This window comes from Condylostylus longicornis, unplaced genomic scaffold (genome assembly GCF_029603195.1).
Source record: "Condylostylus longicornis isolate FDR11 unplaced genomic scaffold, ASM2960319v2 ptg000031l, whole genome shotgun sequence".
Classification (NCBI taxonomy): domain Eukaryota; kingdom Metazoa; phylum Arthropoda; class Insecta; order Diptera; family Dolichopodidae; genus Condylostylus; species Condylostylus longicornis.
The window spans coordinates 3065938-3138026 of NW_026578000.1; the positions used below are offsets into that span (position 1 = coordinate 3065938).

The 72089-nt window shown below is 22.6% G+C and overlaps 1 protein-coding gene and 1 long non-coding RNA gene across 2 annotated transcripts; both read left to right on the plus strand.

The window, feature by feature from the left end:
• The first annotated feature begins 2416 nt into the window (after positions 1-2416).
• Positions 2417-35673, plus strand: LOC129608537 (uncharacterized). The gene is made up of 3 exons (XR_008696895.1): positions 2417-2540; positions 32537-32598; positions 35407-35673. It is a non-coding gene; the product is annotated as an uncharacterized LOC129608537 (long non-coding RNA).
• Positions 35674-36764: 1091 nt separating this feature from the next.
• Positions 36765-39929, plus strand: LOC129608386 (uncharacterized; the record flags this gene model as incomplete). Its single annotated transcript, XM_055519870.1, has 1 exon — positions 36765-39929. A coding segment is annotated over one exon (2856 nt), but the record flags the coding sequence as incomplete, so codon positions are not given.
• Between the last annotated feature and the right edge of the window lie 32160 nt (positions 39930-72089).

Sequence of the window (72089 nt, forward strand, 5' to 3'; positions counted from 1 at the left end):
TAAATATTCCATTCGGATTCAGGTATTTACTTATGCTAAATATAATTAAAGAAAAAATGTTTCTAATATTCAGATACAAAATATATTTGGGAAACGTGACTAAAATATTAAAAAAATTTTATATGTATATTTTTTTCTCTTGTGGGGCATTTTCTTATTCTATTCCCTTTAAAAGAAAAAAAAACACTGATTAATTCTTTACACTTATTCTCTTTAAGAAATACGCAGGTATTCGAATTTCGAATTTATATTGAAATCAGTAAAACTCTCTCATATAATTTTTATTCTCTTCTTTATTTCGGGTGTTCGTAAATTCCATTTAAAAAATCCATTAACAAAACGAGTTTACTTTTTTCTGAATGTTGAGAATCACTCAAAACATTTTTTTCTATCTGGCAAAAAATTTTAAGAGTGAGAAAAGAAGTATAAACAAAAAAAAAATGTTGAGTTATATTTTGTAAACATTGAAAATATTCACTCACAAATTTATTTACATATTTTTATTACGTTATTTTTATTAATGTATGTAAATAAAATATTTATGAAATAATTTCTAATTCATTTTGAAATTGATTTTGAAATTTTCGAATAAATTATTAAAAATATTAGAGTAATTTTTTTTTAAAGAAAATTTTGCAACAAAAAAAAATTACAACTATTGAGTTTTATTCAAATTTTACTCAATAAAATTTATACTCAATTTAAAGAAAATTTTTTTCTGACTCTAAACTTTATAACCTACGTCTGTTGTCGTCGTACTTTGTCAAAAAAAAATTGAAAAAAAAAAAAAAATACGAAAAAAAAATCGTGTATCTCAAATATTGAATGAAGTGTAAAAAAATAAAACAAAAATAAACGGAAAGGAAACTGTGAAAACGAGCCGAAAGGAAAGAAAATTAAAGAAACGGAACGTAAAAGAACAAAAATAAAAAAAAAAAAAATATACACAAAAATATTTTCTTTCGCTTCTCTCAAACCAATTAGAGATACACGAACTGAAAAATTTTATACACACAATTCTTCAGTCAATGCTGATTAACCGTATGAGTTGGACGGGTTGTGCGATTAGTCCGTGTTTTTAACGGTAATTAAAAAAAAAAAAAAGAAAACAAAATAAATAAAAATAATAAAACGTATACTATATATACAATTTTTTTTTTCCAATAATACAGAGAAATAAAATTCATAAAAATTTTATTAAAAGTTTAAAAGAAAATTAATTTTTTGTTTTAATTTAATATTTATACAACAAGAAATTAAATTTAAAAAATTAAAATAAAAAAATATTTGAGATTTTCTGTTCCATTTGCTTTTAATTTTTTTCCCAAATTGAGAAAAATCATTTGTAAATTCGAATTTTGTATACTTACGTGAAAAAGTGAAATATTCTTTTTGTTGTTTTTTCTTTTGATTTGGTTGAAATTTTCATTTGATTCAATTTTCCGGAAAAAAGTTTTAATTTTTCTAAATAATATAATTAATAATTTATTGTAAAATGAATCAAAATATCAGTTGAAAATTATTTAATATGATAGTAGACACGAAAAATGAAATTTTATTAAGAAATAAGAATGAAAAATTGAAAACAATTACTTGAAATAAATTATAAAAAAAAAAAAATATTATATAAAAGATTTTTTTTTTTAGATCAAAAATCTTTTATTTACTTATCGTAAATAAAGTGTTTAAAATTTATATATTTTCCACAAAAACCTGGAGAGAGAAAAATAAATGATTTTTCCTAAAATAAGTGGGTCATATAGACTTTTATAATCATTTTGGAGTTCTAAAATTCATTCAATGCTCTCCAATAACTACCACACATGTTTATATAAAATAATTAAGAATTAATATTTAGAAAACATTATCAACAATGCATAATACATAAAAACTAAAATTACAATATAAATTTCAATTATAAAAGTGAGTTAATAATAATATTATTGAGAGGAAAAAAAAAGAGGCAAAAGAAAATGACATCGTGCTACAAATCTTATCAGAATATTTCTTTTGCACAATGTGAAATAAATTAATAAAGTTATTTTTCAAAAAGAAATATTTATAATAATAATAATAATAATAATAATAATAATAATAATAGCGTATAATAATAATTATAATCCAAATTAATTATTAACAAAAAAAAAATTTGTTCAGATATTGATTTTTTTATTTTAATTTTCAAATGATTTTCATCTATAATATAAATATGATTAAATATCGTAATAAATTAAAAAAATGAATAAAATTTTAAATAATAATTATTATAATATAAATAAATAATTATAATAAAAATACTATAATAATTAATTTGAAAAAAAAAAAGAAATTTTAATAAAAGGAAAAATAAATTAAAATTTAAAATTGTAATATGTTATATTTGTATTTAAATGAATTTCGAAATCAAGAATAAATAAATAAAGAAAAAATTAAATTTAGGATAACAAACAAAATATATAACAATATAATATATACTTAATAATAATAATCAAATTATATATATATATAAATAATATAAAGGGATTAAGTTAAAATAAATGGTAGGTGTAATTTTTTTTTTCATTATAATATTATTATACTCGTATAAATAACAATCATATAAGATTTTTATTAATAATTTTAATATTATAATTATTATAAATATAATGTTTACTTCATATACCTATTAATTATTATACATATATTATATATATATATATACCTAGCTGATTTAATTGTAAAAATTTCTCTTGAAAATGATTCAAATTCTTCGTAATCTTTATAGAGGTCATTTGCCTGTATACTTTTAGATAATTAATAATTATATTTAAATTGAATTTAATTTCATAATTATATGAAATTAAATATGATTGCATACACACTATTATATTTATATAGTATTGGTGTACGAGAATAAAAAATAAGACTAGAACAAGATTTAGATAATGATTTTGTTTGATGAAAGTTAGATGAAAACTTTGTTTAAGCAAAATTGGTATATTGTTGAATATCAAACTTTTATTTAATTTGTAATCAAATTCAAGAAAATCTTCACGAACAATTTTTCGATAATATAAACTCTTAACTTCTATCGTCTAACGGAATTTATCCGTTAGATAAATAAATCTACGAAATTTGATTAGCATTACAAATTGATTATTAATTCTTATTTCAAAATAAGTGTTCGAAATTAATTTGTACAATTATTTTATCCTGTATGTTTTTCACTAACTGATTTCCAATTTTTTTTATACATACATATGTTTGTCTGTAATTATATATATTATGTTGTGATTGATATATATATATTTATATACTTATTTTAATATTTACTATATACAGGATGTTTCGCATAAGGTGGCAAAAAAATTTCAGGTATGATTCTTTGATCAAGTTTCAGTAAAAAATTGTATGTGTGGAGGGTCGAGGGGTGCACATATAAATATTCGTTTTTGAGCTACAGTCTGTTGAAAAAAAAGTTACCGAACTTTTCCGGAATATAAATAAATGCTTATAACTTTGGAAACATACAATATAGAGCTATATTTGAGAGTTTTTTTTTACAGGCGATTGATTGTTATTTATTTTCGGTCTTACAATTAATTTGAGTGGAGTAATAGAGATTCAGATTGTCAAAGTCAGTATTTTTGAATAAAAGTTAAGCCATATTAACATTTTCCTCTATTTCTCATTGTTTTTTCAGTAAAACGTAATTAATGTGTACAGTACTTAATTCCAAATATTTGAATTACTTATATTCGAAATATGAATGAATACCTTTATGTATGTTCATTTTATTCTCCAAATTTTATGTATGTATTATGTGTACATAATATATAATTACATATTTTTCTACTAGCTATTCATGTTCTAGGTGTTAGGGATATAATTTTTTACAAAAATTAAAATATTGGAATACTTACAGTAGCTAAAATAGTTTAAATTTTTTACTTGTATTGTTATATGTACAGTTATTCATATTTACTTATACTCATCAGTAAGTATGTAATATGAGCATACTTACAAAATTTTATACATAAAAGTTTTCTTTTTTGTTTTAAATTTCTGTTTTAAATAATTACAAACATACGAAAATGTTGGTACATCGCAATGAATTCACTCATGTACACATATACCTACATCGTTTATATTTGATTTTAAAATAGGTTGGGTCAAGGTAATTTAGATTTGGAACTCATAACACATACATATATTTCGTCTATATACACATAAATTTATTCGTCAGAAACAGAGAAAAAAATAATAAAAGACAAATAAACAAGAGTTTTATTTATGATATTTTTCATTTGACATTAATCTACCTATATTTAAAATGTCCTTGTTTCCTTATTGCTTTAGGGTATTTTTTGTTTTTCTTGTTTTGTTCAATATTGTCTATTTGATTAAAAATTAATTATTTTTTCGATATTATAATATGACAAATGGCATATGTTTAATTTATTTTGCTTTTTTTTCCATTTCTCTAATAATAGAGAAAATAATTTGATTTATGTATTTAAATATGTATGTAATATGTGTTAGTTATAATCGGATTTTTAAAAAATTTGTAGGTTAGAAATATTTTTATTGCACATCAGTATAATGGACATATTCGAATTTTGTAGATATTTACCAACGATAAATTTAGCAATTTTAAATGGCAACACAATTTATCTGCACAGAGCTTTATTGAGATGAAATCCCGAATGTCCTTCCTATTTTCTAATATAAGTATTCCTTTCGTAGTCTAAATTAAAAACTGTTTATTAGTTTTACTGTGCTCGTTCGCCTGTCCTGCTTTCAAATTTTTGATATAAATTTTTTCGTTAAAAAATAATTTCGCGATAAATTGGGTGGGAACACACTCCGAAATTCGCTAAATTTAATTTTTCGAAACCTTAGTACATTTCCAAAAGTGCAACCCTTTCCAAAATTCTATAATAGAAAAAGGTTAACGATAAATCTCAGAGTATTAAAAAAAAATTATTATTTGACCATTGCATGTCTTTCAAATTTTTGCGTTTTTTTTTTTGTTCATCCTAAAGGTATGCAATAATTTTATATTTTTTTGTAAATTAATAAAAGTAATTTTTATAAAGTAGTTAGCAATAGACTGTTATTAAAAGCTGCATTTTCACTTGTTCAAACGGAAAGTGGTAGTTTACAAACCAATTTCTGTTTGATCCAATTTTATTTTAGATTCGAACTAATTGCGAACTAAATTACACAAATAATTTACACAATCAATAAAAAATTTAATTGTTATTGAAAAATGTAATTACTTATTATTATTATTATTTTTTTTTAAATTATGTTTCGTAATATAATTTTGAATTTTTTTAAATTTTTATGTTTATTATTAATTATAAACTATAAGTACTTATAGCATAGATATTTTATTAGAAAAATTATGTCAGAAATTGAAAGTTATTTATGAATATTTATAAACTTTTCTTGTTTTTGTTTTTCTGTAGAATAATTAATAATTACTTTGAAGTAATTATTTTAATTGATATTAAATTAAAGTAGTTTCCCCTAATATTATTTTCCTTTTTAATTACAAATCTTCATATATTTTACATAAGTAAGTAATTATACTTATATAGATAAGTAAGGCGTTTTATATATATTCACCTTTTTCTTATAAAAAAAAAAAATCGCCCTTGTAACAGTTTTTTTTATTTTTTTAATAGTCAAAGGATTAAAATTACATACTTTTATAGTTCATTTAATTAATTAATATTGGAATTTTATTTCATTTGGTTGTTTTCCTTTTTTTTTTATATTTTTCTTCTATTAAATTTTTTGCTAATTATTTTTAATGTTTTTTATATTAATATTATATTGTGACCCTACGATTATGGCCCGTATTGTGACCCATATTGTGAGGTTATAATAAGAGACCCCAATTTTAATAAATTATAAGGAAAATGTAGCAAAGTAATAGAAATAAGTAAAGATATGTTGCGTGCCAGTATTTCTAACTTTAGTTATTTTGATTTTGGCATTGCTAATGGGTGCTCTGAGGTCTGTATTCTCTAACAGTGCTATTGCAGCCCAACTCCTTTTTTTTGCCTTTTTTAAATTTTTAAGCTTAATCCAAGACTTTGTAACTTTCCTTATTTTTTTTTTCTTTGCTCTTCTAATAAGGGGGTTTTTGCTAAGCAATCTGATAATTAGCAATCTGATAATGAGCAATCTGCCTATATTGTGATGATTGTTTTGGCTCTTTAGTGGAATATTATTTTACTTGATACTTAATTACTAATACGTAACCAAAATTAATTCGGAAAAGAATCAAAGCTCAGTGCATTTCAATTAGTGAACATAATTTTTAGGCAATTGTTAAAGAACAAAATGATATTACTTAACCTTTTGTTAAGTGCATTACGTTCAAAAGAAATTATTACTGATTTTTTTAATAACTTTGAATAACTTTGCGGTGGCTGCTATGCTCCACTTTATCAATTATCTGTAATTCCAGTTTCCTTGGAAAATTGTTTTTTTTTTTTTTTTTTGAGTAAAATTAAGTAATAAATTGAGTAAAAGGTGTAATGAAATTTTTAAACACTTGTAAAAGTTTTTATTTATTTTCCTTACTCTTTTCCAAATTTTATTTAAATAGTGAAGTGATGAGTTCACAGTCTTACAAGCGACACTAGATTATTTTCTCTTAGTATAAAGGAAATAAAAAATTTATTTTGAGAAGTTGCCGAATACCATTTACTATTAGCTTAATCATTTTATATTTATTCAAAAATTCTTCTTTATCTTCACCTTGTTCAGTTCTGTATTAAATTATGTCACTTTTGTAGAATCTTAATTTTGAAGTATTTCATTTAATTCTAATAATTTTGTTATTCGCCTTTTTAAATTTAAATTTAAAACTCACACTCAACTTAAATGAAAGAGATTTAAGCATTTTTTTGTTCAAATTATACGAAAAATATTCCACATTCCTGTCATAAATCCGCCCCCCCCTCCCCCCCCCCCCCCCCCCCCAAATTAATATTTACAATAACTCTAAATAATAAACTCTTTAAAAATTTAAACAATTTTAAAATATTGTTTCTTTTAAATTAAAATTGCTATTTTATAATTGAACTTTTAAAGCTAAATTTTTTTACTTAAATCAGTTTCATACACTAACATTAAATATTTAAGATCATTTTTATTAAATTTAAATAGAAATAAGTAAAATATGAAAATATTTCAAGGATATTTCATGCTTATAGCTACATATATAGAAAATTTAAAGGTATACCTACAATTTTCGTTATAAGGAAGAGAAAAAAGTAAATTGTTTTCAAATAAAATTCAACATAAAATTTTACATAACAATACATATAAGTAGCTATTATTGTTACATATATATTATGTGAACGCACACAATATATGTATAAAAATATTATGTAAATTGATACACACATAATTTTACTTTACAAGATTTTTTTTTATACCTAAATACAATGCGGAAAAAAAAGAAATCCAAATATTAAATGAATACCTACCTTAAGTAAACTTTTATAATAAAATGTAGCTATGGTAGAATAAAGTAAGCGTAAACCTACATATATCCTTTTAATAATAATATTTTTTTGTTTTGCTTTTTATGCATACATTTTGTTATTTTTTATATTTTTATATGCTAAAAATTTATAACACCCACAATAATATTACCTATACGATATATAAGCATGAAAGGGAAAACAAAAGACCGTACCATATATGCATATAAAATGAAATGAAAAAAAAAATTCGAATAAAAATCCTTGAAGTTAAAAAAACAAAAAAAAAAATTTACATTTTTTTTTTTTGTTTTTTTTTCAAGGATAATAATATACAATTTCATTTGTACTCATTTTATAACAATACAAAAAATTTACAATACTCTGCGAACACAAAACAAAAAACAAGAAGACAACAACGTACAACCATAACTTAAAAACCATAATAAAACATTTTTGTACAAAATGAAAAATCAATAACAGTCAATAATAAAAATAACCGTAAAAATAACAATAAACGATTATCAAACATATTTATACATTATTTATCATACATTTAATCATACTCATACAATATATCCTAATATATATATATATATACTGTATGATTATATATTCAAACATGTATGTAATCTTTATATCATATTACTTTAAAATAACCGTAATATATAAAATTCAAATATCCATATAAAATTTGTATTGATGTGTACGTATATATACATATATATTTTATAGATTTTGTGTCTATAGTACCTTTATGCTCATAAATTAAAATATAATATTATTATGTTGCTATATATTAAATATATGTATAAAAAGTTATTAAGAAGCGAAAAGATAAGATACAAAAAAGCTAAGATATTAAACGTAAAGGTATAAAAAGTAACAAAAATGAGAAGGCATACTTACAAGAGAATCAAAACTTTTTCATCTTTCAAATATTATGCATATATACATGTATGAATGTCTTATTATCATACTTATACATATTCTTCTAACTATCATGTCCTTACTCTTCTTATTAAAAATCTTTCTCATTTTGATATTATTAAAGACTGCTATTGATAAACGATACAAAACAAATCATACATATATATATACGATACGATATATTGCGATATATATATATATATATTTGTGATATATATGTTCATATGTTGTGATGTATTTATACTTACTTGTTTAAAACACATTAACTATATGTTGTACCTATGTATATATGTATGTGATGAGTAATATGAGTTGATATGAGTAACGAAAAATTTAATTCGTCAATTTTTTTTTTCCTTAATTCTTCATTTTTTCCCCTCTTCCAATCTTTTTTTTCTATATGTACATACTCATTCATTATATATTATTATCCTTTTAAGTTTTTCCCTTTTAAATAAAATTTATGTATAAAAAATGACTAAAATATATTAATATTAAATATATAATATATATATATATATATATATATATATATATATATATATATATATATATCAAGAAAAAAAAATTATCCTTACATATATCTACAGTTTTATATTAAAGGATAAAAGTTAAATTTAACTTGGTCGTATTTATAAATATATGTATATGTAATATTAAATATATAACGGAATATTAGACCTAGAAACCATAAAATATCTAATTTCCTTCAATCATTAGTTATTCACAGGCTATAAATAAATGAAAATTTATCTGGTTTTAGTTGTGTTTCTTTTCTCAACTTCCTAATAATATATTTTTTGTAACATATATATATTAATATATATATATATATATATATATATATATATATATACATATAATATATGAATCTTTTCATTAACCCTTTATTTTGATTTTCTTGATACTTGTCTATTTTTCTATTTCTATCTGAAAAAATATATAAGTATATGATAAGGTAGATATATAGGAACAGGCAGATATACAAGTGTAATATTTTGAAGCCATATTATTAAACTTATTAAAGGGTTAAATCATTTCAAAAAGGACTGTTTTTTATATATGAAAAATTACAATTTAAATCGGAATCATGTTAATAAATTATTTTAATTATAATAATTTGCATAATCAATATGATTATGATATGAAAATTATAAATTAAATTTTTAGGTTCGAAAGTCAAAATGGTTAAGTTTTAGGGTTATATGTCATATAATAATCATATATATCATATATATCATATAATAATCATATATATCATATATATCATATATATCATACAATAATCATATATATCATATATATCATATAATAATCATATATATCATATATATCATAAAATAATCATATATATCATATAATAAATCAAAAATAGCCAGATGAACATCACATATTTTAAAAAATTTTCATAATATTAAAGAAATTTTGCATATATTTTTCATAATATTAAAGAAATATCCATTGCATATCTTATTTCGAAAGGATTAGAATAAACCTCTAAATTGCTAAAAATAGAATAAACCTTTTTGTTTTCCTTTTCGATTGAAATGCTTTAAGTATTGATGATTAATTTTAAAATTTCAAATAAAGTGTATTTGGTGTAATATAAATAACTCTAAGTGCTCGGGATAAATACGAAATATTCAAAGAAATTCCTCCGAAATATCAGAAAATTTTAAGATGAAAGTATTTTTTGTAAATGACTAAGCCATTTAAAAAAGCTAAAGATGTGAATAAATTTTCTAAGTGTCTACCTACTGTATATCAAATTTGAGAATATTCAAAAACCCAAAAAATACTTTCTTAATAATTTTTAATACATTGACTAATAAACACCATTTGGCCGCAAAACTTTTGATTACATTTTCTTGTTTAAGTACATTTTCCATAAATTATTTGTCGCTTACCATTTTATAAACTTTTTAGGCTTTCACAAAAAAAAAAAATAATTCTTTAATGGATTTTCAAAGAAATTTTTATTAAATTTATAATACGATGCCTATGTATGGGTTAATAAAAACATATTTCAAATTCTAATTAGAAAAAATTCTTTTCTCTATGTTTCAATACCATTATTATAAGTACACTTTTATAATTTCTATTATTTTTTTTACTATTAAATATGTAAGTAACATAATATACAAACATATAAGTCTGAATCGAATTCTGTCATGGATATGAAGACATAAGATATAAGGAATAGAATATAAATCAAGTGAAAGAAATAACCGAGTAAGTGGTTGGAAAATAATATGAAGGACAATATTATTTATAGTGGGAGAGAAGGACAATTACAATTATTACTTAGGGGGAAAGATATTTTTTTTTTGATACATTTTTGCACGTGTTTCTTTAAATACTTATCTATTATTTATATTGTCATTGGTATTGGCAACTAAAAGAATATAAGAGGAAAAAAATGTAGTATATAATTTCTTTTAAGATACCAAGTGTGGATAAGAATACACATGTATATACATGTACATAATATAATATAATCTTAATCATTTTAAGTATAAGTAAAAAAAAAAATGAAATGTATTGTACTTGAATTTCATTCTAGTTTCTAAATTTTTTTTCTTTCTGTTCAAGGAAAGTCTAAAAAGGATAATTTTGAAAAATACCTAGTTTTATTTTATTTTTTTGCTTTTCTTTTTCTTATATGTGATTAAATAAAATTAAATATGGTTTGTAAAATTTTATATGCTGCTGCTGCTGCTGCTGCTGCTGTCGTCTTCCCCTTTCTTCAATTATAAATTATTTCGTTAGGGTAGTTTTTATTACTCTTTCCAAAGCAGGAACAATATTAAGGAAAAGAATTGCTGTTGACAGATTTACAATGGCATTTTAAACTTCATATAAGTATAAGTAAAATTTCTATGCTACCCATTATGTTCATGTTTCTTTCGATACGATTATTATAAAATTTTTCATTTTTTCAAATCTGGGGTACAATTTAATTTATTTTAATGCATGTGAATAAAGAAGAATATAACAAAGTTATAGTTTATATACGATAAATTATAATAGTTTGATATGAGTTTCTTTTCTTTTTCCAGAAATATAGTTTCGAATTTCTGCATTTAATGATCTAGATTTTTTGTTAATGAGCTATGAAAAATGAAGGAAAAAATTAAATTAAAAAAATATAGAAAATTATTGTTAAAATGCGAATAATTTGAAATTTTTTTTTTTTAGAATATCTTTGTCTATGACTTTAATAATACTATTTATAATATTTATTATTATTTTGTCTGGATTCTAGAAAAGCTGTAATTATATATGCTGAAATAAAATTTTATTTTAGGAAATTATTAGCAAGAAATTTGTTGTTCTCTTTACTTTGTACATATATATACTTAACGACTTTATAAATTAATAATACCAATGATTCTGAATAAAATCGATATGAAAGGAAAATTATAAAATTATTTTTCTTATTAACTACTTATCAAGTTCCAATTTCTACTCCCTCAATCATCATCATAATTGCACTACGAATAAATGATCAACAATAAAATTGTTAAATTAAATGAAATAAACTATTAAAAATTTAAGTTTAATTTCATAATTAATTGCAATTACGATTTTTGTATAACACAATTTAACATAAAATTTATTTTATATTTTACAATACATTTAAAATTTGTTTTTGTATAATAGATTTTTAATATTTTGTATTTATTTGGAAAATTGTATTTATTTTTATACATACATTTTTTTCGTTTGAAATATTTTTAAAACTGATTTTAAAAATTTTCACTTTAAAAAAATAATTATAAAATATAAGAGTCAAAATATAAATTCCTTATAATATAAAAATAAATTTTTTAATATTTTATTCAATTGAAAATATTTGAAATAGAGCAAAAGAACAAGATAAAATTCTTTATAAAACAACCTATTATAACTATGCATGCAATAGAAAAGAATAAAATAAAAATTCAGTATATATAATTACTGTTCGCCAACTCATTCTGGCTTAATAACAATGGAAATGTAAATACCCACAAAATACATTCATATTATGTACATAATATATATACTTAAATTATTTCTAATTTGATACTAGCATTCGGTTGGTATTAAATTTTATTTATTTTAAATTGAAGTATGCGTATATTTGAATTTGTTTAAGTAATTATGGCTTTCCTATTTCGAAAAAAAATTTAAATTACACTTAATCATTAATTGTGAATATTTGTTATTATAATAAATTTTTCAAGCAAAAATTTTTTTTATACATTATAATTACCTATTATAAATTTTTCCCTTTTATGAAGGAACAGAGTGCCCTTACACATTTTCATTACCTTTGAACTTCCAAATATAACAAAAAAAAAAGAGATAAAGCAAAATAAATTTATTTTTCATAAGTATCATTGTTTGTGTATGATGAGATATTTTTAATACGTACATGCATGTGTATTACACCTTATATTGATTTTCGTTTCTGTTTTTCAAGAAAATTATTTTAGGATTTTGTGTGTATCCTTTTTGCTTTAAGGTTATTTTTGTATAAATATATTAGATGTGCATAATAATAATGATCGAATATTTAAAAAAAAAAAATAAGCCATATTGTTAGATGTATGAACGTGTTTGAGTTCTAATAATTATTTATATGTAATCATCTGAAAAATGAAATAAAAATAAACTCGAAAATTTATTAGCATTGTTGATAATATTGTTGTATTAAACATTTTTCATTATGTCTTTAATCCAACATTTAATGAAAAAAAAAATGGTCTCATACTTAATCATACAAAACCGTATACTTAATCAAACATTTAATTTTGTAGTAAAAATAGTCTATATGTTATTGTGTATATTAATAATAGATTTGTTTGCTAATAATAAATTCATCCTCGCTTTACTTTTTAAGTTAAATTTTACAATTTGAACTATTTTTAAAACAAAAATTTCAATTTTCAGTCAAATCATACATTAGAGATTCTTACTGGTTTGATGATGTTTGATTTGCTAATTGCAATGATTTAATGAGGTATAATAGAGTCGAATAGATAAATCTCTGTATTTCTAATTTGAAACTTACTCAAAATCAAAAAGATAAAATTTATAAAATATTCTGAAACTTATTGAACATTTAAAAATAATTCACAATTTATAAAATTCAAAATTCTAACCATTTAAATATAAAACTTTTTTAAAAATTTAATATAATTTATAAATTTTAAACATAAAATCAACTAATGCATAATTAAGTAGTGTCTAAATTTAATTTAAAAAATTTTCAATGGTTTCTATTCGCGAGAGAAAAGACCCATTTACATAATTTAAATTTGTAAAACAAATAATAATAATAATAATATTATGTAAATTTTTTTGAATAAATAAAATAAAGATAAACAAGTAAATTCATTTAAATTTTAATTGATAATATAGAATATCAAAAATCATACACTTCATACATATATAAAATATTTATAAATTATTCATGAAATGTGTTTAATTGGATGTAATATCAAATTAGTATAGGGTAAATGTTTAAATTATTGGCAATTATAATGTTATAATAAAAAAAATATCTTTAAAAATAAGAAAAATAGTTTTAGTCGATACGAGAAAGAAAAAGCGGTTCAATTTGGTTTATAAATATTATTTTGAAGGGACTGGGGCCTGAGCAGCTATTTTGAATTATTAATACTTAATAAATATTAAAAAAAAATAATTTGTAGTTTCGAATCATTAATTGCAAAGAATTTCAAGTCAAATCATTAAATTTATTATCCAGATCATGCAGTTTCACGCCTTAAATAAACATCTGTAATCGCAGACTTCAAGCAATTTTTAATTGATAATGTCCCAAATTGAATAGCACAAAAGTTTTAAAATTGTATTTTTTTGTGTTCTTTATCAAATTTAGAACTCTAGTGCATAAAATATCACATTTTATATGGCATTAATGGGGAAAAATTTATATTGTTCCAAATCTAAACTCATTGTAGCTACTAAGTAAGTATATTGTATGTTAATATACTATTTCATAATATATACTTATATAAAATTTTTTAATTTCAATTACCACTCTGATGAGGTTTAAGTATGGTACAATAATACTTTGTAAAAACATATCTGCATTTATTTAAAATAAATTTTATAAATTTTTTTTTTTTTTTTTAAATTGTTATCAAATAAACTAAATATTTTAAGTACTCTTTGAATTATGTAATCAAATAATATTACGCCTAATTGTAAACATAATAATATTTTTGAATTATTCAAATCTCTATAACATATTATACTAATGATTTCCAAATAAATTGATTTTTAAATGAAAATTTTTCTATTTAATATGTAGTAGAAATGAAGCCCATACAATATGATAAATTGTTATAAGGGTGTTATTGTTACTTAAGTATACATATAGGATCTATCATTTTTATATTATTGTGTTTAATTTCAAATTTTCAATATTAAATTTATAACATATTAAATTGTATAATATTGATGTAGCATTTAATATCCTTAAAAAGAAGCAGTTTATGGCTACAATAAAATGAAAATATCAAAATACTAATAAATATTGTATGATAGGATTACTCAAAAAAATTTTGAAATTTTTTTTTTTTTGACATAATAACGTTATTATTAGAAGTATTTATGTTAAAAATACAAAAACTGCCAATAACAAAATAACAAATTTTTGAAATGCGAAATCAAAATTTTTTTGTTTCAAAAACTAAAATTAACCTTCAAAAAGGAAAAAAAATTTAAGTTTTTTTTTTTTCAACACGAAATTGAATTTTCTAATTTTAAATGTTCTCCCTCTTTCTCTCTCTGTCTCTATCTCTCATTATCTAAACACATACGATTTATTGCATGTCTGAAAAAATAAAAATACTAAGTAGCTAGTTGTTGTTTTCTTTTTATGTTTTATAAATTTTTTGCCTATACTTATTGCAAAAAATATTGTTCGTTATTTAAGCTAAGTATGTACAACTATAAAAATTATGTCATTATATATAGAGTAGAAGAGTTGCTAAATAAGTATGTATTATAAGAGCAAGTGCATTATAAAAATTTATTGTTATTATTAGAATAAAATTAAAATAGAATTTATAAGTATTTTTTATTATTTGTAAATTCTACCTTACAGTCAGCAGGTTGCATCCTGCCATTTCCGATTTCAAATTAAATCCACTTATTTATGCTTGCACGTACGCCCTTGTTGCTCTCCGATACCAAAGACTATATGGGTCTTTGTTGATACTCATTTGAGAACAGTAAACGTTGCAACATACTTGAAACATATAGAATTGCTTGCTTCTGCTGCAGACTCTTACTGCATGTTATAATCTAACAAAATCTGCTTACTGAATCGGCTTATTAATAATTAAAGAGTACAATAAATTCTGTAAATATTTTTGTACGGAATTCTGTTCCACTATGGTTAGTGACAATTTACATTTATTTCCATTGGTTAGTGACGATTTAGATTTAGTGATACTTAGTGTTGAAATTTAAATAAAATTTTTTTAACTAACTTGTGAATCGTTTTGCTCCCAAAAATAAATTGTTACAATTTTGGTGGGGTAATTAAAAAAAAAACGATATTGATTTTTAATTATTAGAAAACTGTTATATTCTTGTGTTTGTTATGGATAGAAATGAAAATATTTTTGAAATTTTATCATTTTCAAACAAATAAATTCAAAAAAAAAAAAAGAAAAAGCAAATAATTTATAATTTATTTGAAAATCACTCAATTTATTTCATGTCAATTTCAATCAAATTATAAACACAAACAATTTTTTTTTTTTTACCAATCAGGCCTCAAATATTAAGCAATAAATAAAAATGTGTGTACAACGTATTTTGATATGAAAAATGATTGTTATTAAAGCGAAATAAAAAAAAACCTCACCATATTTTATTTTTTTTTGGTATAAATAAATAATTTCCACTCAAATATAAAAATATGATATTAATATATTATATATATATAGAGAGAGAGAGAGAGAGACAGAGGGAGATACCAAAATTTATTTATAATTCTAAAAATATTTTTAATAAATTTCATTTGATTATCTATTAAACATCTGATATTAAACTATTTAACAAATTCTAGATATTTTTCTCTAGTATATAGCGTGAGATTTTCGCAGACCTTTAACTTATTATGAATTAATACCAATTTAATTTATGTAGTTTTCTTGAACCCTCCTAGAAATTGATAAAAATATTTCAGCTAAATACTCTTAATATTTATTTTTTTTAGTTTTTACTTGGCATTAATTTCTTAAAACTATTATCAATATTATTTTATTAAAATTCTTGTAATGACTAGACATATTTGACATAAATATTACTTATAATTATTTTGAAAATTCATTGTCTGCATAAAATGCTTGTCATATATTTTTATATGAAAAATACATATATGTATAGCAACATGAATTACTATTTTTCAATCATATTAAATTTATATTATACCTACTAAAAAATGTACGCCTTATGTTCCTCTTCATTTGACAATGATTTTCAATAAGGACATGTGAAATTTTTATGTCTATACTTCTATATACATATATGTATATATATATTCAAAACGAATACTACAAACATAATTTTTTTTATACTTGCAATTTATACGCATGAGAATAATAATTTGATATTCGATATTCTAAAGAATGGCATTTGTAATTTTTATTTTTCGGGATTCTAATAATAAAATAATAACGTCCCCGCTTCCCTCCAAAAAAAACGGAATATCTTGATTCAATTTAATATTATTGAGCAATTTTGACTGGTTGAATTTTGTTTTTTTTAGAATTCTGTCATTTAAATATTTTTTTATATGTCAGTATATATGGTTGTCATTTCAAGATTAGGGTACATGCTTATATTATTTATTAAAAATTATTGTATGTGTCCTTAAAATATGAATATTAATATTGAAATATAAAAGACAAAGATGAAATTTTTAGAAAATTTTTTAAAAAATTTAAGATTATTCTTTTTAAGGGTATTTTTTGGTTCTTTGGAAGAATACTTTTAATTTTTACCTATATTCTCTCTACTAATAATAATAGCCCTTCCAAATCTTAAAAATGCAATATTTTGACCACTTATTGTTTCGCAATCACAAACATTTCTTTTTAATTTTGCATGCTTAGAAAAGTAGCTCAATTGCTTTCTTATATACAATTTTAGGCAAATTTTAGACACTAACAAAAATTTCTAGTTATCGTCTCTCGAAATTCGTAAAACTTCAATATTCAGTACTTTTTGCTTCAGAAAGTAGAAGCATTTCGGTAAATTGCGTACCATCAACGAAATATAATTACTTATATGAACTCACTTACTTAACAGTTAAATTTAATTTAATATATCATCCTAAATGTATGCAATTATTTTTGAAAAAATGATTTTTACTTATTCAACAGAAGAGTGCCAATTTACAAACTATTGATTTTATCTGATTTTATTTAATTTTTATTTTAAAAATTATTAAAATTTCCAAATAAATCGTATAATTACTTAAATAATTAAGGATATTATATTATAATAACAAAAATATGTTTTGACAATATTAAGTAACTTTATCTATGTATATTTTTAGTTATCCTTAATGGAATGTTAATGTAATGTTAATATAATATACAATTTAAAAATAAAATTAGCAGATAATTTTTTAAGTATCCATAGTGATAACTAGAGGATAATTATGATTTTTAAAAAGTTTTGAAAAATACTACATGAAATAATAATTAAATTAATTATTTTTGTAAATTCAAATTGTTAATTAATAAATTTTTTTTTTTCGATTGTTCTTATTTTACGTAAAAATTGAATGGTTTTATGTAAGTATTGGAAAATTTTTATAATCATAATGATATTGAAGAAAAAAAATACATTATTTTTTAATCACATGCTTACACGATTGATTATTAAGTTGGCTATATAACAGTTTTATATTTTATTTTATAATTTCTATAAAATTATTATAGTGCTGTTATATGCCGCATTAATGTAAATTAAGTAGTTATATAAAAATGTATTCTGTCAAAATTTTTTGATTTATTATTATTAATTAAATACTCCCACATCCTGCGGGAAATAATGTTAACGTATTAAGTTATATTAACTGTTATAATATTATTGATTATTTACTTTTAAATAGCTATTGTTAAAGTAACATTATTGAGTATAGCAGTAATTGTTCTTGTTTTTCGACAATGATAAAAAAGTTAAATTACATTTATATATATATATATATATATATAATTAATATATATATGAACATGAATATTAATAATTATTATTTATTTTACTTGCTCTGTCTGCATTCCTTTAAAAGCAAATACACATCGCGTCTTATTTAGAAAAACATTTCTTTTAAATAAAATTTTCTCTTGACTCGAGATTTTATACTCAAATGAAATCAATTACTTAAATCAATAAAAATCTTCTACTCTAAAGATGTACATTAACAACACTATTAATAAGAAAATATAAAAATCTCCTTGAATTTTTTAATTAAAATTGTGTTAAAAAATTTATTAGAAAGAAATTGGCCAACCGTGTATTTAAGTATTTCACTCCTCGAGAATAATTACCTTAATTGCAGTTTAAATACCTTTTTGAATTATTAATGCAAATATTTTTTCCCAATAATAATTATAATAATTTATTTATGAATATTTTTGATTTTCATGATTAATACCAGGATAATAATAGTTTACTTATAATTTGAAAATTTATAAAATAAAGAATTTAAAATGAGGGCGAAGGTTTTTCATTAAATTAAATAAGTATCTCATATAGAAAATATTGAATACAATAAGTATTGCAATTTCCCACATAAATTTTAAATTTTGAAAATTTTTTAATAAATTAAGAATTTTATACAATTATAAACAAAAATTTCCGCATTGTTTTGAATCTATAAAAAAAAAACAAAGAAATTTTTTGAGGTAACCTTCAAGGGTTAAGTATGTGCCAAAAATTTTTACATTATTAATTATAGAAAGCAAGAGTATTCTTAAAAAATAATTGTAATAAAAAGCGTACTTGATGGTTTTTAACCACTAAATACGCAGGCTAACATTAATGTTTACAATATTGTAATTTAAATAAATTTAATAATAAAATTATTTGTTATAAGTACTTGCTCTTTTATTCTAAATAAAAATTAAATAGAATCAAAAAAAAAAAAATGGTCAATTATTAAAACAATTATCAATGAGAGTAATGGTTGCTTAAGTATTTTATGTACAGTATTTACATACACTTGATTTCGATTTACGTCCGGGCTACGTTCCAGAATTGAACGACACAAAAAATTTAAATCGATGTAATGTATTCTTTTATAATTTACCTAATATAATACTTTATATACGTACATGTTTTAATAAGTATTATATTCTTTTCGTTAATTTAATGTGTTCTTTGGTAAGAGTTTTTACCATGGTTAACAACCTTACAATGATTATATTGATAATTTTTACGATAATATTAGTATTACCGATTAAAGAGTACACTTCTTTATTAGTCGAACGTCACTCATTGACATTAGAAATATTTATTGGTAAAGTTGACAATGATATTTGTCTGTCAACCGAATGAAGCTTAAACACAATGAAATTTAATAACAAAAACGTGCGCGTGATATGGACACGAAAATTTTGACAAGGTATAATGTAAAATAAAATTAAAAAAATAAAATTTTTTATTAGACGTAAATCCGGATTGAGGATTCAAAATAGAAGAATTAATCTTAAAAGAGTTAAAAAAATGATTTAAAACGGAAAAATGTGAAATGAAGTGATTTAAATCGGAGTCCGGGTGTATGAACTTATATACAAAAATTTTTAGGCGTATTATCTACCACTTGAATTATTTTTACTTTCAATTGCTATTTCTATTATAATTTGCAACATATTAAATTTATGCAATTTATTTATACTTGAAATAAATTTTTAAACCTCTATAATATCTAATAAATTTGTTCCATATTCGGTAAATAATTTAATAAATAATTACGATATTGGTGTTTGAGTGTGCGTTTCAAGTATTTTATTAGAGTTTACGTAATTAATTTCAAAAAATTAATTACATTTAATTTTTTTTATTTAATAATTTCAAAATTTTTAAATTTATGATAATAAAAATAAAGGTAGTACGAGTACAATATAATTAAGTACATATGCACTTGATTATAGAACTCTTTTTTTTTTAAATGCTAATCTACTGATTAATTTGAATAAAGCTCGATCTCGAAAGTAAATTGACATGCGTTTAAACTTTTAGAAGAAGGAATTTTGATCAATACTTTTATAATATTGTATAAAATTCTTGGTTTCGCCTAAAGATATGCAATATTTTCAAATATAATAATAAGACTAGTATTTTCTTTATATTTACAAAAATTCTGAATAAAAACCTGATTTTATTCAGGTTTTTTAATAGGTCTGAAATTTTTTTTTTATTATTTTTGGTATTTCTGCCTTCTCATTCTCTTGTAAGCAAAAAAATTAAATTTCCCTTTTAATTTTATTTGATTTCATCAATTATTAATCAATTTGCCTCCACCATAAAAAAAAAAAAAACAATATTTTTTTTTGTTACTCAAAAGTTAAAAATGCTTTAAAATATTTATTTTTTTTTTTTTAATTTTTTAAATATTAAAGATACCAAAAATACAAATTAAAAAAAAAAAAATAATAATTTTAAAGGGAAATTTTTGTATTTCTTGATCACATGTACAATTGTATGTTTGGATACGAATGTATTATATAAGTATGTATATATATTTACGATTTTTGTGGAAAACTTTTTGGGATAAAAACATTTTTTTCTCTTTGATTTTTTAACATTACTCTATAATAAATGCCTATATATAATGTCGCCGCAAGGGTAGTTTTATTTTCACTGTTATACACAAGTAATATGTGAATAAAAAATATACATGAAAGAATGAAAATCAAAAATAAAAGTTCCAAGGTCCCAATGTTTTTCTCCTGTTGCGAAAATTTTGGAACAGTTTAAATAAATAATCATACCTGCCTATATTGAATTTCTGTTCATCTGTACATTTGCGTTCGTACTCAGATCCCCTTTTTTTTTGTATTATAACATGGCATGATTTTGGTAACAAAGAGCAATGGTATAACAAAAAAAGGAAACATTTCAGAAAATTTCGTATTTTTTTTTATTTGCTTTGAAATTTCACTTGGTTTTTGTGTGCCCCCCATATTTGTATATTGTTTGTGTGTTTATTATACTTTTGCTGTCTATCAAAATTAAATCAGAAAATACAAAATTTCAATTTGTGCTTTTAATATTTTATTTAATTTTTTTTTTTATTATGGAAAAATTTCAACGTGTTTGTATGTATTTTTAACAGTTATTTTTGGCTTCTACATTTATTATGTTATTTATTATTGTTATTATTTTTTTTTTTTTTTTGTATTTTTTTATTTTATTATAAACGTTATCCTTTTTGATTTATCTTATTGACGTTTCAAAGGAATAATTTTGTTTCTTTTCTCTTGCCAAAATATTTTACTTTATTTTATTAACAAAATGAAGTATAGAATATTGCGGTGCGAAATCCCGATTTGTTTTGGAAACGTAACTGAATTGGACGGCATACGAGTAATAAGCTTATATTTAAAAATATTAGAAATTTTTGAAAATAATTTTTATTAAGTAATTGTATCAGATATATGTATATAGTGTCTGCAATATTTCTAATGAGGCTTTCTATATCATTAACTTCTGTTATGGCATCTGAATACAACTTATATGTGATAACAGATATAGAGATATGATTAAGCTTCTGGGACGAGAATTAAAATAACAAGTACAAGCAAAATCAACCAAATTTGTGAAGAATTTTTTTGAAGTATTTTTAGTAAATTAAGTTCCTTTTTAACAATATATTTCACAAGCGCGTTTACACTCACTAAGAGCGACAACAATCCCAATAAAATGTAGTAATTTAATATTGTGCTTAAATATTAGCAACGTCCAAGAAATTTATGCGTATAGCCAAGTATATTTTATATTTTTTAATAATAAAATTATATATTATTGTAAGCTGAAAATAATATCATTGTACATTCAATATATTTGAAGTGCATACGTACATAATATATATTATATTTTATAGGCATAATGGAATGAGAGACGCTTAAAAAATTTACCGAAATCAAAATCAATGTTGGGATAGAATTTTTTATTTTTATTAATTTTTTTATTTTTTTTTTTCGTTTTTATCGGTACGGTGGTTAACAACAAAAAAAAACGAGACGAAAGGAAACCATATAGAAATACATACCATAAAAGCTTAATATGAAAAGCGATTAAAAAATAATTTAAATTTTTCCTGAGGGAAAATTTAACAAAACCCCTAAAATACAGACATTTTACGTATATTATATAATATATATATACATTAAGTATTTATTCAGAACTGAAGATACACGCGTGCAAATACTAATTGTTGTCGTGTCTATACATAACACTTGCATTTATTTTATATTTTAGGATGTTGGGAACTGGCGTGTGTTTTAGTCGTATACTTTTGTAGGCAATTTTTTGTTTAAAGAATTTTTTAATGAATTTTTTTTTTTGTTTTCGTTGTTTTCATTTAATCACCTCCTACACTGGTCTCATTTCAAGTATATACAATTTAAAATGAATAAAATCAAAAATGATGTTTTTGTTGAAATTTTAATTATTAAATTTTGAAAAATTAAAGATGTGGAAGTTGTTGAGAAAAAAAATAAAAAAAATAAATAAATTTGGGTATGTTAGGAATTTTGCATATTTTTAGGCTTAACTTAAAGAAATAATCAAATTTTTCGTAAAACTCGATAAGTGTTATGATCAAGAAGAAAATTTTATAATTTATATGTAAAAATAATTTATATGAAATTCAGTTTTTGAATGCTTCTGAGATAGAAAGCCCACTTTGATAATTGAAATTCTCAAATGTATTTCAGGAGTAATTAAATACGAAACTTAATCGTTTTTTGTTAAAAATAGAGTGTTTTACATATAATAACATCACCTTTTACAATTTCATCTTTAATTTGTTTGTCTTTAATTACAGTACATCGTTGTGTACCGTGAAACTCATATACAGTCATACAAATATATCGGATGAATATAAAAAATTTAAAGAACTCGAATATGTGAGCGTCAGTTTTTTCAAATTTTTTTTTAATAATGAAATTTTGAAAATTCCAGCTAGACTTTGTTGGAAATAGAATTTTTACATAAAGAGTGTTTGAATGTGCATTTATATTATTAAATATGTATGTGATTTACATACACAAAATAATTTTAAAACCACTACTTTTTTATTAAAAAAAAATTTTTGAAAACAAATTGTTAAATTCTTTTATTAAAAATTTTTGATTGAATATTCTATTTTTGTTTTATTATAATAATAATATTAAATTATAATATGTAATCCATTTTGTGAATGCAAGTTCTTCATACATTTGCACATAGTATATATTATATACACCTACATAATTTAAATATTTATATAATATATAAACTGTTATACATTAATTAATTTTTCACACTGTAACATAAAAATATATTTCTTGTTTTTTGTTCTAACCAACAAAATTAATTTTCTCGCTACAGCCATTTTCAATTTATTTTTAGAAACATGAGATTAATAATTATTACTAATCTGAGATTTTAATATTACCAATTTAAATTATATATTTTTTTTTTTAATTAATAAATTGGGAAATTATATGAAATTAATAATAATTATTAAATTGTCTAAAATAAAATTATGTGGGAAAAAAATAATACAAAACCATAGAAATGATTTTGTTGTAATTGAAAATTTGTTCATTGAATATATTTTTGTTATTGTTTTTTAATAAAATGTCATTGTAGTGAATTATTATGTATATACATATAGGTATTTGCATCAGTATAACAATTATATTTTCTATACAGCTTATGGACATTAAAAATTCGATAGATTTGGTTACACTTAAAATAATTAAAAAACCATTATTAAAATTTAAAAATATTTTTATAAAAATTTTGGATTAATTTTTTACCAAAAAAAAAAAATAATACTCAATAATAAAAGTATTGTGGATTACTAAGTTTAAATTCTGTATTATGTAATATTTTAGCAATAAGAATTAAATTTATTTAAATATAATCGGAAAAAGTTGGTAGAGAAAAATTGCATAATTCCGGCAGGACTGTACAAATTCCCAAAAGCAGGACTGTGTAAATTTACTTCGAAAACTACAACACCATTTCACACTTCATAAATCTGGTCAGCCTATAGATATTTAAATATGAATGATGCACACTACCCTTAACTTAACCCTTTATACAAAAAAAATTTGCAATAATTGAACCTAATTAATATTGTACCTGACCATTGGTACCTGGTTATGGCATGAGTCATTTAACAGAAATATCTCGGGTTCAAACCCCGTTCAGGTCACTATAACAGTTATATTCAATATTATAACTTAATATACAATACTTACATATGTATATAATATACAAGTAATTTTCATATATTTTTCAATATTAAGAACTAAGTAAAGTAAACAATAAATATAAATAACCTTAAATATATGATGTAAAAAAAAAACTACAGCAGAATAGTCACCCACCTAGTTAAAACTCTACGTGACGCAATGAAACTGGGACTTGACTATCTATGATATCAGGCACAAGTTCTATGCTCTTCCTGGGAGTGAAGAAGGAAAAAAAAATTTACATTGTAATAATTGAAATTTTTATTTTTTATACGAACATTTTTTATTACGTCAAAATTTTACGTCCAACTTTTTGTGTTTATAACAAAAATAGAAAGCATATATGTATAACTTTATTTTATTCTACTACTTGTATTAGAAAATAGAAATAATTTACAAAATTTAATCAAATATAATAAAAACTTTCTAAAATTTTCTTAACTATTGGAAAATTTTTCTGAAACTTGAGAAATCAAAGAAGACTTTAAAGTACTTTAGCATTTTGTATCCGAATCTTATATATATATAAAATGTAATATACACATTTATATTTATATTTTTACTTATATAAAATTCTTGTTTATATCGAAAATAATTATAAAACAAAAATGTAAAGAAAAATAGTAAATTCTGTGTATGGCTACCATTTTTTCTTCATTTTATTCTTTTTTATTTTTATTTTTTCATTTTAATTAATGTTTGCTTCAATTTTCCATATTTACTTTAACCCTCATTTGTATATATACATGTACATTATGTATGTGTATGCATGTGTGAATAAGAAAATTATATTTACTTTTCTTTCCACCTAGTTTGACATTTATTAACCTTTACCCTTTTATATTGTTTATTTGTTTTCTCATATTTGTACATGTGTATGGTGTTAATTAAATATTTTATAAGTATTTATATATATTTGTACACTGTACATGTATATATGTACATTGTATATGTATCTATGTAATTTGAAATATAGGAAAATTTTCTTAATAAGGATTTTCTTTCTTCTATGTATGTATCTATATATGTATACGTATGTATGTATGTAGTAATAAAACTGTTATTATGCCATTTGAAAACGGAAAAGAATTTTTTTTTTTGTTTACATATTTTTGTTTGTTCTTGTTTTGATTTTTTTTTTTAATTTTTTTGTTTTTTTTTAATTTTTATTTAACAATTATTATTGTTTAATAATTAATTAAGTAAGTATTATGTAAATATGCTTAAGGATATTATTGTTTATTAAATAATTTTAAAATATTTACTTGAAAATTATAAATATGTAATAATTATCAAAGAAAAATATAAAATTATATACTTGAACGAACGTAATATCAAATTCATACTACATAAAAATATTTCTATGGTAATAAGAGAAAACTTCTTAAGCACACGTGAGAAAAAAATCACTAAGTAGTGATAGTGTTATTGAAAAATTTACGCAATTCAAATTTTATATAATAAACAAAAATTTCGTTTCAAATTCAGACAATTTTATGAAGTAATTACAAAAAAATGTTGATGTGATCAGAACATAACTAACCGCGTAGTGTGTATTCCCTAGTTTAGCGAAAGTCCTACAGTAGCTCCGAATTCCCTGAAAACTTTACCCGTTAGCTTTGGTAACAACCAGAACTCAAATATCAAATTATAAAAAATTCCATCAATCCGTTCCGTAGATATTAAATGAAAATGTAAAATTATATTGAGTCTGTTAAACGAATCTATAGACTTGCCGGAAAGACAAACGTACAAGTCTGTTAAGAAAAGTTAAGAGAATGATTCCAAAATTTTCCTTGATCTAAATTATTGTAATCTTAAATGGTTTCAATATTGTTATAAAATCATAATAATTTTTTTTGAAAAAATCAAACATTGTGTTAAACTCACATACTTGTTCTTATCAAATTAAAATTTCTTTAAATGATTAAAATCATTCTAAATTGTAAAAAATTTTTTTGTTTTTGATATTTTTCTTAAATTTCAAATTTTTTAAATAATCTCTTTTTCATTCTTAATTCGAATATTCAAGAGAAATTTGAATGAAGTTTTCATTATAATTAGAATTTGTATATCACCAATATAAACAACAGATATGTACACTTCACAGGCTTCAATTTACATGTGAAATTTGAAATTAACACATATCATATAGGTACCATGTGTTTGTATGAATATTTGAATAGATTTATGCTCAAACAATAACATTGAAGGTAAACAAAAATAAATTTTAATCTGATTTTGTATTGGTCTGCATATATATTATGTATATATATAATTATAATTACATAAAATTTATTGTGTACATGAACTATATTTTCTAAACATAGTATATAACAGCATGCATGCAAATTTACTATGAATCATGTCATATAAATTTACTGATATTTACACATATATTTACTAACTTAAGATGTACGAACTAAATTCAATGTTGAAATTATCTTTTGTTTCCTCAATAGGTATTGTATACATTTTGAATTAATGAAGTATATAGATCGTAAACTGATAGAAATTTGTATTATTGTCTATATGTTTTACTAATTATAATTATATTGTGTGTTATATATAATGTTAAATTTAAGAATAATTTCAATAATTTTGTCATAACGTCCATATTGAATTCATATAGTGATTCGTGAAAGGAACATCGAAGTATATATACTATATTACACACTATAGTACACAATATATTTGGTTAAAAAGAGCATTAAAGCAATTCTTGTTGTTTTCGTATTTTCGAATTTAACCAATTTTTTCAAAATTGAAATTATATTTGTGTATGTAAATTTTTGCATATTGGAATCAATATGGGAATTTGTACACGAACACAGGATTTAATGAAAAGTAAATACAATTGATAGGCAAAAACCTTATAGAAATCGCTTGTAATTAGTTAAAGATGAAAAATAGACCACCTTTTCATAGGTTTTTTTAAAACAAATATAAAATAAATTTTAATTTGAGTAACTAAGTTGTTAAGAAAAAAATTAAAGTTATTCTCTTCACTTGCAATACAAAAAACTAAATTTAATTTTAGAAATTTTCTAAAATCCTGTATTGATTTTATTTATTATCATGAGTTTTCATTACAACAAAACTTTTATTGAAAAGAAAAATTATATTCTTCATCTATTCTAAATAAGTCTATTTATTTTTTTTTTTTGCAAACAATTTCAAAAAAGTTGAAGTTTTACCATCATGGTTATCATTATTATTAAGTATATATACTCTTCTTTATTTAATACATAGTGGATATTATACAATCTGTCGGTGTTCACTGATATCTGAAAAAAAAAAAAAAATTATCCATTATCTTGCTGTTTCCTATTAAGCTTTCATACAAAAATTCACATTTTATTGGTATATGAACTTAATAGCGTGTTTCATTTAATAATCTTGATTTCTCATTGAATAAATGTACTATACAATGTTGTATGAGAGAGATGAATATATAGTAGAAAAAGCGGAAAAGGAAAATCTAAAAAGAAAAGCAATTAAAAATAAACAACAATTCCATAGAAAAATAATTTTTTGTTTTACTTTTTTGTTTTTCTATTTTTTTAGAGAAAAACCATTAAAAGAAAAAGTTTTCCAATCACGAATGAATATGTCTGTAACATGTACAAGTTTTTCGATCTTTTATGAATTAAAAAACTGAATTAACAAAAAAAAAAAACTAAAGAAAAAATATATATTTTAATTTTGACTATCTAGACTGACTACTCTATGATACCAATTGTCTTAGACAGCGTTCAATCATTCAATATTTTACATTGATTTTGTTTGATTAGGTTTGAATGTCATTCTATGTTTGATCGAACAAAGTTTTCGGATGATTACACATTGAATTTTCATCTAATTTTCAAAAGATTTAACAAAATTCATGCGAAATGTTTGATATGTACTTAAAAACTGCCTTAGACAATATCGTAACGTTTCGCAACAAAGGACAAATTTTTTTTTATTTTTATTTTATTGCAGCTAAGAAAGTAATTCCTATCTAGCAATTCTTCTGAAATGAAATGGGGTTTATGGGTGCATCGTTCACTGATGAGCTTCCATCATGTTGTTTTGTTTAGTCAATGAGTTCAAGTGGTCTCGTGCGTTTCGGGCATCTTGGAAAACATCCAATAGTTGTAGAATCTGGGTATTGTTATGTTGGAATAATCTTGCTTGATGGTTAGTTGCATGTTTTATTATGTCCTCTTTGACTGTTCGTACATTCAGGTCTCGATGCAGAATATTATTAATTACGTATCAGGGCGCATTAGCAATGATTCTGAGAACTTTGTTTTGAAAGGTCTGTATGACTTTAATGTTTCTATCTTTGATACAACCCCAAAGCGGAATACAGTAAGTTAATACAGGCATGAGAATCTGGTTATAGAGCAAAGGTTTATTATGAATATTGAGCTCAGAGTGCCTTCTCAGCTGCCAATACATCCTTCCAAGTTTGATATTCATTTTCGATTTCAGCATTATTAAGATTAAAATAAATTAAACGAAGACTTCTATCAAATAATTACAAAAGACACAATTTTTGTTTTGTACCCCTAAAAGTATGCAATTTTTAATTAATTAAAATTTCTATATTTTCGAAGTTGTGTCCAAAACAATAATTCCTTTTTCATTATTTTTTACATTCTAAAATATTAAAGTAAGATATATGAACCCATTTAATATTATATTCAGTTGCTTTATAAATGGAATTGATTATATATAACAATTTTATACTCGTATATATGAAGAAATTCTATATTGAACATTAGTACATTGAAAATAGGAAAAGAACATAAAAAAAAGAAAAGAATTGAAACTCTTTATTTATTCATGAAACTTTTATTAAAAACTTTTTATTTATTCATTCTACAATAATAAGGGTTCAAAAATTTTAACTATGTTAAATGATTGATAAGTGAAAATAATATTAAAGCAGGCGCTTCAAATAATGTCCTTAATTATAGACCTATTTTGTTGTTAGTTTGTTTTTTTTTGTTTTTATTCGGTTTATTTTCAATTCTAATTCAAATTGATTTGTTTATTTCGTGTTTCGAATAATTTTATATTGATTAAATTTAATGTGGATAATATATCCAACACTTCTTATTAATTTCAAATACTTTATTACAAAAATAAGTAAAAAATTTTCTAATTTCAAATATTCTTTTCGCATTTATTCACCAAAATAAAGTTGTAGTATTTGCCAAGTAAATATTTAATCTACGCGTAGTTTAACAGTTTAAAATAGCAGAAAACTACAAAATAAAAAATGTTACTCTATGGATAGGTTTCTGGCGAATAGAGAAATTATTGCTTATATTTACAAAATTTTTGTGTAAAAAATAATTTTGTCCATCAAGAAATTTAAAGAAGTACTTTTGATCCACTAAATTTTTTGGATCAATAAATTCCAAAAATTTTTAAAAATATATTTTGTAAGCCAAATATAATTGTTATTCATTTTTTTTTCTCGTAATTACTGCAGCTCCCTTGTGAGTTTTGTATTATATAAGAATAGACCCTCTTTGAGTAACCTCTTAATTAAAACTCCTAAGCTTTTTCTGTTTTCCATAGATAGGGTACCTTATTTTAAATATTGATGAACAATAAAAACTAAAAACTTTCTCTTACTAAGACCTGTTAGGAATGTTATTTAAAATAATGAAAACTAAATTTCAAATTGAATTTTAATGTAGAATTAAATTTAAAAATGATTAATTTATAATTGAACCTTAATTGTTTAAAAATGGCAAATTTATTTGCTAAAAATAATGTTCAATTCTTTATTAATAATTTATTTGTTTAATTTTTTCATTATCCAAAAATTTATTTCGAAACTTTTATACTTGGTTAAAATTATGACAATATCAACGATTTCATTCAATTTTTCTTAAATGAATTAAAAAATGCTTAAAAAAACTTTTAGTTTTCTCCTGAAAACTAAATTAGGTCGAAGTATAACTTTTATTTTCAATTCGTTTATGAATAAAATATTTAAGAGTCATTAAATATTTCAAGTACTTTTTTAATTTACTCACTGATTAATAAATTTTTTTTTGTTTCTGGTCTATTATTTTATAACTTAGGGTTTCGTTTAAAATTTAATTAGGTAACTAACTATATATACTGTTTATTAACTTAAAGAAATATTTTAAATATTTAATTTGTTTAAATTATAAGCCTTAAATTTAATTGTTATATTGTTAGTGAAATATTGTACAAAAATATAAAATGAGTTCGTTTACGAAATTCTTCAGGAAATTTACGAATTTTAAAAATGTATTATTGCTATGAAATGTGATATCTTTCTTCTCTTACTATTTGAGTCATGTTTGCAATTATTTGCCATTTGCAACAAATTTTCCATTTATCTTTAAAATCTACAAATCCACAAGAACCTGCAAATAGTAAATCAACTATATAAATAAAAATCTTCATGTGCCTCATAAATTGCTACACTATTAATACGATCACTATCAAATTTTCTTTAGAAAAATCCCGTGATCATTTCTTGTAGAAAAAAATTTTAAAAAACCTGTCGATTCAGATATTAATAGCAACTCCTTTTTCACGTCCCAAAAATTTAAAGTCGACAATAGACGTAGTTTGTCTTTATTAATAACTACACAATACTAATTGGATTGGATAAATATGTAACTTTGGGAAGTTGTTCTGGAAAATCACGTGATAATTTAAAAAAAAGGAATAGGGATATAAGTTGGATCAACTTATATGTCCAATAAGCTTTATCAACTTGTGTGATCTTGACCAACGTGATCAACTCACATAATCATCTCCCATTACATTAACAAAATGCATGACCAACATGAATGACCAACATGCATGATCAACATGCATGACCAACATACATGATCAACATGCATGACCACTATGCATGACCAACATGTATGACCAACATGCATGACCAACATGCATGACCAGCATACATGACCAACATGTGTGACCAACGTCACTTCCTCCCTTCTGAGATCACGAGATTTGCTAATTTTCTAAAATTTTCTTCTATAAATTCTGAGCACGTTCAATGAATATCAACAAAATATTTGCACTTGAGAGAATGGAGCGGAATGGAATACTATTACTCAATCGTATAACCTTTGAATGGTCATTAATCTTCGACTTTTTTTCTCGTAAATTTAAATTTTTTCTGATATTTATTTGGAAATTAGTAAGTAAAAAATTATTAAAAACAAAATTTTCTTTGATTTTTTTTTATCTTCATTGAAAATTTAAATTAAAAATCCACTACCAATTTAATATTTTACAAAAATATATTCCACAAACCCGGACTTCCTAAGAAAAAAAATAATTTTATTATATTATTTCCAAAAATTTTCATAATTTTCTGTAAATGACGTCATAACCAAAAATTTACTTATTAGTAAATTATTAAATTTATAATATGAATGCATTTATAATGTTGAATGAAAATAAATTTCAAATATTGTAAATTTTTAATCAATATTTCGTAATTATATGTAAAATACATTAGATAATATTTTTGTTGTATACACTTTTATATACTTATTATTTTCATTCTAGTGATTAACTTTAATTGATAATTCATTTTCTCTTTTCTTCTCATTTCAGTTATATAAGTAATATACGTAAAATAATCAACTATAACTATTAGGATACCAACAATATTAAGTGTATGTAATATTTTTTGTTATACTTAATTTATTATATATAAAAATGTGTTCATATATAAACGTAAAATATAGATAAATGCTTTTATATAACTTAATAAATTTTAATTATATATATAAAATAATAATATGATTGTATATTTAAATTGCATATATAATTAAATATATTCATATTATATACAATTATGCGTATATATTAATATTTATTATGATATTATTTTAATACTAAATAAAAATTGATTAAAATAAATCATTTATAACTTAATTTTATTAATTGAAAATGTGTGTATGTATTAACTTACATAATAATATTGTTCATTAATGAAAAAACAAAAAAAAAATAAAAATAAATGTAAATTAAAATAAATAAAATTAAAATATAGTAAATTTTTCTTCGATAAATTAATTAATTATTTACATTATCTCATCATATTTAAATAAAAATTAAAATTGATGTATAAATAATATTTAATATATATAATAGACTTACATGACCACATATTATATAATAAATCTATTTGTAATAAAACATTTTATCTTTTCGTTTTTAACTGCGTAAGTCACCACTATAACAGTTTTGGCTAATTCAACATTTAGGTGTAAAGTGACATTTTAGAAATTTTCGTAAGGCATTAATTGCTTTCGATTTTGTAGGTTACCATCTTCCATTAATCCTTGTTATTTTTTGGTTTTGACTGATGGCAGTTTTTCCCATTTGAATTTAGCTACATTATATATTTTTCTAACTGAGGCGGATTTAATTACAAAAAACTTAAGAATATAACTCAATTCGTATTACTTAGGTATTGTTGTAGTTTGTTGTCATAACTGGTTCGAATCTGTTGCCAAAATAAAATAAGTATAGTGAGCGTTTATGCACCACAATGAATGAATAAAAAATTTTGTAATGTATACTGTCATAATTATCTTGTGTGGTATCTATAATACCAAAAAAGCAAATTTATTGACCATAGACTTAATATTTTTACACATATTCAGTTGTATATAAATACATAGGATGTATGATACACAGAGAAAAAAATAGCAATCAGTTAATAAAAAAAGTATTTTATCCCTTTAATAAACAAAAAAACTATTGCATATAGTCAAAAAAAAATATGGTGAGAAAAGCAACAACTAAAAAGTACGAAATATTTTTCATTTATTTAAAAAAGAGTTGAATTTAATATCCTTTGAATATAGTACACAATCAATGAATTAAAAACTGTAAAATAATGACTATGTAAAAGTTGTTAAAGGGCTTATGTAATAAAGCCTTTGAATAAATAAACAATGGATATAAAAAAAACTTTGAAGTTTAATGAAATGAGAAAAAATAAAGAATAATTAAAAACACAAACAAAATCATGGAAAAATATTAAAAAATTTTTTTTTAATTTTTTTATTTTTAGTCGGTTAGGACCACCAAAGATAAATAAATAATTTATGTACAGTTATGAGTAAATGTTTTGAGTAATTTGTTATTTATTTAGAGTCCCTGTATGTACTAAAAATAAAAAGTTTTAATAGTGATTTATTTTCTGGAGATTTTCGTATATGAAAATTAAATAAGAAGATATATAGAAAAAAATATTTTTAAAATTAGTGTACTCGTAATATTGCAACGAATAAAAATTATTATTCCGCATTTATCAAATTTTATTTTTTAAGCATTATAATAGTTATATAATATATAGAGTATCACAAAAAATATCTCAAACAATTTTCACTAATGTTTTTGAGAATAGTTACAATATCAACCAACTCAACTGTACCAATAGTAGTATGGTATAATTACTTAGTATGGTATAATACTAAGCTACTCTCAAAATCATACAATCATTTAAAAAAGAACACTCAACTATTAACGATCAATTAATTAAAAATTCGGACGCTCTCACTCGCCTAATTGAAAATAATTTATAGAGTAACTTTAAAATATTTCTCTTTCAAATTGTTTTTGCAATAACAAAACTAAAAATTAATCCTCCCTCTTTAAATGTTTATGAAAACAAAATTCTCTCTATTCACAATTTACCTTTAGTGAGAAAATATCGTAATATCAAAACTCTCTATTAATTGTAGACGATTTAATGACATAATTTTTATAATAATAAAAATTATGCTGCGTGGTGTGGGAACCCTTAAATAATAAATTTATAAAAAACTTAATACATAATATTTATTTACATATGTATTTAAATTTTAAATGATTATGTATAAGCGTAAAAAAATAATTGAAATAATATAATAAATAAAACAGATAGATTTAACAATGAAGTACCCATTTAAAATAAATCATTTTTTTGCTATACTTATATACAAATTGCAATAATGTAAAATATATTATGTAAGCAAATACATATACTTAATTACAATTTTACCAATATTATTTTATTCAACAATTTAATTAAAATTTAAAGTTTACATAATTAATAAAAAAAATAAAATAAAATAAACAAAAAATTCACATAAATGTTTAATTTATGCAAAAAAAGACAAAAAAAATTTCATAAATAAATAAAATTTAAATAAAAATTAAAATCATGAAAGAAAAATAAAACAATTAAAACATTTTAATTAATTATAAATTTTGTTACCTATATAAAGTTACAAATTAATAAAAAAATTAATAATAAAAATTGTATTTATTACTTACTAATTTTTTATTATAATTTTTGATTTTTTAAAAATTTTTTTGTACTTATTTTACAAATTATTGTTTTGTTTTTTTATATAACAATTAATTATATTTTATTTTCAAACGATATTAAATTATAAAATTAATTAATTATTTTATTTTTAATTTAGCGTCAATTTAGATATTCAATTAATACATTGGGAAGTATAGAGGAATATTAAAATCATAACCAGAAGCATTTACACAAATAAAAATCATCTATAAAGTTATTGAACAAAAAAAAAAAAAAAAACTAAATATAAATAAATTTTAGTAATTAGTGTTAATAGAAAATAATAAGACCATTGAAATAAAATATACAATAAATAATTCCTAAAGAAGTATTATTAATATTTCATATTTAAAAGAACAAGTGAAAATATTTATTGAAAAATGCAATAATAATTTTGAAATAAACACAGAAAATTTAAAATATCTACTATTTAAAATAGTAAGAGAACGGTAACACAGAATAATATGTTAGTGAATAAGTAACACTATATTTGTAATATTAATAATTATTTTTTCTTTCGTTGCTAAAAAAAACTAATATAAAAATTTAATTTCACGAAAATTTTTAATTCCTTAATTGTGTTTAATCAATAATGATTTGCTTAAATATTTTTATTATATTTGCAAATTTAAGAACCTTATAGCCAATTCAATATTTTATATGGAATTTTTCATATAATTTTAAGTTTTTGTTAAATAAAAGTGTGTTTTTTAAAAGAATTTCTATAAAATATACAGTATGTACAATAAAATTATTTTGCATAATTACAAATATTTAAAATATAATTTGCTGCTATTCATTTTTTATAATATTTTTATAAATAATTTTTAAAATATTTTATTTTTTTTTTTTCGTGAATGTAAAAAATTGTACATTTGTATTACAAAACTTTATTTTCGCTTCTAAACCAAAAAAAAAAAATAATTTTTTTTTACGGAAAAAAAAGGAAATAAAATTTTTTTAATAATAATGAAAAAAATGTTATCAATAAATAATAGAAGACGAAAAATTCGTTATAAATGCATATCATTGCATTTTATATCACATAATAAAAATAATTTAGCATTAATATTATTTATAACAATAATATTAATAATTAATAATAATTTTATAATATTAGCTAATGGTTTAACACGTAATAATAATATTAATAATAATAATTTAAAAATGTTCAATAGTAATACAAATTTAAATAATAATCATAATAATTTACAGTATACTAATAATATTAGTAATAATAATAATAATAATAATGATTTAAGTTTTAGTGATACATTTCATTCTTTAAGTAATCTTAATAAAAATAATAATAATGTCGATGGTAATTTACATACAAATAATATACAAAGACATTCACATAGTCAACATAATAATATTATAAATAATAATAATAATAATAATAATTATAATAATATAAGTAATAATCGTAATAATAATAACAATAATAATAATATGGATATTAATAATTATAGTATTATTAATTCAAAACAATTTAATAGTCAAATTCCTACATCAATATCAACAATAACGAATTTGAATGATAATATTAGCTCTAATAATAATAATCGTAATAGCAATAATAATAACAATAACAATAATAATAGTAATGGTGCAACAAATAACTATAATAATAATAATAATAATGTTATTAATAACAGTAATTCATATCATCAGACAACTGATTGTATATCAAAATGGAAAAGTGGTAAACAAACAGTAGAATGTATTGATAAATCATTAATACGTATACCAGAGAATATTGATCCACAAACACAAGTATTAGATATGTCCGGTAATAATTTGCAAAATTTAGCTAATGAACAATTTTTACGTGCATCATTATTAAATTTACAAAAATTGTATTTAAGAAATTGTAAAATTGGTGAAATACAACCAGAAACATTTAAAGGTTTAACAAATTTAGTTGATTTAGATTTATCACATAATCTATTAGTAATAATACCATCGAATGCATTGAGTTATATACCATCATTACGTGATTTAACATTAGCATCAAATCATATACATAAAATTGATAGTCATTCATTTCGTAATACACCAAGTTTACAGAAATTAGATTTATCACATTGTGATATACAAACGATAGCACCACAAGCATTTGAAGGTTTAGAATCTTTGGTCTCATTAAAATTAAATGGTAATAAATTATCAGAATTGAGACCAAGAACAATTGAAACACTATCAAAATTACATGGTATTGAATTACATGATAATCCATGGTTATGTGATTGTCGATTAAGAGCAACAAAAATATGGTTAACTGAAAATAATATTCCATATCCGGTTGCACCAATGTGTAGTGGTGGACCAGAACGTATTATTGATCGTACATTTGCTGATTTACAAGTTGATGATTTTGCATGTCGACCTGATATGTTACCAGTTGTTCGTTATGTTGAAGCTACAATGGGTGAAAATGCAACAATATTATGTAGAACATCAGCAATACCCGCTGCTCAAGTTAATTGGTATTGGAATGGAAGATTGCTTGTTAACGGTAGTACATTTAGTGCTTACCAAAAAGTTTATTTGTTTGAAGATGGACAATTTGAAAAGAAATCAAAATTAGTTTTAACTAATGCTCAAGAAACTGATTCAAGTGAATTTTATTGTGTTGCAGAAAATCGTGCTGGTACTGCTGAAGCAAATTTTACATTACATGTTAGTATGCGGCCTGCTGGTATAGCATCATTTGGAAGCGGACAAATTGTAGGATTGAGTGCAGCTTTAGTGATATTAATATTAGTAATTTTATTAGTAATATTATTTATGCTTGTAAGATTGAAAAGGCAACCATTTGTTGAAAGTAAAACCCCAAATCATTTGGAAGTTATCACATCAGTGAATCATTCAAATACAATAACAAGTAAAACTCAACCTCCATCAGCCCAAAATAATGGTGGAACACAAAATTTAGTTGTTGCCAATGGTAGTATTCCGAATCATATTAGTGCATCAGATGCAGATCAGAAACATCATCATGGTCAAGTGAACCCTATGAGTAATGAATCAAAATTAGCTAACCCTGTACAAAAACCACCTAGATTGACTGATTTACCATATACAACATCAAATTATGATACCAGTGGCAGTATAATTAATAATTCAAATTGTTTTGTATCACCCACAGCCTCAGCTGGAAATAATCCAGATTTAATAAATGATACTAAAAGATTTGGTAGTGAAGAGTTTACAGATTTAAAAATTCCAGCTGTCTTAACTAGTGGGATTAATTTAACAGATCCTTCCGTTGAATTACCTGGAAGTGGAGAATATTCTAGAGCTGGTGGCTGTGATTCATTATATCCATCAGGATTATGGGAATCAAATAGTACAGCAACAACTTTACTTGAAGATGCATTTCTAAAACGTGCAACTAGTACAACATTAACGGGTTATAGTTCTTATACTGATAAAACTCCCATTATGGATGATAACGCATCATCACAAATGTATGATTTACAAGAACGTTTAAGTTCAGCGTCTGATTATTTTAGTAGAACATTCCCCCGAACACATTTTCAAGCAATGAATTCATCAACGGCAATGGGTGCTATAGGTACATCAACATCATCAGCTGTTAGTGGTTTAACATCATCTTCATCTACAGCTACAACGACAACAATGCTTAACAATTGTAGCGATAGTGGTAGTAATTTATTAAATCATCAATTGAATAACTCAATAACATCAAATATTAATTCAAATATAACAACAAATAACACCGGTGGTTATCCATCTGATTATGGTTTACCATTGGTACCTGGAGCTGAAACTCAAATAAATCATCAAATGAATCATCCGTTGTATCAGCAACAACAGCAGCAGTCGCAACAACAACAACATCAGTTCAACAACAACAACAACAACAACAATAACACAAGTAATAGTTTTAATAATAGTTCGAATAGTTTAAATAGTAATAATAGTTCTAATTCTAATAATAATTTAAAAAATAACGGTACCGTTGCTAGCATGGTTGGTCTAATAAATTCAAGAACAAATGATCAACAACAGTATCAGCAACAACACTTTGGACAACATCCAACAACAACAAATACGGCAACATTATCACATCATCAACAACAGATACAGCATCAACAACAACAGCAGCAACATCTTACATCATCAGGAAGTAGTGGTCAAATATTACCAAATGGTATGCCAGTAAATGCAAAAACAATAAGAGTATGGCAAAAAGGTGGTGTACCAGTTTTACCACCGGTAACTGCCTTAAAACGTGCATTAATTAGTAGTAGTCGTAATTCACCAGATGAAGGTTATCAAGAGGGGTGCGGGACTGATGTATAAATAATTTAATATTAATTATATATAGTTTATATAAATTCTAAAAACAAATAAAATATTTAAAAAATTTTTTTTTCAAAATTTATAATTACTTTTAAAATTCAAATTTTGTTGGGTTTGTCTTTATTTTGATTTATATAATTAGAATTAATTAATAAAAAAAAAATTTAATTTTAATTTTTTTTTTATTCAAATTTTGTATAAATTAAAAAATGAGAACTAAATGATAATAATATTTGTAACTAGAATATAAACAATAGTTATAAATTATATAGGTAAGAAAACAAATTATTCTTGATTATTGTACAAAATTCTAACAAATTTATTTTGTTTCCAATAAATTGAAAATTTTAATTATTAGTTGATGTTTCTTTAAAAATAATCAATATTCCAGATTCTATGAAAATCAATTGAAAGTTTTTTACTCGTTTCATATTTCTGCAATAAAACACCAGCTAAAATTTTTTTAATTCAAAAATTTGGATTTCTTTTGTTGAAGTTTACAAGTTCTTAGAAAAAATAGATGACTTTTAATTCTCCAATTAATTCAAAAATTTAATTTTTATCAAAAGTTCTAAGTAACATTATTGTTACTTAGAATTTTATCGTTTATTTTATTTCTTTTACGTATAAAAATTTTTCATTATTTTAATAATTTGGTAAAAATACTTAATCATTTCGAATTGTTACTTAAAATTTACATAATTATATTAAAAAAATAAAAAAAGAAAATGGCGATAATAATCTCTTACTTTATAAAATCTTTTATTTTATTTTATTACTTATTTTTAACATTAAAAAAAAAATAAGGAAAAATGTTATGTGATAGTATATAAAAAAAAAAAAAAACAATTAATAATATTATTTTAATTTTTTTACTACAAAAAACAAAAACGAAAAAAAAGTAAAAAAAAAAAAATTCAAAAATTGTTATTTTTAATCTGTGTTAGTAATATAAATATATATATTTATGCATATATATTAGTATATATATATATATATGTATATATATACATAATATAAATAGTAAATGTACAATTATAAACTCTATATATTAAACTATTTAGTTACTATAATTAACACATACACATATATATATATATATATATATGCGTATGTAATGTAAGATTGAAACAAAAAGTTATATTAAATTTAAAAATTATAACATGTATACTAAAAATTTAATAATATAAATTCAAAAAAAAAATAAAAAAAAAAAACAAAACAAATTGTATATGTTGTACATGCATGTAATAATTAATAATTTAAAATTTTATATAAAATTAAAAACAAAAAAAAGAAAAAATAAATACTTACTTAGTATATAATAATATTTTCAATATATATACATATATATATATATATATATATATATATATATACCTATATTATATAACATAACTAATATATATATATATATATATATATATATAAAATAATGGTAAATTATTAATAATAAAATTTATATTGTACAGTTTTTAATTTTAAATTTTAATTTGCAAAATAATAATAAATAAATTATGAAAATAAGTAATTATAATTAATTAAAAAAAAAAAAAACATAAAAATTAACAAAAAAAAAAATAAAATTTAATAATATAAAATAAAATATTTCATTATAATATCTATGAAATATTATATTTTTATGGAAAACAATAATTATATATATATATATATATATATATAAATATACATTATGTATATATAACAGAATATATAAATTTAAGAAAGGTTGAAAATTTCAATTTAATAATTATAATGGTGTAATCAAAAATTAAAAATGAGAGAAAAGAAACCAGTAAAATACAAAAAAAATATCTAAAAATTTAAAATATACATAAAGAAAAAATATAATATTCTATACATAATATACCTATAATTATTATATTTATCTCGTATATATTAATAAAAGTAATTAGTAAAAAACGAATACAGAAAAAAGCAACAACAAAAAATTGTTTAATTAAAAAATTTAAAATAAAAAATAATTTTTAAAATAAAATAAAGAAATGGAAAACAGAACTGATGTAATTATAAAAAGAAAAAAAGAGAAAACAAACAAACAAAAAAACGATTGTTGTAAGGTAAAATTTGAATATAAAATATATATATATATATATATATATATACATACTTGTATATACATATAAATATTTTTATTAATACATAAATGAAAAGAATTTATTTTGGGTAATTTTTTGTTTTTACAGTGAAAATTTTCTAAATGAAATTCGGAAAAAAGGGATATTAAAAATAAAATTTGTAGCATGATAATAGAAAGCTGGAATTTCAAACATACTTAGCTCTTATCTAGAAACATATTTCCGTAAAAGAAAATTTTTATCTATCTGCCCCCTTCTAGAAGTTATAACCCTTAAAAATTCTATTGTAGAAAAACCAGAAACATTATTTAAATTCTGTAAAACCGAAAAAAAATACTCGCTAACTTTTTCTATCGCGGCACACTATATTTTAAATAAAAAAAAAAAGAAAAAAACAAAATAGCTGTTAAAATTAACCGTTATCTGAAATCCGTCTTTTCCAAATTTCTGAATTCGGTTATATAAGTCAGATCTTTTAGCAACTTTTAAATATTAATAAATATTTTATTTTGTTGGAAGACCATTTTTTTCCACCTGCATGACTTTTCAAGTTATTAAAGCTTGAAATTCGAAAAATATCAAACTTCTATAAATGCAAAAATCAGACGGTAAAGGCTATTTCGCAAAAAAAAAAATATAATTATTATTCTTAACTGACGTAATTAACTCTTAAATTGGAGCATTATGTTAGCAACTCTTTAATTTAATTTTTTATCCTAAAGGTATGCAATATTTTTTTTTTGTTTTTCATATATGAATGAAAGCAATAATCAATAATGTAGCAATATTTTCAATTCTTGAAGGGAAAATTGGTAATTTGCAAACCATTGGTTGACTCAACTTTATTTTTTTTTTAAATTTAGATTTATGTGATTTTCAAATATAATAGTTATTTGGTTGCTTAACTCAATAAAGTGTGTTTATGTTTATAAGCATCTTAAATATTTAACATTCAATGATTTCAATAACTTCTCAATTAGAAATTTCATTACCTTTTTCTATATTGCAATAATTAAATATTATATCTTTATTAAGCATATAAATAGAAATTTATCAGAATATATATATATATATATATATATATATAAAATAAAATATATATATATATATATATATATATATATTTAAAAATGCGAGATATATTTCAATAATACTTTGAATATTATTTAATTTCATTTAGACAATTTTCACTGTATTTGAATTATTATTTGATATTGTATAATATTGTTGTATATATACCCTTATTTATTTCTGTTTTATTATTAATATAATAATTAAAAACATTATGATTTATTATTTTATAATTAACAATTTTATAACTATTTTTGTAGATTTTTCTTTGAACTTTCTATATAGAATATAAATTAATTATATTTAAAATGAATTTAAATATTTTTTTTTTTAAATTATTTTAATACCTATACCTACAAAATTTTAATTTGATCCTTTTATGTGTATGTACTTTAACCTAATTTTGTTTTAATGTAATACAATATAATAATTTCTTTTGTTACTATAGCTATTTATCTACATTTTATATAAAATTATGATTTAATTAAAAATGATTTTATAATTAAATTAGTATATTTTTTTTGTACAGAATATTGTGCGACTATAACGTATACATATAATAATTAATTTTAATTAAAAAATTACGTAACAGAATTTTATTTTAAATAACCTGTTAAAATGCATTTAATTTGTGCTTGTGTTTAACTTCAAATAATTTACAAAAAAAAAAAAAAATATAAAACGCAAGTAAATTTGCTTCAATTAATTCTTTTATATCTCTGTATGTAAATCGATCGTAAAATTTCAGTTTGTAATTTTGTTAGCAAAAATTTTGAAAATTATAAATTTCTTTTTTTAATTTTTTGCAAATTACTTTTTTATTGAATAATTTAATTAAATTTTTTTATATATATTTGTAAAGTAATAATGCATTTTTCATATTATATTTTTAATTTTATCTTATGTGCGTTTAATGTTTTCGAAAAATATTAACAAAAGAAAATACTGTATGAACGAAGGCCCCACTTTTTTATGAACACCCCCTAACCCCGACCCAGTTTTTTTTCGTATACATATTTTTTTTTTTTAAATATGAAAATTAATTATTAATTTGAGGAAAATATAAAATATATAACAATAATAAGTGAAGAAAAACAAAACCACTGTAAATAAAAAAAAATATTAATAATAATCGTCAGTAAATATAGTCTATTTTTATATAAATAATTGAATAAATAATTAAAACAAAAAAACAATAAAAAAAAATTTAAGTAATTTCAAAGAAAAATCGATCGGCGACATAAAGTGAGATACTGAAAAAAAAAAATAATTAAAAAATTAATTAAATTTTTCGTTTTTCATTTTTTAATTCAAATTTTTAATTATATTACACAAATTAGAGTAAATTTACATAAAAAAAAGAAAACAAAGATAAAAAAAATTTTTTTTCTTAAATCCTAAATTAATTTTCAAATTTTTATTAAATTTTTTTCCATTTGTTAAATTTTAATTTTTTTTTACATGCTTTTGTTTAACATTTAAAATTTTATATATATCGTGAATAAGATGGATTTAAATTAAATATATATATATATATTATTGTATTAGATATATATATATATTATATATATATATATATATATATATTAGGTATATATATATATATATTAGATATATATTAGATATATGTATATATATATATGTATATATATATATATATATATCTAATATATATCTATATATCTAATATATATCTAATATATATATATATATATATATATATATATATATATATATATATATATATATATTATATATTATATATTATATATTATATATATATTATAAATTATATATATATTATATATATATATATATATACATATATACATATATCTATAACAATAATTAATTAATTAATTAAAAGAAAAATAAATCAACACTTCTTTAATAACTACTTGTAAGTAATTAAAGGAATATTATACGTATGTATCAATAGTTATATAATATATATATATATATATATAGATACATTATAATTATTAAATATTATATTTAAAGAAAAACATAAATAAAATAATTTTTTTACATATATTATAAAAGAAAATGAAGAAAAAGGAATCGTAGAATTAGTAATTGATGAAAAAAAAAAAATTAAGTAAATAAAATCTTTGTGTAAAAAACAAAAAAAAAAAAACAAAAACAAGAAATTAAAATGAAAACTAAAATTAAATATTTAAAAAATTGAAACAGAGAGAAAAAAAAAAAACAACCAGTAAAAATCCCAATTAAACGACATAATTTATAAGTAAAACAAAAAAAAAAAGAAAATAGACAAAAAAAAATACATAAAATACATAAGAAAACCAAAGACTTTTTCTTTGAATATATATATATAGGTATATAATATATATATATATACATATATAAAAGAAAGAAACAAAATAATAGAAGAAAAAATAAAAAAAAAAATAAAAAATATAAAAAATTTTCAAAAAAAAAAAATTTACATTTGTTTTATTTCAAAATTAATTTTTTATTTTTCATTCTCAAGTGGGCAATAACAAATATTTTCCCAGTATTACCACTCCATTCCAGTATAATGACAGCCATAGGATAGACAAGTAAAATATTAGCCATTACTCGATAGTTAATTTTGTTCAGCAATTTTAAATGATATTATTGCTCGTATTCTTAATTCTAAAACCGTTTTATTTTGCAAGAGTACATTCTCTTATATATTTGAATAAAAATTCTGTTATACAGAATTAGAAATTCTGTTATGCAGAAGTAGAACTTCTGACATAAAAGTGTAAAATTTCTTTTCTACAAAATTCTTTTATACAAGAGTAAATTCTGTTATACCAGAGTAAAAATTCTGTTATACGAGGGTAAATTTCTTTTATACAACAGTAGAAATTCTGTTTTACAAGAGTAAATTCTGTTATACTGGAATATTGAAAACTTTGTTAGACACGATGGAATTAGAAATTCTGTTATACTGGTGCGAATATACTGTTATAAGGGCATATAGAGGAGTGGAATACTCCACTGAACTACTATTTCATAAAAGTAGATGAGCGTGGTTAGACAGTATCATATGGTTGGAACCCTTTGAAATTCGTATGTTCATAAAGTCAAAAAGCGAAAGTAATACTATTTCACTTTAAAATTTTTGGTTGATTAAAACTATTAAATAATTTACATTCTAGTCATTCATTTTTAAAAAAATTTAAAAAATTTTTAAAATAAAATTGATTTTTTTTTAATTTTCGTAATTTAAAAAATTCAAATTCCAATTACAATTTTGGTTCTTATAACACTTTAAATTTGAGGTATATAACACTTTTAACTATACCTTATATAATACACTTATACAATCAGTAAGTGTTTGAAACGAAAGCTCATTTAATGCACAACAATATTCCCGAACACTGCGGCAATAATTTGTAACGTTACAGTTCATTAACCGAAAATCGACCGGTAACTCTTTATTTTTATATAGAATTTTTTTTTTTTTCAAAGAGCATAAAAATTTTAAGCTTTACTATTTAATATTCTAGCTCGACTTCCTAAAGATAAATATTAAATTTTGAAAAATTAATATTTGAAAATTTATCATACAAGAGGCTACAATTGAGTTGTAGTTTAGGAACCACTGTTATTATTAATCAAAAATTTATTGCATACATTTAGGCTGACATATGAAAAGAAATTCAGAAGTTTGTAATGAAAATAAAATATTGCATATCCAAATGTAAAATATTGCAAATATTATGACGATCTAATTGGCACGTGGCATTGATAAAAGCTTTATTATTAATGTAGAACCGAAAAATTAAGAGCATTTTATAAAGATTTTATAAAATTTTTTACTTTATAAAAAATATAATAATGAAAACAGTGAAATATTGAATATAAAGAATTGCATATGAAAATTTAACATTATATTATATATACTGCAATTAGAATTGTTATAAAACAACAATAATGTTCTGTAAATATAATTATTGTCCTATAATAGGCATTAATTAAATAATTATTTACATGAGAAAATTATAAAAATTTAATTGCAACGAGTCTATAAGAAATTGACTTAAAAATCATATTTTCTTATTGATTAAAAATCTAAATTATTTATTGAAAATTTTAATATTATGTTCACGAATATGCAATAGCTAACATATACATATTACATGCAATACATACTATAAAAATTGTAAAGCAAATAAATAACATATTAGCTATTAATAACATACCATATATTCCAGCTTTCGTAACCCAATAATTAATAAAAAAAATACAATTTCATTAAAAATGTTATACAATTTATTATGCATATTTTAAATTAAATAGTTTTATGAAGATATATGCAGTAGTACAAATTAGATCATTTACCATTTCTTATAATGTACTCTGGTGCAATCTTAGAAAAAAATAAATTTTTTTTTGTATTTTCTTGGAAAAATGCAAAAATCAAATAAAATAAATGGAAAAAAATAATTAGATTTCTTTTTTCTATATTAAGGGCAAGAGAGTAATTTCAATAATTACTATATAATTAGTATTTAAAAAAATTTTTTTTTTAATGAGAATAGCAACAGGTAAATTCACAATATTGGTTTTATATATTATACATAACTCTTATATTAATCAGAATTAAAGCTTTATACACAGTGTTAAAAAAATAAATTTTAAATGCAATATTTTAAAAAATAAATATGTAAGTAAAATCCAAATTTATTATAATTTATTAAACCTTCTTGTATTATAGAAAATTTAATATAACAGTTGGAAAGATACTATGAATACTCGTTCTGTGAGAAAAATAATGTACTAGTAACTATTCTGTGAAACAGCGATAATTATTATAGCTAGATAATTTTCTAATAATTGTTTTAGAAAATATCGTATAAAAATATTGCATATGATTAGGCGAAATTTTAAAGAAAAAATTGCATATAAATAGGAGATATGGAGGGAAAAAAATTTTCAAAATATTTTTGAATTGCATGCAATCTTCTCTTGCAACATAACTATTTTACAAGCATATCTTTTCCCTATTGTTATAATAATAACATATTGATGTTGAAATAGTTTCGCATTGTAAGATTTAGAATTTTCAAATATAAAAACATCTTAATCCATCTAATGTTCCAAAAATATTACGAGTATAAACGATATTACTTAAAAGTACTTTCAAATATTCACTTTCAAATATTAGAATAATTTCTAGTTCTGAATTAGTACCATATAATTTCGAAATTTAAATATTATACTCTTTATATTTTATTTAATCTGTTTTTATAATCTTATATATCATATAGACTGGAAATTTTAATAAATTTCCTATTCTTTTATTGAAAATTGTTTGCTAAACGAAGAGAAGGTAAAAATAAAAAAAAAAAAATAATGAAAAAAAAAATATGAACTGAAAATAGGAAATGAGGCGGAAGCAATATTGATACTCTATCACAATTAACCTAATAGATAAGGTTAAAAATATTTTTCTAATAAAAGCTGATATACATAACGGTATAACAGTATTTTTATCTTATATATCAAATATTATATTTATAGAACTGTTTGTTAATGTACGTATAATTGTTTATATCATATAATTTCTATAAATATTTTTAATATTTTAAATATTACATACAATTAAATGTGCAGCATATATATATAATAAATACAACAATATAACAGTTATATCATTATATATATATAGGTTATATATGTGTGTATACAAGTTTTTTGTATAACACATTTTGTACTTAATTCTAATTTTAACTTTTTATCACAAAATATTATTTTAATAAAAATATTTTTGTATTATTTTTCCTACATTTTTACAAAAAAAAAAAATTATTTGTCCCGATTTCATTATTATTGGTTATTATTACTTACCAATATTTATTTTCGTCTATTATCCTTCTATTTCTTTTTTCAGTCTTATATTTTTGTTATATTTGACTATTTCTTTTAATAAAATATTGAAATTCTATTTAAGTTTTATACTAGAAGGAATATTATAAGTTATTATTATTATCTAATTTTTATTTCTTATAATATTTTTCCCTTTTTTTTTATAATATTTTTATTATGATTTTTTCTTGTTTTTTTTTTCTTTACCTTTTTATGAAAATAATTTATGAGAATCTTAATCGAAAACGATTATTATAGTCTATCACGATAAGTTGTTTCTATTTAGTCAGAAATATTGTCTTCTAAACGATTACTATTATTATTACTATTATTGTTAATTTTATATATATATATATATATATATATAATAGTATATAGTGATATAAATTATTTTCTTTTGTTAAATTAATAATAGTTCATTGTCAAAATTATTTATTCTATTTAGTATGACAAATATATGTATAAATTATAACAATATATCCCGAATAGCAATTCAATGGTTTTGGCTGTTATAAGTGGTTATATTCCATAATTGTTATTATGATTTTGTAGCTATATGCAATATGTAGGTAGGGGTGACCTCACTAAATCTTAAAAATGTTAGACAGTTTTAGAAATGTTCACAAATTAAAATCAACATTTGTGTAATTGCATTCCAGCACTTTTTTTTTTTTTTTGATAAAAATGAATATGAATCAAGAATATTATGAAAATTGTACTATTATACTCTTGACTTTTCTCCATTTTGAACCTTATTCTCCATTTGCTCTCCAATTTTTATATTTTTTTTCTTGCAAACGATGCCAATTAATATTCGGTGATATTCGTTGTATCAAGGGAATGTTCGTAATAACTCGTAAATCAAAAAGTGTGGCTGAATATTAACAGTCATCTGTTATACTTCAACTAAACGTTACTATTGATTTTAAATTGTTATTCGGGTATTTTGAATTAAATACATGCATAAAAAGAAAAAAAAAATTCTTTATATTTTACAATATTCTTAAAATTATTCTGACCATTTCTTGGTTTTTATGTAATCGTATGAATGTGCTCATTACAATTAGAATTATTTGAGTTAAGAGAGCAAATTATTAATATTATAAGAGTATGTTAAAAGTAGAAAAATTCACAATAATACAAAATACACAAATTTCTTTTATTTACAAAATATTTTTTGTTTATTGCTAATATTATTAAATTTAGTGGATTAACTTAAATTTTGTTTTAGTCATTAATGAATGTTAAATTATTTTTCGTATAAATTTATCTATAATCATTATTAATGTAATTGTATTGTTTATTGTGAAAATATTTTGTTATAATTTTCTCTTTTATATAGTATTAAATTTTAATTAAATTTTCTATTGTATAGTAAGCACCTGTAGTATTAGTTAGTTATTTATTTTATTATTTATATAATATTTCCGTATAGTATACAAAATATAATTATAATTTAATATACATATAAAAATATTATAATTTATGTGTGTATAGATTGTCATAATTATATTCATTATTATATTATTATATTTTCTAAAAATATGCAGATTTAAAACATTTTTTTTTGATTTTTATTAAAGGTAATTGAAAATATATGAAAATTTTTTTATATTATTAATGATTTTAAAATGAAAATAATAATGAATTTCTTATGTGCAAAATTATAAAATTATTTAATATTTAAAAATAATTTCGATTCGTTTCAAGAGGATATTATAAGTGGGAGGTGGGGAGGGGATTTCAGAAAATTGTAAATGTATATATAATATTTTTGTGAGTACAGTAATTATGAAAAAAATATTATGAAATCTTTGGAATAATTTTTTATTTCAGTAATTATTAAAAAACAAAATGTATATTTATAGGGGCAAGGGTGGAATATTTTATTATTTACATAAGTGTAAATAAGAGATCCGATATGATGTGATAATAATATTCTGAAAGGTTACTGGTAAGTTTTTTTTTTTTAACATTTAAAATTTATTTTAATTTCACTACTCCTTTTGCTTCTCTTAAACTAATTTGTTATAAACTTAAAATTGAAGCTTAATTTTTTTTTAATTTTTTCATAGATCTAGATTCAGCTTCTACTTTTGAACAAAAATTAATTGAATATATATTTTCGTTTTTTTTTTTTTAATTAAGGCGGTTTTTAATTTTATTTTAAATTATTTTAATCGGCAAAAAGGAAATATTTACTAATATAATATAGTTTTAATTCACACAGATCTTATTGGAGTGCTAGTGACACTGATAATTGTATGCTAATGACATTGAAAATTGTATTTGATTTTTTCCCATTATGCTACCAATTCTTATAATATATTGCCTTATTCTAATTTTATAATGAATTTTCATTTAGTATTTGAATTTTTCAATGATTTGGCATAATATTTCGACTACATGAACATTTCAGCAAATCAAATCAAATCAAATGTATAATGTAAAGTTGAATATATTCTACTACTTATATTCGACCACATTTTCAAATTAAAATTGTAAAATATCTATAGAATACAAAATTGTATAGATATATTTTCAATAATATTTCCAAATTAAAAATATTTAATATTATAAAATTTCAAATTAAAATGTAATAAAAATTTATGCCATATATACTTTAGTACATAGTAAAAATTATTAGAATTTAATTAATTTTAATATATTTAATTAAAATATTGTAGACAAAATATATACCTTCATATTATATTATATATTTTAATTATGTTTGTATATATATATATATGGCATATTTGTATATTGCAATATTAATTATATATAAAATATAATTTTATTATTAATTTGATATAAAATTATTTTCATTCATATACGAGTATATTAATGTAATAAGTTTGAATACCAAAAATTCTGTATAGAAGAATTTATTTTTGAAATTTTCTCTTACACAATAACATAATAATATTTTTGATATACTTACCAATAAAGATGAAATTATTATATAATATTTTCTAATTTTTCTTAATACATATATAAATGTATACATATTACATATATATTATTTAAAAAAATATATAAAGCTACATTTAATAAATTGAATTTAAATATTGCAAATAACAAAATCTTATATAAGGTTAAAATTAAACTATAACCTATATAAAATATACCACATACATAATAATATATAAATATTATATAAAACCAAAGAATTATATTATTTAATATTGATTTGTAACACAAGTTTACAGTCACATTATCAAGATTTTAATATTAATATTTCATATAATATTATTTAAGTATAAGTTATATATATTGTTATATACAATAAAATATACGTATATAATAAAATATTTTATTTTAAATACTTGTATAATATTAAATATACATATTTACAAAATATATATATATACATAAATGAATAAATAATAATATTTTCAAAAATAGTTGTATGAAGTTCATGTAGAATATATAATGCATAACATAATATGAACCTAACAATTTTGAATTAGATTATATTTTCCTTGTATACATATTTTATAATTGTATATATACGAAAATATAAAAATTTATTCATATACAAGAAAAAAAATGAAAATATTATAATATTTAAAACAAATTTTATTATATTCTTGCATGTCAGTAACATGTTAATGACTTGTATGCAAGGATAAAGGAAAAAAAAAAATAGAAAACAAAAGAGAAAGAAAACAAAAGAAATAGAAGAAAAAATGTAAGAGATTTTTTTTTATATCTAAAGAATTTCTAAAGAAGGAAATTCTCTTGTATTACAGTTTTTCAGTTTTTTTTTTTTTCTGTCTTAGCTTTTGAGATGGAGAGGAGAAAAATCATAACGGAAGAAAATTATAACAGAAATTGTTTTTATATTTTCTATATATATATATATACACCCTTGTCCAATATAATTTAATTTATCTAGACAATTTTAATAAAAATGCTTAACAAGTTAATAAAGAAATAAACTATAGCTCATAGTTTTAACAATAGAAAGAAATCTGTTATAATCAAAATACAATGAAGAAAACAATCTGTTATACTCAAATTGAATTCTATTCAATTTGTAATAAAATTATGTGATATTTTCAAGTAATTTATTGTGAAAACAAATTTGTTATACTTGTATAACAGTTATAATTTTTAACCAAATTCTTTTTATCTTCTACTATTTTTTTTATAAATATATGTATTATAAAAAATATGATAAGTTTTTACAAGTCAATTTTGACCAACTAAAATATTTATAATATTAAATTAAATATTATTCGGTCTTATTCTATTACAAAAGACTGTAATTATAATATTATTGTATAGTATGCATAAATTTTAAAACTATTTTCTTATTTTCTTACAGTCTACCAGGAACATAATAGATTAGTTTTGAATTAAAATAACCAGAGATTTTTATCCGAGAACTGAATCGAATAATATAAGATGAAATCTACTTTAAGAGGAAAATAAAATTTAAGATAATGTGCAAAAATTTTAATATTCGAAATAAGTAAACAGTTTAAATTATCTTAGCTGTCCGAATATTCATTTACACAAATGAAAATTTTTAATAATTTTTAGTAATATAATTGAAATTATTAAATAGATTTTTTAATATTGGCTGTAATAGAAAATATTTTCGGTTTACGTTCATTTGTTGAAATTTGAATAACCTTAAGACTGCAACATTTAAAAAATTTAAATTAGAATGGTTTTAATTGGCTTTTTGAGAAGTGAAATTATCATAGAAAGTGGGAAACTTATTTCGTCCAATTTGATTAATTAATATTATTTAATCCACTGAAGCAAAACCGTCCCGAATGCGGATTCCATTGAAATTCGGCTTCGAAAAGAGATCTACTCAATTCCTTAACCCGCTCTTATACTCGTATCATAATAATCACAAGAAAAACACTTCTCTTGAATTTTCCATTTTAATACCAACTTGTTTTTTCATCGCTTAAAATTTTTGTTTTTTTAAGGAACTATACAAGATGAAGTGAACAAAAATATTTCAACAACACTAAAAATATAACGTTATCCTTTTTTTCTTAGTTATTTTTTTTTTTACCTCTTTATTATTTTCTTTTCCTTTTTGTTTTTTTTTTATTAACAGAATAGGGATTTGTCCCACAAAAATTAAAGTAAAAAAAAAATGCAAAAAAAAAAAAAAATGCTGTTTTCTTTCATGAAAAATTTCGCAATGTTAATTGGATTTTTTTTTTGGTGTGTGTGTGTATTACTGGAGCTGCTCTTACATGGTTTGAAACGATAAAGAAAAAACTGAAAATGCTTGTATAAAGAAAATTATTCCTTAAGGAATAAAAAAAAACTTTCAAAAAGAAAAATTCCCGAAAAACAAGGAAGGTACAAATAAATTTTAAACAAACATATTTATAGAAGTGTGTGTGTGTGTGAGTGTAGTGTATATGATAAAATATGCAAAATAAAATTCACTATAGCTTCATATACAAGGAATATTATATATATATATATATATACAGGTACATTACTACATATATTAATATTATGTTAGGCAAACATTGCAGACATTTTGGTTTTCTTGTTTTGTTTTTTGCTATTTTGCAATATACATATAGAATCATCTTCGAAAGATGCCATTTTAAATGATATTTGCTTAAGTGAAACTATTATAAAAGTGTTTGTGTGGTTGTAAGTCTTATTTGAAGAAAAAGGTATTTTTTTGTTTCATCTTGTCTGAAAAATATAACACGAAACGCTTTAATATTATATTTGTACATAAAATTATAACTAGGTTTCTAGATATATAGGCTTTTATACAGTACAAGCACACATTGTTAAGTCCACCTTATTGATATTATAAAAACATTTCTAAATTTTACTAATTTTGTCCAGATGTACCGTTTTATTAAGAGAAATGAGATTTCATTTTTGTTTTTATTGTTTTCATATAAAAGTTGCTCTAAATTTCTGTTTTCAGAATTTTCATGTTTTCAGATTATGTTGATTTAGGATTTGTGTGTTTTCGTAGATAGCTTTTACTAAAATTTTATAAATTTTTTTTTGTATTTTTTTGATTTTATGTCCTAAAATTTTGTGGCTTTTAATATTAATACCTCAAAATATGCAATATGTGTTAAAATATTTTTTATTTTAAACTTGTCTGGACAATTACCAATAGCTATGGAATTCTATTAGTCTTAAGAGATTTTATTATTAAATAGTTGTTTGCTTAGAAAATCATCCATATTTGTTTTGAATGTCCTGGAAATAATCAATTTGATAATCATAAATTTTTTGTATGAATTGCAATTTTGTTATAAATTTTAATGCAAATTATATATGAGATTAATTTTTGTACTTCAAATACATGTATTTTAAATATTCTGTTCCGCAGAAATTAGTATTTTCTTCATGTTCATTATAAAACGAGCGTAGCAATTGTCAATCTGTTCAAATGTGTTTTCATATACCCAAAATATTAAGAAATATACTGTGTTACAGCACTGTACTCAAAAAAAGTTTAATATATTATTATGAGAAAATTTGTTTTATTTTATCCTTTGATGTATATTTTTACAGAAATATACGAATATCATATATATATTATGTATGTATATATATATAATAATTCTCTGCAGGATATAGAATTCATATATATAAATATTAAAATTTCCCTTAAAGCAAAAATTTAATTTATTTTTAATTTTTATAAAATTGAAAACTTTTTAAAGAAATATTAATAATTAATATTGTTTTGAGAAAATTTATTATATAGAAATTCTTTAAGTCACTCACTCACCTGCAACTTTATTATTTCTTTAGAAAATTTATGAAATGGATGAGTTGATGACTAAAATTTCAATATTAAAAATAATATGGAATAATTTTTATTGAAGACTGTTAAAGTAATTTGTTATACTGCTTTATGTTTGTCAACCTCAAATCATAATAAATTCGAATCCATGTAATATTCAGTGTTATTGTATTGCTTAGAAAACAATCAACCATTATTGATTGGAACAAGTTAAAATAAGTGATAGTAAGTTCTTCATTATCTTTAAAAGATATCTGAAAATAATACATAGAGTCTAACAATATTCTAAAGCAAACAGCGTGTCATTCAAACATTTTGAAAACTACAAATATAAAAGTATTGTAAACATACCATAAATAGTAAGATCCTCTTCAATTCAATATTAATTCAAAAATTATATATATGTATATTAAATATAATTGGTTGGTGATTTACAAAAATCTTTAAAGAACAAAATCTATATACATAAAAAATGAGAAAATATGATGTTTAAATATACTTGGTTTTCCTAAAACTTTCAAAAGTAATTTCTGCTAGCTTTTTCATTATGGTTCTTCAATTGAAATTCAAATATTATATTATTTTATTTGAAAATAAAACGAAATGAATATGAAAACCAAAAAAAAAAAAAAAAGAAAAACCCTCTCAGAACTTTTCAAATAATATCATAAAGAGCTTCCTGATAGTTTCTCTAGAATTTTTCGTATATGTATAAATAACTCGATATAAATTATTCTGTACGCATGTGATTGTAATGTATTACTACTTCGTATATGGTAAGTGCAGAACAAATTCTGTTCAAGTATATGAAGAGTACAAATATTTCCAGTATATTTACTTTGTTCTTTTTTAAGTCCTTCAACTACATATAGGAAATAAATATTGTACGAGAGAAAAAAATCTAAAAAAGGGAAAAAGTTAGAAAAAAAAAAATAATGTGGAAAATTGAAAGTTGACTGGTAAACTATAGGATTTTTCTTAATTACAATTTTTCTCTTAAAAAAATTCAGAAATATTCTAAAATAACTAATTTTTTTTTGTTAGAAAAATTCGGAAAATTCGGAAATATTCTAAAATAAACTTTTAAGTAATTTACATTAAAAGTTTTTAAATGTTTGTATGCAATAGCATTATGGAAGCTTTTGATGTGTATTTGAGCGAATGATTCCATAATGCGAATGATCTCATAGACAACTTTAATAAAATACCTTAGGAAAACTTAAATAAAATAACAGAAATGTATAAATGAGATTTCATTCAATATATAAAATTACAGTATTTCTTCTTCTCAAAAAATTGTATAGAAAACTCATAACGGATTAAGATCCGTTCGGAAAAAAACAAAAAAAAAAATCGTTCGAATTTCAGTTTGAAAGAAAATACTTTTCTCAGGTCTTCTCAGATTTTTGTTCAGGTGGAAATAAAATATTCAATAATAATGTTGCCATAATAACGCTTAATCTGTCAAAGAATTTGTCAAAGTGATAGTAAAAATTGTCAGCAAAAAATTTGTAGTTTCACTTCATGGACTTATACTTGCAACTCAGGTAATTCAGAATTAGATTCAATTTTATATTCTTCATAGAATTACTTGTTCCAAATATAATAATTCTATATTAATATATTATATAATTTGCCATACCCTTCCCAAACAATTGGACATTATTTCAGATATAACATACATAACAGTATTCGTATATGATAATAATATGTTCAAACTGTGTTTAGAATTGATTTTAAATGATTTTATCCTAGTTGAATATTTTTTTCTGGGCTTTTTTTTGTTTTTTCTTTGCTTATTTACTTTTGATGCTGCTGCTATTTTCTATTGTTACTATCAATTCTGTTGCTTTTGCAGCTTCTTTTATCATATAAATTTTTGACTCCTACTATTTGGTCGTGCTGATTTTAAATTGTTATTGTTGGTGATAATAATACACGTCGTCCTCGTCGTTGTGGTGGTGGTTTTATTTTGTATATGGTATGGTGTTAAAATGGGAAATGAAATATAATAGAAAAGGAAAAAAAGAAAAAATGAAGAATTTTTCCTTAAGAAAAGCACAGCAAGACATGAAATAGAAAACAAAACAGAAATCATATTTTTTTTTTCTGCTCTAGGTCTCTTTTTCTCTCACTTCAATCCTATCCATAATATTTTTTTTCCTTGTTTTTTTTTTTTATTTTGCCTTTGTTATATGCTTGCTTTGCTCCTTGATGTAATAAAATTTTCTTATATTGATTTTCAATTTTTTTTTTTTACAATTTTTTCTGATCCTTATTTTTTTTTTTTTTTGGCTTTTTTTTTCCTCTCTTATATTGTAGTTGTTTATTATATTCTAATGTAAAGGGATAAAATAGGGTAAAAAGAGAAATCATAAGCAAAGCAAAAAATAAAAAAAAAAAAATAAACAATTTTCTTTCCCTACAATTTTCTTTCTTTACAATTCATTTTTTTCTCGATGCTTCGCATTTTATTTTTTATATATAAAGTAGTAGAGAAAAACTCATGGAACACAATTTAAGCTCAACGGGATATTTTGAACGCCTTCCAATATAATGCCTTTAAACTTCATTTTCTGTTGAATTTATTCTTAAATTATACGTACGTTTTATTTCTGTTCGTTTCAATATGCATAATATGTGTTTAAATGTGTGTACTATACTTTTATAACAGAATTTTTTTTTATATGATCTTATGATGAAAGTAAATTTACCACTAAAAAAAAAACAAAAACCAAAAAAAAAGGAAAACAAAGGAAAATTGGTGAAAATGAAGTTGATTTGAGAGTTTAGAGAAAAAAAAACACATTTTTTTTTTTTGCCTCTTCCATTTTATTTTTTTCCATCTTCAGATTTTCATATAATTTATATAAATTTCATAAAAGATCATTATATTTTCTCTTTATGGATATCAAAATAGCTTTAAAAGATGAAAAAAGAAAAATTCACAAGGAATTTCATTTTATTTTTTTATTTTCTTTTTTTGTAATTCTCTTCTGTTTTGTTATTGTTTTAGCTACTAAATATGAAATTTATATTTATAGTATACTCGTAATATACGTTTATAATATAATATAATATTTACATAACACATAAAATAATACAAAATAAATAATATGAATAAAGGATATAAAAAAAAAATAACATAAAAAATTAAAGAAAATAAATTCGAAGGGAAAAAATGGTTTATAAAATAGCACAATTTCTTCCTTAAACAAAATTAAAACATTTAAATTGCATATATTAAATGAGAATCCTGGAATATTGTAATCACAAATATAGCATACTTTTAGGATGAAATGAAATCAAAAGAGTCACATTTGATAAAATTTCCCGGTTATTAAAGATTAAAAAAAAAATCTACGATTTCGAAAAAATGACGTAGATTTGTAGATTTGTACTATCAGGGCAAGAGGGCGCTACGACCCCGTGATAAGCATCTATTGTGCGCACCCCCTGAGTGCGGGGCAAGTAGCTTGTGAGACCCGGATGACCGCGACTCCGCCGCCGTAAGAGCAAGGCCTCCCAGCACTTCCCTTCTCCTATAAGCGAGAGCAACATACCATCCCAGAATTTGAACTGAGGCTTCTCCATCCACCCCACAGAATCTGCAAATTTCCTTACTTTCCAGGCTCAGCCGACTGAGATGCTTTACAAGTCTGTGATGATCCCACAGGACCCTGGTGAAAATTTTCACTTGATTCTTGACATAACAATAATTAAAATTTTGCGAAATTCGAAAAGGGATAGAGCGTCGAAAAAATTTCCCTTAATGAATTGAATTTATTTAATAACGTTCAAAATTTACTACGATTACAAAACCTTAGAGCTTCCTGTCTAAGAGAAAAATGTGTTAAAAATTTGTTAAAAGAAGTTGAAGCAAACATTCAATTTTTTTTCGCAATTTTGCATTCTGCAGAAGAGCAGGTTCCGCAGGAAAATCGAATTTCGTATAAAATATCTGCTTTTTATCTTAAAAGTTGTAGTATTTTTTTAAAAAGCAACAGAAATGGACAAACGGAAGTAGTGAAATAAATTAGAACATTTTATTTTTGATAAATATGAGAGAGAAAATGAAGAAGTGAAAATTAAAGTATTTTTCGTTTTCTTCTCCTTGTTTTTGTAGCTTCACAAAAATATTATAACATTTTGATCAGTTTATAGCTTTGAATTTTATTGAAACAAAAGGAATTGAAATTCATTTACATAAAAAACAAAGAGAAAACAAAAACAAAAATAACAAAAATTTATAAAAATAATGTCAAAGAAATCGGGTTTCAATTTTTTTATAATATTATATATAAAAGTATTAAGGTAGGTACATAAAACATTTATAATACAGTAAAGAAAGAAAAAAAAATCTGATGTGGTCAGCACATAACCGACCGCATTGTGTATTGTCTAGTTAAATGAAAGTGTTACAGAATATTATAAAAATGTCTGTTAAATACTTCTTTCCAATTTTTAGGACATTAGTAAGCTTATAGTTAACATACTTAGAAAAATGTAAATTTGGCTCTTAGTAGAGTTTCGCTTTGTGCTACCCGAATTCCCTGAAATGCTCGCCAGTTAGTTTCGGTAACAACCAGAACTCAAATATTAAATTTCAAGAAATTCCATCAATTTGTTCTGTGGATATTGTGAAAAATGTAAAATCGGCCCGCAAATCAGTTCTCGAGCCCTGATCTTTCCAAAAAATTTATATGTTCATTGTTTTAATATGAGGAGTTCATATATTAAATTTCAATGAAATCGGTTGATTATTTCTCTTTATATACACAAAAAAGTATATTTGGCCCGTAGTAAACGCCCAGTTGCTGATGCCTGATTTCTTCCAAAAGTAAGGAATTTTTGCGTATGATCGAGCAAAGCTTATATATGAAATTTCAAGTAAATCGGTTGAATACTTTCTTCATAATGGTGAAAAATGTAAAAACGGCCCGCAAATCCGTTTTCGAGCCCTGATCTTTCCAAAAAATTTACATGTTCATTGTTTTAATACGAGGAGTTCATATATTAAATTTCAATGAAATCGGTTGATTATTTCTCTTTATATACACAAAAATGTATATTTGGCCCGTAGTAAACGTCTAGTTGCCGATGCCTGATTTCTTCCAAAACATACGAATTTTTGCGGACGGTCGAGCTGAGCTTATATATAAAATTTCAAGTAAATCGGTTGAATACTTTCTTCAAAATGTTCAATAATGTAAAACAGGCCCGCTAAAAAGTACAGTTCCCGAGGCCTGATATATACCAAAAGTTGATCGATCCGTGCCATGGTGGAAACAAACTTACATATAAAATTTCATCAAAATCGGTTCAGCCGAACTTGAGATACACGCGTGCACACACAGACCGACAGACCGACAGACCGACAGACCGACAGACCGACAGACCGACAGACCGACAGGTTGCTAAAAATAGTTTATTTACACTTCCCTACTATGGAGAAGTACGTTCCCACCGAAAACTCGATACGCAAAATTTGTTGCCATCACATAACCTACCTATTGTTTACACAATACGGTCGGTAAAAACAAACAAATAAACATCAAAGCTGTTATACAAAATATATCTTTATTCATTTTATTATAATACGCATTTTAAATTTAACAAATAACTTTTTTAAAACTTTATTAACTGTGTGTAAATTCTCTTTTCATTTTTTGATTGTAAAAGATTTTGTAATAAATTGAAATTTATCTATAAAGAATTTTATCGAAAAACTGACAAAGTGTATAAAAGAATTTTATTCGAAAATAAAAAGATATTATTTGTATGAAAGAAATGTATGAAAGGTGTATGAGAGTATTAGGAGTATAATGTATGAAATGTGATTTTAGAAAGATATTTAGATTTTATCGTATTTTAGAGTTCAAGTAGACATGCAACCTAAACTATTGCCCCATCTCAAATTGATTACGCTAACCAAAAATTACAATCGGTATTTAAAAAATTACAAATTGTTTGATTGATTAATTGCATGCGATCATACAGTTGCATGAATGTGCGTTTGAATATAAACAAACTATACCTTTCTAATATTTTTTTTACTGTTAATAAACCACTTTCTAAAATTAGTATGTAATTTGTTATATAGTATAATACCATAGTATACATATTTGATTTTTTTTTAAATAATACCACTTTATTTGACTTTTCGAATTCTTAAGTCTCTATCGCTTCGGCAGAATTAGAAGAATTGATAGAGAAATAATATTATTTTAGACTTTTCAGGTATATTTTTAAGTAATTGAGGAACAGTAACTTCTTTCAAAGAACAATTTCATACAAATTACAAATTGAAATAGATGAAATAAAAATTATTCAGAATTATTTCAAAGTACCATGAAAACTATGACCCGAATATCATTGAAAAATAAAACTGTTATTAAGAAGAATCAAATCAAACCCTTAGACGATGACATGGAACAAAAAAATATACCGTCCTACGATGGTGTTCCTTCTTATATAATCGTTCTTCATTTTGCATAGATTGCTGTGATTGTGAGTGTGAGTAATAAGTAGTAAGAAAATCATCTATAATTTAAACTCTCATTTCAACAAATAGCAGGAGCTAAGCTCCCGAATTTCCTTTCATTCAAAATAAATCCCACACTTTATTGATCTTTAAATCCATAGATTATTGTATGTAACAAGCTTGTATACTTGCCGAAGTCATGCTATACTGAATATTCACTTTCTTTTTTTTTAAATATTTTAAAGTTTAAAACCAAAAAAAAAAAATTTTAATCCTGCATTGTATTGTTTCCTTTTTCCATTTTTTTAATGCTCAATTGAATATTACATGAAACTTGCCAAAATCTTTAAAATAATTTTTTGTTTTCTCTCTATAACTTCATATTTAAAATAAAAATATAAAAAAAAAATTTAACAATAAAAAAAAAGGAAGAATTAAATTTTAAAAGAGAAAAACTATGAAAAAATTTTTGGACCCCATTGATTTTCTTTTACAAAAAAGTTACGTTTAAGTTTGACAACAAAAGAAAAATTTTTTACTTCTTTATTTCTTCCTTAAACGAAATTTTTACTTTAAACAAAACCGACTTTATAAAAAAAAAAATTTATTTTCAATATAAAAAAATTGCATGTTAATAGAAAAATTAAAAGAAGTTAAAAATATATGAAAAAACCTGATGTGGCCATAACCGATCGCCAATGTGTATTGTCTAGTTTAACGAAAGTGTTGCATCTCTTTTAAACACTTCTTGAAAAATATGAATTTGACTCTGGGTTTTTCGTTTTGTGTTATGCGAATTCTCTGAAAAATTAATTTCGGTTACAACCAGAGTGCAAATATTTCCCAGTTAGTTTCGGTAACAACCAGAACGCAAATATAAAATTTCAAGAAATTCCATCAATTAGTTCCGTAGATATGGTAAAAAGCAAAATCCGCTCTTAGTTCGGTATCCGAGACCTGATTTTTCCAAAAAACTATTTAATTTGAATTTAAACATTAAATTTCAAGGAAACTGATTGATTATTTCTCTTTAAGTGCGCAAAAATGTTAAATCGACCGCCAAAAAGGACTAGTCCCCGAAAACTGTTATATTCGAAAAGTTTATCCATAACCAAAATAAACTCACATATAAAATGACCACAAAATTGGTTCATCCGAACTCGGGATACATGTGTGCATACACAGCGTGACAGACATACAGATATGCCGACAGATAGACCGGAAGACAGACACACAAACAGGCCGACAGACCGAAGTCTTTTAAAAAATACTGCTTCCTACTATGAAGACTTGCGTTTCTACTGAAAATTTGACATCCGAAATTTGATGCCATCACATTACCTCCTTTATTGTATGAAATGCGGTTGGAAAAAAAAGGGAGCGAAAGAGAGGGAGAGAAAGATAGGGAGAGAAAAAAAGTAAATAATTTTTTTTTTTGCTTTACAAAGTTTTGTTGGTTTTTTTATTTAAATATTATTAAATAATAAAAACACTGACAATAAAGACTATTCTAAAAAAAGAAAAAAAAAATGTATGTCACTATGGAATCAAGCCAAACACACTCAGTTATTTTAATAGTTATTTATACAATACGGCAAAGAAAAAAATGAAGTAGATATACACAAAATTAGAAATAGGTTGTCTCGAACAAATAGATCTAATTTTTGAGAAACTTAAAGGCTTAAACAACAAATAAACTTCAAATTGATTAAAAACATACTTTAAAATTGTGAATAATGAACCAAGAAACAATGAAATTTTGGAAGTGAATCAAAAAGTTTACAAGTCTCCAAAAATTGAACTCCAAAGTTGGAAAGACGGTAAATTTTATAAAACATTATAGATATTTGAAACGTATATCAGATTTTAGTCACTTATAAAAAGATTGAAATTGCAAAATATGTCATTGAAACACATACATTGATATTTGGCTGCTGTGGACCCAGAATATGATAGAAATTGCTGTTAGTTTGTTTGGAAAACTGCAAATCGTTCATCGATTATATTATGTCGGTTGATTCTTTGATTTGTAAACTAGTCTGCATACAACAATTTATTATTGTTAAAAATTTTATGACAACAATATTGCTGTATACCTTGTGTAATGTCAGTAAACTTGATTTCTTGTTAGAAAAAAGAAAAGAACACCATTTATTTCATTTATTACAAAATGATGATGATAATAAAAACTATAAAAAACATAAGCCTTTTTATAAAATGAAAAAAAAAGAAAAATATTAAAACTTAGAGAAAAAAAAAACAAAACTGAAATCACGAGAAGAACTGAGAAGAAGAAGAATGATCCAAAAAAAAAAAAACAGTAAAGAAATTATACAATTTTAGGCCAAAAAACCATTTAACCCTTGTGTAATTTAAACATAAGCACATACAAAAGAGAAAAAAATATTATTCCATATTGCTCCTACTGTTAGTTATTACTGCTGAATTTTATTTCGTATATAACATTCTTGCTGTTCATGGTACAGAATAACTGATAAATCAGCATCCACAAAATATTTAATAGCATTCAAAGAATATATGTATGTATGTATGTATTTTTCTTATATGGCTACAATAGATATTTTTATAACAAAGAAAAATTTTTTTAATATTGTGAATAGTCGGAAGGGACAAAAATTTTGAGAATAAATATGGGAACAGAGAATTAAAATCACATTTAAGCATTCATATTTTTATTATTCCTATATATTTAAAGTATTTCATTTAAGCAAAAATTTTAGAAAATATTTTTTTTACAATATTTTAAATTTCACAAGAATAATAAATGATATTGTGACGAAATAGTATTAAGGATGTATGCATATAATACTCTAAAGATTATGAAAATAATGATATAAGGAGTGAGTATGTGTTGTTCTTATTCTCATATATCATTCTGATCTTGCTTCCGCATTTTAAAATCTCAAATTTTAATGTTGTAATTTGGTAGATAAATAATTGAAATTTTGATAGAATGAAAAAAGGAAGAAGCTTTAAGGGAAAACTAAAGTTCTATTGGGAAATGCGATTAAAATTATAAAAATTTATTGTAAATAATTTCAAAATTTGGTTAAAAATTGGTACAACTATTCATTATCAACATTCCATATTATTCATTTTAACAAAATGAGGCAATTTTACTTTGTAACGCATAGTTCGATTAACTATTCTGGAAGGAAGTTGTTGGAGTTATTTTATTTTATGGGCTATTGCTTATTGGGTTAACATAGCATATGGAATGAATCTTCAGAGAGTTTTCGATCCAGACGTAATATTTCTCTTTGCCTCTTATATTATAAATTCTATAGTTTAAGCCCGTATATGTAGCTTTTTTCCATGATTGATTTCATGTCGTTGATAGCTTTTCAATAGGGTGTCATAATAATTGCCCAGTAATTTCCTAACTTTTTCAGTTAGGTTAATACTCCTTCTTTTTTTTTTGTCAAGAATAAACCAAGAATCGAGATTCGCGACCTGTAAAACTATTTGATATACGCCATTATAAACTATGGAAGGAATAAAGTAGTGACAATATTGAATTATAATAGTTAACGCAATAGTAGAACTGTGTTATTAAAAGGTGTATGCTTGGCCAGTTTTTTATGCGTCGTCATTCGTTAATTCTGCCACTTATTGCTTCCTTTCCCCTATGTATATCTTTGATATTTTTGCTTAATAAGTTTGAGTCATTTATTTTGGCCATCTCATGTTCTTTTATCCAATTTTCTTTATTGTATTCCTCATTGTACGGTATCAGATGCTTGATCCCAACAATTGACTTATAATAATTACGAATTGCCTCTAAAAGAATTTAGAATTTTTTTTTTTAAAGAAATTTCAATTTATTCTTAACTTTAAGAAATAACATTTTTTTTTCTTTTTAGCAAATTCAGACAATATTCTTTTATGCCAAGCAATACTTTGGGTTTAGTGATTTTTACTCACAATCAAGGATCAGTTTGTTGCTTTTCCCATCTACAACTGTTTAATTATTTAAGTGTAACACTTAACTTGATTAATGTAGTTAGGAAAAAAAAAAATGAGAATTTTTCTCTAGAATTCGTTGAAATAAAAATTTAATTTCAAAATATTTTTAAACTAGGCGTCTTTCTCTCTCTCTCTCTCTCTCTCTCTATACTTTTATGTCTTAAAAATGCCCACTATAATATTTTTAAGACCTACTACAATATATTTTTGTTTAAAAGTTACATATATATATATTATATATATATATATATATATATATTTTAAGAATTTATATTTAAAAACAAGAAAAACTTTTCATCGACTTTCCTTAAACTTTTCCAACCCATATTTTTAATCCCATGTGCTTTCTTGTGTGTTTAAAAATACACACTGGTATTTTATTTAAAATATGAAATTTATTTTTATACTTTAATATTTTTATATACGATGTTTTTTTTTTTTTTAGAAAAAAAAGAAAAAATTTAAGAAAATAATTTTACGATTAAAGGGCGAAACATTTTGACAATTTCTTGTTTTATTTTTAAAAACAATTTTTTTTTTGCTTTTGTGTTTTTGTCTTTTTTACGTTTCTTTTGTTTGCCTCGATCTGGCTTGATAAAGTCGACCATATTTTTCTGTTATTTTTCCACATTATTTTTTTTTTTTTTGTTTTTCCTTCATTTTGTTACTATTTCTAAACTCTTCAACTTTTCTTTTAAAAGACACATAAATATAAGATAAAAAGTGTTACCTTCCAAGTCGTTTAATTTATAGTAGCGAACTAATCACATAAAACTTGTGCAAAAAATGTGTAACACCAACACTCCTTTGATGAAATAAACTATGACTTTTGGGAAAGAATTCTAATTTGACATTCTCTGAAACAAATTGATTGAAAAATAAGTTATTCAATGGAAAGCACCTCTCATGATTCGCCTTCTAATAAATGTTTGAATTTTATCAGTAGAATTGTTAGACTTTTCTTAAGGAAATTTTCCATTTCTCCAAAATTTGAATAAAACGCATTTCCCCAGTAAATCTTGAAAAGGCTATGGCTCTTAGTAAATGTAACTAGTTTTTAAAAGTATGTTTGCTACAGCTTCTATCATTTTCTAAATATTATTCCACACGGAGCCTACAGCTATTGCATTCTAAGTAGTGAAAATATGAGAATCATGGTCCGATAAGGTCAAAATTTGGCCAGTTTTCTTCAAATAAAGAAAGTTATCCATCGAACTTGTTTTTCATAATATAATTTGTAAAAAGTTTTGGACCTTTCAATGTTAGCATAATATGTACGAGTATGATGTGTATGTGCCTATTGAATAACAATTTCTTGTCATTTTTGTTTTTTATTTCTTGAAATGGGTTACTTTTTACTATTTTATCTCGTTTTTTTTTCTCTTTTGTTTTATTGCTTGTCCAAAAAGACTCTCATCTGGCTCACATTTAAATTATTTTATTTTTCTTTCTGTACAATGGTTTGAATGCTCTTCTTTGTTTTATTTTTTTTTTTTCAAATATAATAATATTATTTTATATTATTAGATATACACGCACAGATGGACAAATAAAATATTAAAGTGGACAAAAATTTTATTAAAATTATTACAATGTTCTGAATTTTGTTATCTCTATATCTATTTTTCTTAATCTATTTTTTCTATAACATTGTGTTGTTGTATGCCTATCTATATTGAATGGGTGAACTAAAGGATGAAAGATACCATAAAAACTTCTTTAATTTATATTTATTTGAAATATAGAAAAAAAAACTGAAACATCTGTTTTGATTTTATATCATAGATGAACATGAACTTTATATTAAATTTATTCGAACTTTAAGATACAATGAAACCAACAAAAAAGGAAAAAAATTGACGCAAAACAAAAAAAAACCAAAAAACGAAAAATTAGAAAAAAAAGAATAAGGAAAACTGAAAAACAGCAGAAAGGAAGCTGCCTTTGTACAATTTATAGATGTTTTACAATTTTATAAAATATTTTATGGAAAACGGTAATGTTCCTATACAAAGTACCCAAGTAATGAAACATCGAAAGTTACTTGTAATATTTGCCAATAAAATTCTGTGTCCAAGATGAAATTTTCAAAGGCAGTTCCTGAAATTCAATATTTTTACGCTTCGATATCATTATAATTCGAAATCATTTAGCACTGAAAGAATTTTGGAATATAACAGATAAGAAAATTAAAAAATGGAACGAGATCATTCTATGATGTCATGGATTAACTATAGGTGATATTTTTGGTGAGGCTTTTCCGCTTCGTAAAGGAAGTTGACTGCTTCCGATGGTAATTGTTCCGGTAATTATCACTTTTTACGGAAGGGATAGTTAACTTGAAAGTCGTAAATTTTTTACTTAATGGTTCGCCTATACACCTGATAATTTGCCTAGCTCTTAAAGTCATATTGGTGGCCAGACTCAACCCTCTTTTACACAAATACTGTGACTACTGTAATTTACTTTGGTTTTTGGAAAGTACGTATTTTCTTACTCTAACTTTAATGGTAGTTTTTTGACAAAAAATTAATGCAAGAATGAATACCTTGTCTTTGTAAGTTTTTACACAATTAATGTTATATAAAAAAGAATAAACAGAACAAACAATATACCAAAAAAAAAAACAACAAAAAAGAAGAAAGGATTGAAACAATTTTCTATTTTTGGTATTTTTTTTTCTCATTTTTTGTTTATTTTTATTGTTGTAATATCAGCATAGAGGAAAATTCTTGTGGTAGCACCATATTTTTTTTTATTCATTGTTTGTGTTGTGTTTTTTTCTCCATACTTTTGCGTTTTCGTTTTTTTTTTACCGTTTTGCATTTATTTTCAAGGTCAGTAAATTTTTGGGTTGCCTTTTTACAACAATGACTATAAAATATTGTTTTCTTTCTTGTTTTTGTCAGATAACTTGGGAAATGACTTGGAAATTATTTGTATAAAATACCAAGACAAAAAGAAAAAAAAAAAATAATATAAAAAACAAGCAAAGTCCAATGATTTTGAACGCGACATTTTCCTCTTTAGTTTTTTTCTTTTAAATTTTAAATATTTGAAGATTAAAATTTAACAAAAATAAATTTGTTAAAGATAGAGGACAAAATTTTTAAAGGAATTTGTATTTTTAATGTTGATTTTATCTATGAGCAAAAAATTATAAAAAAAATAACAAAATTTTATTAAAGATGTTCGAAAAAATTATTTAAAAGATGGCCCTGCCAAAAAAAAAACCAAAAAAAAATAAATTTTGGGAACTTTAAACAAGAATTCTTTTAAGTATGCCTTTTGCTATTATGTTTGGAATTGAAACAGTGTCGTTAGTATGAAATAGATGATAGTATGGAAAATTATGGAAAATTCGAAAACAATAACTGACGTCCAAGAGCTTTGAAATTATAAATAACTTTATAACGTTCTCCTTCATTCATTTCTATGGAAAAATTTTTTTTGTGCTTCCAAAAAATTTTCAATATTTTAGTAAAATTTTGCGACAAAATTTTCTTCTATAAAATTTCAAGTTAATTTTATATTATTCATATTTTATAAGATCAATGGCCATTTAAAGTAGTCCTAATGCAAATTCAAGAAACTTTTACGAAGTAGGATTACTCAAAGTAAAAGCAAAAACAAAGTAACTTTTAAATACTAAAAAAGTTGCAAAAAATTATTTAACAAAAGAAAAGTTTAAAAAAATAATTGAAGGCTTGACTTTTATACAAAATGAAGATTTATGTTTTTGATATAGTTACGCAGCGACGGATCTGCCACATATTCAAAGTAAGTACAATGAGCACTTAATTTTGTAATTTTGTAAAATCAAAATTTTTCCTAAAAAAATTTTCTTTACGTGTTTTCCAAAAAAAATTTTTGTTTCTATTTACAGGGTAACTAATTTGATAACATGTGCCCATATACAAACGCTGCAAAACAAAAAGTTAAAAGTTTAATTATAGGCTTTAATTCTATGACTAATCTGGTATCAGCATGATAAAGTTACAAAAAAATTATTAATTATAATATTTTTATTATATTTATTGTTGTATATTCTTTATTTCACCGAAAATTCCGGAAAGGGGATTGGTAGGGCGCCAAACAAATGAGAAACCGGACATGTAGTTACGTATTGTTTTATGTAGGAATTTTATTGAAATAGAAGATTTTTGTAAAACTTGTGTATAAATACATTTTGTTTTTATTTTAATAATTTTTTAAATTTTAAGAAATTTCTTAAAGCCAAATTGAATGAAAAATTTGAGAATTTAGACAAAATCGGCCGGGTTGTCTGCTGAAGAAGCAAATATTTAGAGTATTTTTAATGATGAAAATTTTCAAGGTCGATGTAAATATTAGGTGAAACTCAAATATAATTTATAATGTTATACAACGTATAACAATTTGGAACAATTTTAGGTTGCAAATTTCCTCACACACTAATGGGCTTTTAAAATAATTGAAATTATTTAGAAATTTTCACATTTAAACAATTATTTTCTTCATTATTATTGCATAATGTAATTAAAAATATAATTAATATTATTTACTAAAAATTTTAATTAAAATTACTTACTAAGAAAATAATTAAAACTGTTTACTAGGAAATATTCAAAATGTGAATGAGCCTAATTAAACTCATTATCAATCCTTTGTGACGATTAATCTGATACTCGTATCTCTAGTGAAATTGTTCTGTAGATAAATTAATATTGAAATCTATATGTATGAATTTTAATTATAAAATTCCTTCCCGAATTCGAGGAACGTAAATTAACAGTCAAAGTTGATGTAAAACTTATTATAATTTTCGGAATTTTCTATAATTATTTTCCCAAATAATAATTTGTAAACTTTATAGTTGTGAATTTTTTAATTAATTAGTAGATTATAGATTAAAAAGAACGGGCAATAGGGCATCGCGACCAGCATAAAACGATTTATTGTGCCCCTATGAAACTACACTCCCTCTCGAGAAACGCCCTCCTGGTGAATTCGAGCAATTTAGAGGGCTTGACAGACTATAGCTCCGCTGGAGAGCCCCCGTAGTCTCCCAGAAGGTGCAACGAGGTCTTCTCGTCTTCCCTGCAAAACTTATAAGCTCCTACACTTTCTAGGCCCAGCCTCCTAATAAGATCCGTGAATCTCAAATTTACCGTCAAGACACCGGTTAGAAATATCACGTGACTCCTGATTACCTGTCGAAAACAAAAAGGCTTGTCCAGCGCTCCAAACGCCGCCTCTCCATTTCTTTTATTTCTCAGCGAATGTGGTCCGATCCCGCAGAAGGGCTCAGGCCCAAACAAAGGTGCTGGCGCACTTTCTCACTAACGCATCGCCCACCTCGTACCTCGGAGAATACAGTTGAGAGGACTCAGAGCTCTTATAGCAGCCTGACTGTCCGACATGATCAATATTTCTTATCCGCGGTGGTGCATATGCATGCAAGTCTCTGAAAATGTTCCAGGTCTGTTTCTGTTGTTTCAAGTGCCAGTTTTTCGGCTCAAGGTACAGCCCGGTATGTTAGGAATGAAGTCGATGTATAGCAATACCATTATGTTATACATCCACTTCATGCTAGACGGGGAGAATTCTCAGATCATATTTAAGATGGCCCTACCCACCGTGAGAGTACGTTTTCTCTTGCCACTTTCTCGTGTCTTCGCCAAAGAAGCTTGTCATCAAATCACCTAGCCATTTTACCTCTGTTTTCCTTTCGGCTGTTTCTTGCCACAACTGTATTTTATGCAGACGCTCCAGCTTTCGTTTCCTTGTGAAAGGCACCAAGGTCGCTTTGCTCGGCTTACTTTTGAGTTTTACAGTGACACACCAGATCTGTGTCACGTGCCGTCCTCTTTGCACTATGTCGCTGCCACCGTTAGAGCAAAACCTCCCAGCACCTCCCCTCTCCTACGAGCAAGTGCATCACACTGCCCCAGGAGGCAGTGCACCGAGGTCTCTCCATACTCCCCACAGAATCTGCAAGCATCCTCATTTTCCAGGCCCAGCCGACTGAGGAGTCCCCTAAACCTGCAGTGACCTGTCAAAATGCCGGTGAGGACTCTCACCTGGTTCTTGCCCATCCCTATAATTTTCTTAAATCGCTTCTGGTCGTAATCTCCCAGGAGCTCCTTGGTTTGCCGCAGCACCGGAAGACTTCTACAATGCTCTGACCGCCTTCTTTCTGATTCCTTTCTTAATTC